Source organism: Centroberyx affinis, unplaced genomic scaffold, assembly GCF_046629955.1.
Source record: "Centroberyx affinis isolate AG114_WGS23_722 - 3 ecotype Tasmania unplaced genomic scaffold, CSIRO-AGI_Caff_v1 ptg000675l_1, whole genome shotgun sequence".
Classification (NCBI taxonomy): Eukaryota; Metazoa; Chordata; class Actinopteri; order Beryciformes; family Berycidae; genus Centroberyx; species Centroberyx affinis.
This window is the reverse complement of record NW_027279297.1, coordinates 1-52,500: the sequence shown is the minus strand read 5'-3', so window position 1 is coordinate 52,500 and position 52,500 is coordinate 1. Positions and strand designations below refer to the sequence as shown.

The window sequence follows — 52,500 nt, the reverse complement described above, 5'->3', positions numbered from 1 at the left end:
GGCGACTCGCAGAGTGGTCTGGCCAGGGGCTGAATCCTAAAAATAAAGAAACATACATATGCATTTTAGGAATTGGTATTTTCGTGTTGCAGAGAATTCTTGCGCACTGACTGATGCTACACCAAAGTTTTATTTAGGAGGTACACTTAAAAAAGAAAGAGTTCATGGGTCCTAATTAAAACGATTCATTATAGTTTGACAGCGACACTAAAATAGGCAGTCTTCTGACCTCTTTTTTTTCAGACTGGATCGGGATGAGGTTGGGAACATGTTGGTCAGCAATGCTGTTTACAGAACTGCCAAGCACATAAATTCATCTTCGCTCCCTGTGAGTTGACGTATTGTCAAAATAGTGGCACTTAATCAGTGAGATTTCCCTAAGGAACAGAATGTACAGAGCAAACAGAAACACCAGGGCCAGTTTCGTACCGCCCACTGCTCACACCAGAAAACTTGTGTCCCAAGCGTTTCTAGCGATGAAGAAATGAAGAGGCTGTACATGCAGTCTGGTTGACAAGAAACTAAGCAGCCTGTATGGGCTGAAGTGAATGAGAAACATATGGGAGCAAGGAGTTTGATAGGGAGATATTGAGGCTCACCTCCTGAACCCTGATGATTTAAAGCCATGCTTTGGCTTGCATACTACCTCTTCCTCCTTCTTCCTCTTCTTCCCCCTTCTTATCTTCCTCTCCTGATTGCCTCCTCCCTCTCTCTGCTCTAAGCCTCTCCTTCCTATTTTTCCCCCTCCATTTCCTTGTCACCTTCTGTCTCTCATCTGCGATGATGCTGGGAGAGGGGTAAATGGAATGCGTGTGTGTGTGTGTGTGTGTGTGTGTGTGTGTGTGTGTGTGTGTGATGGGGGGGTCTGCTGAGAGCCTCTGCTCCGCGGATGTCATAATTAGGAACCAGAATTCCGGGAATTCCTGGGAAGGTTGGACGCTCCTAGAAGGCTTTTCATCTGCCCGAGCGGCCCTGCCCCCTCTCAGCCGCCGGCCTTACGGAAAAATACAACATGTTCCAACACACACCATCACAGCAATCAATTACCCCTAACTGTAGAACACACATCGTAAACAACAAATATCCCAAAACATCCTACAATTGTAACCTCATGGCACTGAGGTTCACAAGCATCTCTGACATGCTGGTTTGATCTGGACCCAACCGCTAATTCATGAGCTGGCTAATTACCCTCAACTATTCTAAATATATCGTGTGCTATATTTATAGCACTATCAAAAAATAGTTTTTCCCAAATTAAAAAAAGATTGCTATAAGCATATGGTACTCCTCAACAGGACAATGAAACTCTTTATTCTTTACAGACAGGTAGACTTATGTAAGACTATTAGATTATGTTCATAACAGTCCAATGCTGTTTTCTGTAAACACCGGCGCCAGTATAGGAACAATGCTCTCCAACTAAGTCACGTCAAACAACACATTTCTAATGAGCTACGAAACAAGGATATCATTGTTTACCAACGAATGGCCTCGCAGGGTCCAAGATACGACTGAGATAAACACTGATGAAAATCAAAAGTTGGATATTTGACCGTGAGAATGTGACAGTTAATATAGCTATGACTCCTGTCAACTTCATAAAACCTCCTGACAGGTTGGAGGAGTTGGCTATTATATGGGAAATGATTCAAATTCATAAGTGAGCAGTTTAGTAGTTTTTGTGCCATCCAGGCCCCTGTCTTCTCCCACACAACCGTGAGAATTAAGCATGGGTCCTCTACTGTACATGGCAAGGGATTTAAAATGGGACAGAGGTGGAGGAAGGCAGGGTGGGAGAGAGGAAGTGAATTGCCTGCTGAACAAAAGGCCAGTAAACTGATCCTTTAGCCACCCCAACCTCCCCCACCTTACACCCTCTCACCCACCAAAAAACACATCTCTTAGTTCCTCTCAGGCAGGCAGGAAACTGTGTGTGTGTGTGTGTGTGTGTGTGTGCCTGTGTGTGTGTGTGTTAGGGGAGGCAGTGTCTCAGGAACACCTGCTTAGCATGCTCCAACAGTCACTTTCACTTGTTTCTGTCATGGTAGGAGCGCTGCCAGGAGAAGTGGTGTACCAATTTGGACAGGTGAAAAGGGTGGGGCTGAAGAGCTGCACTGTGCAGAAATGCTGCAGAAGCTATATTTGGTCAAAATGAGCTCACCTCTAAGACGTATACATTACACAGTTGGTTTATTCATTTATTTTCCATATTACCAGCGAGTGAATAAATGAATACATAAACGGACAAACGAGGCTGCCATATGCCCTCTCAAACACATTTACACACCGGAGCCCGCATTTCGGTCCTGCAGTCGAAAGAGGTATTGTTCCACCACGAGAATACTGTGAGCCAGCTTGTCTTCTAACACAGTCTAATGAGGCAGGAACAAATGTCTATCCACTCTAACACTCTTTCTCTACGTGCACTTCCCTGAATATTGTCAATTATCCCCCATGTCTTGGCTGACCTGACTCTGAATGTGGGTCACAGGCTACACAATCACCTGGTAATTACCAGAGAGTAAACAAGCCAAGCCAGGGGAGAAGTTTTAATGATTGTCAGGCTGCCACAAAGGACCCTTCATCTCTAATGAGGGGTAAGTGTGTCATATTATGTTACACAATTGTTGGGGCTGCCCATCGTGATAAATATAGCCTCCCAGGATCCAATATTATGGGATCAAGTCGAAATCAGGGGATCAATGGGATCAAGTAGAAGTGTAAGCCAGAAAAGCTCCATTTGCCTCAATGACGTTGTCTAAACGGGCCTTACATAATAAGCCCTTTGCCCAATTCTTGAAACCGATGATTAATTGCTCACCAGTCTTTTCAACAGCTATGACACTATGTGCCACCCACGGAGTCCGCTCTGGCCTCATGTCTCACACTCATTAAATGGGGCCTTTGTGTCCCAGCTGCTTTCTTTTGTCCCAGCATGCCCACCTATCAGAGGGGTCGACCTCTGTGTCTCTAGCCAGGATGACATCACCTCTGCCCTCATCGGGGCAGCCAAGGTGAGGGCTCACATGGGCAGTGTTGGCCCATCGCTCTCCTCTTATCACTCAATCACTCCTTTGTGCTGGCGAGGCCTACAGGCTTATATAGACAGTAATGAGATGGAGGACTTTGTTATCTGCCAGCGCTGCAGCAATATAACTCATACAGAGCAAACTCTATAATAGCACATTGTTTGAGGCGAGTTAAGTGAGGTTTCTGAGATGTAGCGCTTTCACACCGGCTGGAAACAGAGCCCAGAGCTGGCTGGCTGAGCGTGGCCAGTAAAACTTCTCTTTTCACGAGTCAGGTGAGTTAACAGACCAGAGAGTGCATTAAAGGGAGGGAGAGAGAGAGAGAGAGAGGTAGAAAGACACAGAGAGAGACAGAGAGAGAGAGAAGTTTTGCACCTCTACAAGGCACTGCTCTCATGCTGCATGTTTTCTCTGCAGTATGCACACACACAGCAGAAGAATGTCACGCACGCGCGCGCACACACACACACACACACACACACACACACACACGCATAAACTGACCCAAATTTAGTAACTACAGTACTAAGATATCATCTTCAGGTTCCTCGAAGACTTAGAGTCACATTTCCTTCGGTATTTCAGGGGCTTTTTCCTCTCGCTCCCTCTCTCTCTCTGCCTCTCTCTCTCTCTCCCGCTCTCTCACTGCCTCTCTCTCTACCCCTCTCTCTCTCTCTCTCTATCTATCTATCTATCTATCTATCTATCTATCCACACACACGCATAGTCACTCACTCACGCACTCTTTCTAAACACTGCTCCATTCCCATGCCCCTTCTCCTCCTCGGGGCATCATATTGTCACTTGCACATAGAGGCACGACAACCTGGCGTGTGGCAGTAAGTGCTCAACACTTACTGTCCAACAGCATTCCAGTCTTGAGTCTGAGCCTCTAGCACTAGCCGAATTACACCCACATGCTTCCCGTAAAGCAGTATAACATGTTAGCGAGTCCGTGTAAACTGGTAACATTAATTGTTGTTACAGAAGCCTCTTTCCCTGCGATGTGACCCCCTCCTCCCCTCACGCACACACACACACTCACACACCCCAGCCTGGCCTCTCTGTTGTGGTTTCATTGGTTGATCACTCGCCAGGGCCCCAGGGGGCCCAACTCAGAACACATGTCTGCTTTCTGTATGTTTACAGTACACCAGTCAAAGTGAATGAATGTTACTGCTGTCAAAGCATACTTGTCTATTTTCTGGAGAGTGTCACCAAAAAGAGACAAAGCCTTAACGCAACATACACATGAAATAGATTCCTACCGCCTTTGAAACAACACAGATAAAAAAATAAAACACCACAGCACTCTCACTGTCACGCAACCAACAACATCAAGCAGACCGTGATCGTCATCACACTTCAGATGCAACGTGTTCATGATCAGAGGCAATGACAGATTTGCATTGTGGTCAGATATTTAAGTAGCTGTCGTGGATGCAGCTAAGTTTTGAATGACAAGCATTTGGAGGCTATCATTCCGTTACACTCGTGATGTTCATCGTTACATGGCATATGAGATAATGTTCTGGTTCATTCAGTATGCATACAACATCACCCCCAAACCTATATTGCAATAAATAAATAAATAATAGATTTCACATATACTTTAGTAGCCTATATGTTTAGAGATATGTTTCAAAATATACAAACATTGGTCAAAAATGTACACGTTTGTATGTACACATCTATTTTCAGCAAGTATCCAAAATATACTTTGGCCACTCAAAATAAATTCCAAATGAATGTCATCTACATGTACAAATACATTTTTGGCCAATTTGTGTATATTTATATCTCTAAAAATAGTTCTAAAGTATTCTGAAGTAGCCTTTATGTGTAATGTAGCCTATATTATTTTTTTTCATTCATTTGTTTTTTGCAGTATGGGAAATGAGTCCAAGCTCTACTTGAACTAACGACAGTTTAGGTAGAGAGACTGTTGCAAGACACTGAATCCCTCAGCCTCCTCACTCGTTGCAAGTTTCGCTGGAAAACGTGAACGTAAAGACCGATATTGCGTCAATAATACATTTTCTAAACGTGGTCTCGATTCATTTGGTCATTTTGAGGTCTGGAGGCTGAGAAGCTGCAGTAGGATCTGGCTGCTTCGGCGCACGTTGCCAGTTCCTTGGCGTTTCGTGATGCATTCAGGTGAAATGGTAGATACGAGCTTCATACTTTAAAATACCGTTCACCTCAGCTTTTCAGTGGTGAATGCTACTAAAAACTACCATTCACCCCAGCTTTCAGGTGGTAACTACTTGAAAATGTCATTCATGTCAGCTTTAAGGTGGTAATGCTACTTGGGAACTCTAGGTTTGGGAATGCACCCCAATTTATCTGATTTAAGTAAATTCTGCTGTCACCGACAAGGAGATACCTGTAGCTTAGTTTGGTGCAGAGAAGGGATATATTCATTCCTATCTGTTTGACATCACAATGTTTGGTTTGCTGTAAACTCAAGTGTATCACTCACCAAGTGCAGGTCTGTTAAGTGTGTAAAAAGACTGAGAATAGTTATCAGAGCGCCAAAGTCTACAAAATACTAGAAGCGTGGCGTTTTAACACCGTGAACACTTCCAAGTCGTTGCTGTAAATTTTAAGACGCTCGTGACGGTTTTTCCCATTGGACATGAACGCAGCAACAGTAGGCAGCGGTGACGCGCACAATTACAATCCTGTGGTCTACTGCAGTGATTCGCAACCTTTTTCATATCAAGGACCCCCATTTGATGAGATTTTGTTTCTCGGACCCAAATCTGTGAATATTTTCATTGGTAGATATGATTTTGTCTAGAATTCCATGACTATCTGTATTGTAGGTGGCGAGATAACGGAGAAACTATGATCAAAACAGTCATTCTTCTACATTCTCTAATTGTGTTCTTCCGTGTGTACTTCTTGTAAATTAAATAATGGTGAAGTTTAACAATACATCAATTTGCTGGGGACCCCCTGGAACCCACTCAAGGACCCCTGGTGGTCCCCGAACCCCACGTTGAGAACCACTGGTCTACTGGAGCGCGTTGATTGGGCCAATTCGAGGGTGTGTTCACAGCGTGGGTAGCTTTTAACAGACGTGAATTGAGTAGGAGATTCCACTTTGTGGTACAGGCACAACTGGAAACACACCGACCACATCTCCAAAAGTGTGCCATGGTGCGCGCACCCCCCGCCCCCCTCCAATCTCCTGTGTGAGCCTGTCTGAAATCCTATGAACTTTGAAAATACTGCTGCACTGCAATTTCCGTTCTGTGCTCATCCACTTCAAACAACGATAGCCTATTTGTGGCACACATAATGGAATAACTTCTTTCCTTATGAAGAAGAACTAGGAGGCTATTGCATTTAGAGGGGTACTATACAAATTTGACAGCAAACTATAGGTCCCTATAGGCTAGGCTATATATTATAGTGACACCATAAAAGATAAAATACCATAAAGTACGACAAGGTCACTATAACTTCACCATTGCGTACCACAGGCACTCCATACGTATCCATAGGAGTATTATGTGAGTATTGTGAGTATTATGTTGGGGTTGTCTGCGCTACAGCATCCCATCGCCAAAATACCTCCCAGCTGTGGTGACTTCTCTAAAATTCATTCCACAGACTAAAACCTCAATTAAAACGATAGATACTCCAATTTCAAGATGATAATTATCTATATTTAGAGCTATAAGTGATCGTCATTTTGGTTAGCATTGAGCGGGAGTCCAATTGCTGCACGGGGCTAATTGCATTGATGGTCTAGCCTGGGTTTTAGACTTTTCCAGCAAACAGAGCCAAAACTTCCCATAAAAAACGATTTTTACTCTGAAGAGAGCTGAAATTTTATGATAAACAGATTTCAAAGTCACAGATCTATCAATAGCGCGCAATGACACGCATCAATAGAACAGAATAGAATAGAATAGAATAGAATATGTCACTATAGGATCTTTGGGAAAGGAATCATGGCATTCACTGCACTGATTGTGTGTGTGTGTGTGTGTGTGTGTGTGTGTGTGACAATCAGACGGGCAGAGAAACAGACAGACAGACACACACATGCACGCACGTACGCGTACACCAGCTGTCAGTATACGGCTGCCTATACGGGTCTCTGAGTGATGCAATCCCCGCACACCGTTACCGATCTCTTGTCTCTCCTGTCCCCCCTGCATGCCGCAGGTGACGGGCGGCGCTCATCGGCTTTCATTGCACCACTGGCACCTATAGGCCTTTACCTGAAAGTGGCACCATTAGGTCACTGGAAACACTTCGATTACAGAGACTTTATGTTCCATTTGAGGGCTCGGTCTGCTCGCAGTCATTCCACATGGCATCCTCAAGTGTTGCTCTTGAAAAAGATTCCTCTAGCGTCTCCAAATGCGCACCCGTGCCAATGTTGGTCCTCTATTCTTAGACCATTCCCTGTAATAGTGGTTACCAAACCTCATTGTCAAAACTGAACCGGTCATTGTGTAGCAGACCCCTTCACGTTCAGTTCCCGAAAATTATTGCTATAGGCTATTCCTATATAGGGTCTTATAGTGTGTCTATGGTGCTCAGGTTATAATTATTGTACATTACATGATATGTATCCCCTATAGTCTCATACATAATAGCATTCATATAGGCTACTATAGACTATTATATATAGTTTATAGTTTTGCTGTAAAATTTGTATGTTATCCCTCTAAACTGATAAGAGTGACTATAGTTCATTTTCCTAAGCGTTTCTCAAATAGCAGACTTGTCTGTGACTTTTCACCCACTTTCTATAAAAGAGCAGCTAGAAGCGACTGCTACAACATGCACCTAGGTAGCTGCAGCTTTCTTAAAGCAGAACTATTTTAAAAACTTGCAATAATGACTTAGTAGCTTGTAGACCCACAAGCTATGCTTATTTAATATACTTGGACATCATATGCTTTACTTATCTCTAATAGTTTGTTGGCAAGTTAAGTATTTCTTGATCATCCCAGAGTTCTCATACACAGCCTGGTAGCTTTGCTCCTGAATTCTTTACTGCTCCAGTTTTATGGCAAAAGGAGGTTTCTACTGACTTTCACTGCAACTGCAAAAACATGTACAGGTAACTTTAATTTACATAGCCTAGCAATGTATGCAGCTCATACATTGCTAGTGAAACCCAATTACAATGTAGTAGGGGTTATAGTAGACCTACGGGTTATTTTAATACACTTGGCATCATGTGCTTGACTTGGACCAGTTTAGTGTGTGAGGCATTGCTTGATCATCCTTGAGCTGTCATACGCAGACTTACACATGAATATTTCTTTATAGCTCCAGTTTTATGGCAAAAAGGGGACTTTCACTGGACACTCCCCTAAAACCTTGGACGTGGATGTCTGCGTCTCTGATTGGTCGTGAAGCCCCGACCGACAACACCTGCTTAACTCCTTCATCCAAATTGACACCCGGGGCTCCGAGAAATATAGGCAGCATCCCTCCTCCCAGCTCCTGCACTCAGTCCCACAGCTGCCCTATAAGACACCAACCCGCAGCTTTACTGATCACTGATCCAAGGTAAACCCAAAGCTAGGCGCTCACACACACAACCGGATCTTTGTTGGGAATTGCAGCGCACTTTCGGAGACGCAATGTTGGTTAAACTGGCCGTAGCGCTGCTGGTTTTGTCAGTGTTGGAGCAAGTAGTGGGATCGGATAATATCGATATTCATGACAGCCCCCCGGAGAAGCCTGCGAGCCAGAAAGGACGCCTTTCCCTGCAGAATACAGGTAAGAAACGGGTGTTTATAGACGAGAATGTGTGGAGAGGATTTGGTCGGGGCAACTGCTCACACATCTATGAGGGGTTTGTCCGGACACGTGTTTCTGTGGCCGTAAATTAAACCATGCAGGGGACACGTCCGGGCGATTTTGCAATACGCTGTTTTTAACTTAAATATCGGCCTTATAGTGCACATCATTTAGCCTTTTCGATTACCCAGAAAGTCGATATCTTGTAAATACTCTCAGACAGAAATTCAATATGTTAGTAAACTATTAATAGAACGGCACAAGGTAATAGGTAATGTATACGGCAGCGCATCTAGGTGTGCGTGCGTGCTGGCGTGCGTGTGTGTGTGCGTTATAGAAAAGTGTTTCAGTGATTTTGTGGGGAAATATGGGTTTTGTGTCTGCTGTATCTACTCGAGTGAAAGTTGGGTGATGTGCTCAAGCAGGTTAGTGGAGCAGTCGTGGTTGTAGTAGTTTAGTGGTTGGCCAGTAGGCTACTCGCAAGCTGGACTCCTATTTATTGATGCCATCCTTAGGAAAATGTTGCTTAGGCCTACACACCAAAAAAGCCAATCCGATACGTCTAGTCCACTAACCCGACACAAAGCATTAATAGTAATTTGGGTTGCTGCCTTAGCCTATTTGATTTAGGCTATCATTCCCTGATAGCTGCCTCAAGTTTAAGTGTTTCTTCATACAGAACATGACGTGCGACCCAGCGTGTGAAATTATTAGAGAAGAATTGTAATCTTGTTTCCACGCCGAAAAAATAGGGACAAACTCCAAGGCAGGTTTCACAGCAGAGTCCCTGGTAACACCACTGTGTAATTCAATGCACGTTGCGGCCAAGCTCGTACGATCCAAGCACATTCCCGTGATGCCAACACAAGCACTGCCGACAGCGGCTCACTTTTCCTGCGCACTAAAGTTCAACTCAGTGCCTACAAACCCCGCACCAGCTCTCCCTCCTTCCCCCCACTACTGCCCCCAACAGAGGCTCTTTGTTGACAACCATAATTTCTTAAATAAAGCGGAGATAATCCCTTATTTGCTGCAGACCTAGTCAAATCAATGACTTCTTTACGCAAACGGCCGGTGCGCACTTTGGACTATGATGGAAAAAAAAGTTTTTCTCTGCCCATCAGTTATCAACTCCAAGTCAAATCACGCGTGTAATTATATTTAACTTAGGTCAACAGTTGAGGATTTCATAGCCAAATGGGAGTTGTAAGCCACATTTCGGCTACCCATATAATTTGCCATATTAACTTAAAAATAAAAGTTACTTGACGATGTCACATTGCGTTCACAACATATGCAGTGAGAGAGGTTCTCTGCCTGTAGTCAGATGGCATGCCTCGTAATACATACTGTCAGACTACAATTTGGGGTTGAAAGAGAGACCTTCCCTTTCTTTTGGTCATTTCAGTCCACTATCATTTGTTTTATTCCTGTCCTCCATGGCTACAGTAGAAAGCAAAGGGCACTTGAGGGCCAGCCAGTGGTGTGCCAATGTACAGCCTAGCAATAGCTGATGTTACATATACTCACATTGCATATAGGCACACACATCCACCTATCAGTTACGCTATTAACCTCATTTACACCTGAGAGGCATTACTAGCCTACTGTTGTATCCCCCCTCCTCCTCCCCGCTTGCCACTAAAAGAGGAATAAGGTATATGCGTTTGTGTGTGTGTGTGTGTGTGTGTGTGGTCTCATATGATGAAGACTATGCTATAATGTAATCCCCCCTGAAATCACTGCTGTCAATATACCTCTGCACGATATCTACACAATATCCTCTATCTACCGCTGATGAAAGACTTGTTGATGCAGATTCAGTAAACAGACAATGGAAATGACTGCATTTGTATTTCCTCCACAAGTAGTCAAGGCTGTATCTGCAATGCACCATCCTATCTCAATGCTAGGCGGTGCAGATGGATTCTGGTGCAGAATGACACAGTAATATCTCTGTCACCAAGTGTTCCTCTGCAGGAACCCCTCAGCTCAGGAAATCAGAGTTCTGCCCCCCGCCCCGCTTTTCTCTCTGTTGATAGTTGCAGCTGAAACAGACTCGAGGCCATGAAGACACGAAAGACAACTGAAATAGTTATACGCCACATCAGCTTTGTCGTTTGTGCGGCAATTAGCGCTGAAGTGGAGCTTTGCCTCGTAGCTGTGTGGTCCTCATTGCCGACACGGCTGTACAGTCTGTTGTTATCTCACTGAACAGATGACAAGGTCCCTCCCCTAACCTGTTCTCTCTTTCCAGCTGAGATCCAGCACTGCCTAGTGAGTGCAGGGGATGTTGGCTGCGGCGTGTTTGAGTGCTTTGAGAATAACTCCTGTGAGATACGAGGGCTACAGGAAATCTGCATGACCTTCCTGCACAACGCTGGCAAGTTTGACTCTCAGGTAATAAACTGGTGTGTGTGTGTGTGTCCGTCTGTCATCGCATGTTGCTTACATCCTCGCAAGAAACGGTGCAACCTGGGAATGGAACATCCCCTTTTTACTGGTTCAGGGCTCCACACAGGACACCCAGGATTGTGCCTTTATCATGAATTACTTCCACTTACCACATATACCTCGAAGGTACCGGTTCTTCTACAAGCGTAATCATACATGCACACTCCTCAATCTCTTTTCCTCTCTCACGGAGTTCAGTTCCCTCTCACTGGACTGATGGGTGTACAGTTAAGGCCAGGGGGAGCCAGCTGGCCACGAGCCCAGCTGGCTCCTTTTTCATACGGGTAGAGGAGGCTGTGGTCCTGCCTCATCAAGCCAGGCCTTACTGGGTCTTAATCTGTCTATTAGGGTCACATACTAGGAACATGCTCCTTTAGGGGTCAAATTTAGCAAGTTTTACCGGAATGAGGGAATATCTTTCACTGCTACTCACCTATACTATAATCTCCCCATCCTTTGCTAGAAGCATGTACTTACACACCCATACAACATCTGCTCCAACACACCTGTACACACAATCCACCACAACTGAAGCAGGTGCACAACCTCGCCCTAGTACCAAAACTATTAGTTGGAATGACTCAGTTATACAGCATCAACAACTTGTGGAGCCAAAGTGTTTGCCTTCTTCTTGGGCTGATGTGTGAACCCTCTGGTTTCTTCCACATCAGTCACATATTTGCATCAACAAGAGAATTTGTCTTGAGGGCTCACAGGTATATGTGTGTGTGTGTGTGTTTGTGTGTGTTTGTGTGTCTGTATACACAGGGGAAGTCCTTCATCAAGGATGCTCTGAAGTGTATGGCCCATGGTCTGCGCCACAAGTTCAGCTGTATCAGCCGGAAGTGTGTGTCCATTAAAGAGATGGTGTTCCAGCTCCAGAGAGAGTGCTACATCAAACACAACCTCTGCTCCGCCGCAAAGGAGAATGTTGCCGTCATGGTGGAGATGATTCATTTCCAAGACCTCTTCCCTAAAGGGTGAGTGGCTGCTTCCCCTCTGGACAGCGTCTCTGAATGTATCTCTGTTCCTCTGTGTCTCGAGCCCCTACGCTTCTCTGTAGCTCATTCCTCCTCTTCTATCTCTGTTTACCTTCCCTGCGCTCCTCTGTTGGCTCGTTCCGCTCTTCCATCTACAGTGCTAGTGCCATGCCCCTTTATTCCTTTAATTTCATACACCTTGATATATTGTGCTTGTGACCATTAAATCACAGCCGTTGAGTTATCTGCCTCTCTCTGTCCAGGCCATATGTGGAGCTGGTGAACATTCTGCTGAGCTGCGGAGAGGAGGTGAAGGAGGCGCTAACACGGAGCGTGCGACTACAGTGCGAGCAGAACTGGGGCGCTCTGTGCGACAGCCTGAGCCTCTGCTCCTCCCTCACGCCGCCTCCCCCCGGTGCCGCCGTCGAACAGCGCCGCCCCGTGCCGTCCCAACCCGAGCCGGAGCAGCCCCGCCCCCCTCGGCAGGGCGACAAGGACAAGCCCAGCAAGGGGGGCTTCAACGCCCACCCTCGCAACCGCAGTCAGGGACCCCGCCGCCAGAGCCCCGAGACCGGAGTGGTGGCCGAGCAGGAAGACCCCGAGGCCACCGACATCCGGAGGTGAAAACGCAGGAGACTGTCCAGACCCCCCCCCCCGACCCCAACACCATCGAAACCCCATTCACACACTTACATGCATTCACACAATAATGCATACACACATGTGCACACTAGCACCAAAACAAAACTCACCCACCCACCCACGCACCCACACACACTCTCAGACACATGCACACACAAATTCCCGGACAGACTGAGCAGAAGGAAACAAGCCCCCACCTTTTCTGTCCTTATTCCTCCCTCTCCAGTCATTCCAGCAGTCCCACATGGTAAACTTGCAGGGTAATTGTGGTGTAGCTTGTACTGTTATGCCAGACTGTAGGCCACGTTTTTTTTTGTTTATTATTGAATAATAATAATTGTTATTATCATGATTATTTCAATTTTTAGGACTATTTCGGCTCTAATATAGCATTTCTCAAATCATACTTACTGTAAGATTTGATTATATTTGTATTATTTATTTTATTCTTTATGCAATGTTGAAATATCAAAATGTACATAGAAATATACTTATCTATATTTATATAAACATGTATAAATATAGTTACCATATGCAATACTGATATACTATATATGAAATAGTATATGGTGTGCTTTCTTGTGTTTTCGTCACAGTATTGCACCCATCACACATTGGTCTGTAGATATGTAACATACACCATTTGTTGTTTCAAAGTGGGAATGTGTATTATAATTATAGATACTTGATGATTAAATACAAATTGTACAGGTTTCAAGTCCAGTATTGGCACATATGAATTGTAGTGCATGATGGCCAAGAAGCCAGCAAACTTGTACATTCTTAAAGTGAAAATCCACTCTAAAGAGGATGCATATATAATACTATGAAATTGGACAGTCATTGCAGAATTGTGTGTATTGATAAGTCTCTCACTAAGCTAGAAATAAGAGAGCCAGGACTGATCTGTGATGTCATCAAGCAGCGCTCTCTGGGGCGGCTCCAGTGGCAATGAATGGGAGAACAACAAGTTTTATCGATTCGTTTTTTGTTTCATAACTGTAAGTGCTACTATGAAATGTATCTCTTTTGGATGTAAAAACTCAAAGTACCACAAAGTCCGTCTCACATTCATCGTCAATGGAGCCTCAGAAAGTGTCTCCCAGTGACATTGCAGATTAATGTTACGTTTATAGCTTCAGGTGACAATTGTTCTTGTTCACAAATATTGATTGAACTGTCAAAGATTAGACATTCTGAGTTAGAGTTGGTTTTCCCTTTAAATTGCCTGCTATCAGTGAATTGCAGCAAAGAGAGGATGCACAATAGTAGCTCAAAGTTCGATGTTTAGTCCTGTCAGACGTCCTCCATCTTATTTCAAATGTAAAATCACACACATCAAGGTGCCTAAACTTGTTTGTGTCCACAGCGACCGCTTCTCTGTGATTTCAAGTGAACGGATGATGTTGTGTGGTGGGGAGACTTTAAAGCAGATGTTCAATTGATTTAGAGCTATTTTAAGATGATGTTGAGCCACAAAAGTCTTAGATCTTGCACTTTGGATGATTGTCAGTTGGATATCGGTGTCAGGCTGCGGCAGGTTCAGAGGTGAGACCGGGTCAGCAGAGCGGTCTGAACCGGGTCTCATGGGATTTTTTTTAACTTGAGCAGTCCTGCCTTCCAGCCCTGTCCTTACACACCTTATCAACTACAGCACCATGATTGTTTCAGTTTAGTCTGTTTATACTGGATTGGAACAAAATCCTGCTTCCCCACTTGCTCCGTAGGACCAGATTGAACTCTCCTTTAGAAAAGCCTTGTAGCCCTGTTCTGGTGTCCCTGTGGCCAGGCAAGAGGCTTGACAGAGACCCTCCTGATCTCTGGCCTCTCTAAATTAGCCCTTATTCCTCTAGATCCCTTACCTAGGTCAGGAGAGACATGAAGGCCTGCTATTCTCCCCCTTAGAGCCGCAGGCAGCGCAGCGAGGACCCAGGAACTGGGTTAAGTCCACACACGGGGGCTCTGGCGCTGTTATTCTAAATGTTATATTTACCGAGGCCACCAGAGAATTCCTCTGGGCCACAGCCAAGAGCCAGCAACAGAGGGAGGCAGAGGAGACTAGAGCGAAGGAGAGAGCTCCACTCACTGTTTTTTTCGCGATGATTCACTCTTGTCTTTCCTCCTCCTACTACTCTTCCTCTCCTCTCTTCCTCCTTCAGCTCACAGACACAGGCATTTGACCATTTCAGGCCAGTCACATGCTGTAGCTGCAGAAAACACTTTGAGAGCACATCGCACCACATGATGCAAAGCGCCTGGTCCAACAAAAATTAAAAAAACAAACAAAAACAAATACAGGACTGGAAATGTGCTCACATTTTGTTGGCTCCTCTAAGGGTTTTTCACTTTGTTTTCTCTTATGCATTTACAGTATGGTAATGTTTTCATTACGTTTTCCTCCCAGTCATTTAGAGACTATCACAAGCTCCGAGGGTTGGAATCATCAGTGAGGCTTTCAGGCTTTTCGCTGATGGAGTCTTTCTTTTCTATTCAGTTTTTTGAAGTTGGGATTCCTATGACATCCCAGTACAGTTTATGAGACATAAGCTAATCCTATTGAGAATGTACTGTATGTTTGTAAAATGACAATCTGTCCAGCTCTCTATTATTAGGTTTGATATGGCTCTTGTAATACTGTAGTGGCTTGAATGACTTTTGTTTTTGTGTTCAGAGGGAAATGAACTAACCATGTTTCCTGTGTTTTTAATGTTCAGTCACCACATTACGTCTTTTCCTCTGGTTATGCACAAGGACTCTCGTTTCCTTCACCATTTAAAATACAGAACATGGTCTAGAAGGTTGTAACGCACCTGTAAGACATCGGGCATACAGTACTATAAATATCTTTGGACTCATGAAGTCAGATGTATCTTGTTATCATTAAAATATTTTTGTCGGTATTTTGTACATCTTGTCTCTTTCATCACAGCTTGTTTACTTTGAGCTATATCAAAGTAGTGTAAACACGAGGAGCATGCACATCATGTGTCATCAGATGTGATGTTGTGGGACAGTAAAAGAGGTAGAATTCATTCCCTGCCTAGTGATTCAATTGTCCGTCTTTTGTGCTCCTGTGCAAGAAAAAGCCACATTGCCATGTCTTTGTCATGGATGAGGAGGAAAAAGAAAGAACAGTCTGTGGTATAAATTCAACCAGCTCCCAGCAGGTTAGCAGAGAAGGCCCAGCCGTCTCAGGTATACACACAGGTTAAAAGACACCCCATTCTCGTTTGACTTGCCGCCTCCTTTCTGACAGTGAAATACGGGCTGTGTTTAAAGTTTCAAGGACTGGAAATATCCACCCTATTGAAAGGCCTAAACATTTACGTCAGCGGCTCTGGATTGTATGAAATGCTTTGGGGTGGGTTGAGGGTGTCAGTTTTTATGAGTTCCCCCAACAGTGTGTATTGCCTCGCTAAACATTTAGACAATGTTCTGATTTGAAAAGTAGACTTCCAAAGTGTTGTTTGGGGGGTTTAAGTCATTCTAGAGTTAAGTTAAATGTACTGAGGTGGATTTGCACTGCCCAAATATGGGAGTCTGAAACACAAATCCTGTCCTCATCATTTTTCCATTCGCCTGCAGTGTGACAGGGAAGAATAAATGCCCACATACTGTAACGTCTGAGTGAGATGAGGTCTTCAACTTGAACACAAATATGGGCTAAGTGCCACGCCATAACACATCATACAGCTTCTGTAATATCTGCACCTGTGCAGTTCAGTGCGAAGCTGCCTTGCAGAGTCTGCCACAGTGCAGTTTTTTCACAGCCGAGCTCTGAGTGTGCAGTGGCATTAAATGACCACTGGGTGGCGACATCTCTCTGCTGCTTGTCTCAAGAGCAGGAAACACGTGGTGTACATAAGCAGGGTCAATACAGATATGTGGAAACATAGCCTATATAGTACTTCCATGCCATTTCACTTTTTGATAAGTGCGGGTTAAATATAATTGATTGAATCCAAGAATGGTTCCTTAAAGCTGGAATGAGTAGGCTACAAGCACTTGTAAGAGGTGGACAGTCTCTTGGCTTAATTTTTCTTCTGCAATTGTTTAAGTATTTGGTGGCACTGATTCTGTTTTTAAGTGTGATTATGAAGTGTCCAGACTTCCCATTGAGTTGTCCTCATTTCATAGCCAGGTCTTAGTGTATTGGAAACTATTGCACAAACAAAACTTATGCCACAGAACAATCCAATATGGAATAACAGATGCATTTTGTATTATGTTTTATAGTGACTTGATGAATAAGTATCTATTTTGCACTTAATGAATAATGAAGATATTGTCTTAGGTTACAGTGAGTAGCAAAAGACGTACAACCTTGTTTGTTAACAAGGACAATCCACTGCTGTGATCAAAGCTACTCCAAATTTAGTCAGTGCATTATCTTATTCAATAATATACCAAGCTTAAGCAGCCTGAAAACTTCTGATTAGAAATAAACAAAATATTAAGATCTACTCTTAAAAACAGAATGTCAACTTGAGTTGACTAAAGCCTTTTGAGATTAACTGTATGGTTTCAAAACATGTGATTCCTGCAATACAATACAATAAAATAGAATATTAAGTCTTTGTGGAGTGTTTATGAAGACCCATATCTATCTATCTATCTATCTATCTATCTATCTATCTATCTATTCTCAACCACCTCGTTTTATCCTGAAGTGTTCAATTCAATATCTACATTCAAAAGAACTTTGCAAATACATTGAAATACTTGTGGGCGTCACATAGCAGTTATGAAATTTGCAATAAATCAGCCTTCACAGTGTAGAGAAAGTGGGTGTTGTAGTGTGTATTTTCCACTGCAGAGTGTGTATAGTGTGTATTTTCCACTGCACACAGATAGAAAGGGACATGTGCGCTACATGCCAACACATCCACTGACACAGTTGCCTGGTGTCACACTATAGTCACGGAGCTGTGATAAGACAATTCACCGGGATGAGAGAAATTATGCCGCATCACCCTCGGCCTGTGGCAACAGTGCAACAAGTCTGAGCCGAATGACCGACTGGCAAAACAATGAGCTGCTGGCTGAAGCCGAAATCTCCCAGCGTGCATACAACGGGTTGGTATGGCAACAGAGGCTGTATCAATATGGGAGCAGCAGAGATCAGGTCTGAGAGGAGGCTGAGCTGCAGCCAGACTCTGCGTCTCTGAAGGGAGAAACCTGAGCTAGTCGGCTCCAGGTGCTTTGTGAACGGCTCCCCTGCGCTCTAGTGTGAACTAATGAATTAATGACTGGGTGCCTGCGTTCCATGGATGAATCATTTAAGACCCATCCAGGGTGAATAGGTGCACCCCTCTTCTGTCTCTTGCTGGACCGCAGAAGAGGAACGTCCTGCCCTGGTCTGACAATATGTACTGACATAGTGGTTTGTTTACAAGAGACAAGAAAAAAGTATATATTCTGAATTTTCAATATCCCTATGTCCCTATGCTGAGTGTTATTACATCTAAGAGTGGAACCTCTATAGCCCAGCTCAGTTTCTCGAGGGAATACAGAGTGTGTTGCTCTCAGGAGGAAAAATGCTGACACAACTCACTGTGCTCAGGTTACTGTCAGCCTCAAAAGGCCTGTACCAGACCAGATCCACTGTACTCAGCAGTCAGGAGCACACACAACATGGTAGATCCCAACTCACACACACACACACACACAGCCATACACATGCAGATACTGTATGCATACACACATACAAACGTCCAGTCAAAGCTTAATGAGAGAGAGAGAGAGAGAGAGAGAGAGAGAGGGAGAGAGAGAGAGAGAGAAGAACAAGCTCTCGTCAGACCCAAACCATGCAGGAATCTGCTGTATATTGCAAGTAATGGTTGACCTGACTTCATTTTTTTTCTGTCAGGTTTTGGATTTTACAGCTCAAATGGTATGTGTGAACCTCCATCCCATATGGGCTGACAGTGACACCTGGATCGGTAGCCTGTTATTCAAAACAGCGAGGGGAAGCTTGTGGCTTATAGGCACATTGTTGTGTAGTTAAACCACACCGACAGGCCCTGCAGCACGGGGGAGTGGGGTGGTGTGATGCCTGCTACAGGATATACAAGTAAAAGGGTGGGGTCTGCCTTGGGGGACTGGAGCAGAGTGTTGACAGGCAGGGCAGAGACCGGCTCAGGAGGCTATAGTAGGTAGAGTAAATGTCACTGACTGATGCTGGATGGGTCAACAGATCATTAAAGCTATTGTGATTCAGCTTTGACAAAATGGCAAAATAAACAACAATGCCTCATAAACTATCACAGTTTAAATAAAGGTATGATCATGTGTTGAGGGCATGATTCAGCATAGCAATATAGCAAAAAGTTATCTGGTAGGTGTGTGTGATAAATATAAAGGTGGGTGTGCATAATAGTGGGGGTGGGTGGGTGGGTGGTTGTGGTGGCGGTGGGTGGGGGGGTTGAGAGATAGAGTACAGCTCAGATCTGACCAAAGTAAAATTAATCAAGCTCTCAAGCTCGATTACGAGCTGAAAATAGCTGCAGCTTATTTTAATGAGATTGCTATGCAGTACTTTGCTGTAGGCTCAGTTTATAGCTGTCCAGCAAAGGGGTGTCACACACAGTTTCTCTCTCTCTCTCTCTCTCTCTCTCTCTCTCTCTCTCTCTCTATCTATGTTCTTTAAATGGTATTGCTTCTTCAAGGTCTTATGACACTCCACACACCAGTTTCTAACAATTGCTCAGGGCTGGGGTGTAGGAAAGAACATTTGCTTGTCAAATTATCTCATTTACATTGTAAAAAAAAAAAAATGGGTCCAAATGTTTTGACTTGGCTTTTACCTCTACTGCATTTGCAATATATCAGTGTCGGACAAGTGTCTCTTTTGGTCCTGCTTTTGTAAAATACAAATGTTCATACACTTACGTAATGGACAGATATCCCTTCAGTCTAGGGATTAAATAAAAATTGCGTTGGATCATTACTGTGTATTCCTTACCAAAAAAAACAACTCCTCCCATGAATCTCCAGGCATCCTTATTTGGGAGGAGAACGTCTTGAGTGCATGTGCCATTCATTGAAAAGGAGTGTTATAGGTGTGGTCTCTTAACAAATATCCAATTAAATGTAATTTATCTGTGCAAGTGGGCGGAGTTTCGGAGGGAAACCCTGACAGCGAGTGGCTGGTGGCTGATGGAGGGGGCGGGGCTTGGAGACGGAAGTGTCTCCCGACTGGCCCAGCTGTCATCTAGAAGAGAGGAGACCATTTACACCGGCTGCCTAGGAAATGCAGAAAAAGGAAAAACGCTAAAATATGGCAACATCAAAACGATAAGGTCATGCCACCAAACTGAAGGTAGCTATGCACGATATATTATCAAATACGCTTATTTGTCGATATGTGCGAACGGCAGATGAGTTGCGTATTTCGAGAGCTAAAAATGATGACAAGGATTGGTAGGCTGTGTGACATTGAACATACAGGACACGAAACAGACGAGGTCGTTTAAAGAGCCATACACCATTTCCAACTTATTATGTCCTGGAAAATTCCGCCGTCCTGCCGCTGAAAACGTTTTCGTGTACATGACTGAAAATTTGAGCAACGTTGTAGCGATACGTGTCTATTGCTTCCCAGTTCGTTTGCAAATATGCTACAACGTATGTACTGTAGTAGCTTATCGGCTATTATCCTAGCCTAGCGGCTTGGTGAAGGGAACTACCCTAGATTCAGAACAGACAAGAGACGTCATCAACATTTTCCTCTATTTAAATCATCGCGGATGAGGAGGTCATTGCTGAAAAAAGGAATATTATTCGGTAGGTGTCCGTGCTTTAACCGTCCACCGCGCTCGAGCATTTACAGACACACTGCAGTGCATAAACGGACTTAAAATTTGACCATTGCAATCTGTATGATTAATAGGGCACATGGAAAGTGGCGGAGCAGCTGTTAGCTTGCTGCTAGCTGCATAACGACCTTTGGAGACGTCAGCTTCACTAGCTCAGGCTGCTAGCTGCCTTCGCAGTCAGCCTACGCTGGTTAGGTTGGGTGTTTTCCGTGGTTGCTTGCTATGCGAGTGTAATATTTCATCCAGGCCTCCCATGGCTAAGCGAGTCAATGATTTAATCTCATTGATTACATCACAAGACCGGGCAGGGTGCAGCCCTAGCAAAGTCACTGCGTCTGGCGAGGCTTGTTTTTGAGGCCAAATCAAATTGAGGTGTAACAGCCCTTTTGCCTTTTTTGTCACCCCTTCCTCCCCCTTCCTTTCCCCTTCAACCACGTTTTAGGATAAAGAAGACAGTGAAAGACAAAAGTCAAGTGAGGATTTACTGGGTTTCATAAATGGGGGACTACGGGTTCGGAGTCCTGGTGAAGAACAGCAGTAGTAACAAATCTGCTTTCCCTGTAAGGATCCCTCCTCACCTCCAACCTCAGCACCCCCACCACCCCTCCAACCCCCCCAGCCCCCCTTCCTTCGTAAACAACACCTGCTCTACCAATGGGGGCAGTGCTTGGCTGTTCCCTGCCGTAGCCCAACACAGTAACATGCAAGATGAGATTCTGGAGTCAGACAAGTCCAAGGCCTTGGACCTCCAGGAAATGCAGGAGAAGTCTCAGGTCCAGGCCCAGCCTCAGACCCTGTCCCCGGGCCAGCAGGAGGCAGGTGGGGGCCTAGGGGAGCTTGAGGGTGCTCTGCCTGAAGACGGCTCATTGGAGAAGGGCTCTTTGGAGAGCAGTGGTGGGAAGGAGAAGCTGAGGATGGAGTCCCCGGTGCTCAGTGGGTTCGACTACCAGGACAGCCTGGGAATGGGTACGAGCTGTGCACAGTCCACCTCCTCTTCCTCCTCGCTGACCAGCTTCAACAACTGGTCCCCTGCTGTCCCGTCCAACCCGTCTCCGGTGGTTGGGGAGGACGTCGGAGGGTTCTTCGGCCCCGCTGGCTCCAACGCCAATGGACCTCCCCTGCTGTTCCAGAACTTCTCCCACCACGCCGGGCCCGGCTTTGGGGCGGGGGGCAGTTTCTCCCCCCAGATAGGACCAGTCTCCCAACACCACCCCGCTCCTCCCCCGCCTCACCCCCAACACTACCATCCCCACAGCCAGGGGGTCCCACAGCAGCACCGTCGCTCCCCAGCTAGCCCCCACCCGCCCCAGCCCTCTTTCCCTCCGCACCCCCATCGCACCGGAGCCTTCACCCAGCTGCCCCACCTGGCTCCTGCTCAGAGCAAACCCCCTTCACCTTGGGGAAGCTACCAGAGCCCCTCCACCCCCACATCCACTTCCTGGAGCCCTGGTGGCGGCTATGGTGGCTGGGGAGGCACACAGGGGGTTCGGGAGTACCGCAGGGGGCTCAATGGAGGGATGACGGCCCTTAACTCCATTTCCCCACTGAAGAAGTCTTTCCCCAATAACCAGGTACATGAGATTGTCACCAATAAAGACCTAGCAGACCCTGGCATTCATTCATGATGTTATATTGTACAATAAACTGAATCTAGGAGAATTGTGTGAAACTCATCTAACTGCCCTTCAGGTCCCCTCTCAGAAGTACCCCAGAAATAGCTCTGGCTTCAATCACAAGGGGTGGATGGAGGACAGTATGAGCCGCAGTGACACCATCTACCCTTTCCAGGTGAGCATGTCACATTGGCAATAATCAGGCTGTTGTTTAGGGACATACTGTGAAAAAGGGAATAGTTGGGTTGGATACCTAGAGGAACTACAATTTAGTTGCTATTCACTTGGAAACAGCAGCCAACCTAGGCTGCAGACCTACCCCTCCACACATTGTAAGAACGCCTTGTGTCCTTGTGTATCCCCCCAGTGGTAAACGATGTTTATCCTATTAAACATGCTCATCTGTATCAAATTCAACAAATAAGCCATTGAGCAAAACAGGATGCCGTAAGTAGATCATCTGATACAATACGTGACAGTTAAGCCAACAAAACAGACAAATTGAAACTTACATGTGAGGTTGTTATCTAGATCATTTGGTTTAGGAGGAGCAGTCTTATCTTTTGGTCACATGGCCTTGCTCTTGTCCTGATTTGTGTTGTCTTGTGTTCTACTGCAGCTTTGCATGCTCTCAACTAGGGCTGCAACTAACGATTATTTTCATTGTCGATTAATCTGTCGATTATTTTCTCGATTAATCGATTAGTTGTTTGGTCTATAAAATGTCAGAAAATGGTGAAAAATCTCGATCAGTGTTTCCCAAAGCCCAAGATGACGTCCTCAAATGTCTTGTTTAGTCCACAACCCAAAGATATTCAGTTTACTGTCATAGAGGAGTAAAGAAACCAGAAAATATTCACATTTAAGAAGCTGGAATCAGAGAATTTTGACTTATTTTTCTTAAAAAATTACTCAAACCGATTAATCGATTATCAAAATAGTTGGTGATTAATTTAATAGTTGACAACTAATCGATTAATCGTTGCAGCTCTGCTCTCAACCCATTTAGATACTGTCGGGCACCTCCTCGCTCTTGTTATTTTTTTAGTCATCACAGCTTTCCTTATCTTTGGATTGGTTACAACGCTGGAGTGAATATATCTTTCATCTTATGCCATTCAATTAGGATTGGTATTCATTTGAAATTGGCTTAGTGGAAGGACACATTTTTTCACCCTTTTCTCTTATCTGATGCAATCAGAAACAGTGGAGTTGTTATTTGATTGCAGCAATTATGTAGGCGATTTTAGCAAAACATATTCTGGGCAACATTTTGTGTTTACCGTGCTTTCCACTGAAGGTCTCTATGGGGGGTGTTCTCTTTGAAGGACAACAGTATTTCTTTTTTTTATTAGCATCTTAACAGACTATGTCAGGGTTGTGGCAGCTTGGGCTGCTTTAGATGGTGACATACCTAGTGGGGACAGAAGAGGCTAATTGTTGTCTTCCTCTTTTTCAGCAGGAGAGAACACGGTCCTTTGATGGTTTCAGTATGCATTCTCTGGAGAACTCTCTGATTGACATTATGAGGGCTGAGCAGGATTCCTTGAAAGGTTGGTTCCCACACTAACAATAATAAGGAAGGGATATTTTTTCCCCCACAGCTGGCGTTGATGAATGCAGGCGTTTGTTGCATGTATTTGACAGCAAGTAGAAAGGGTAGAAATGAGATATTATTTCATAGGGATGGGATGGGGATATGGTTATGTCACGATATGATAACGCTATATGGAGTTCACGATTCGATTCAAGCATGATATGATGTAATAAATAAAAGTTCAATGACAACAAAGTATGACTGTGCAGAATTATGTGTATTCCTGAGCCACAAATCTTTCTAGCACTGGCTTGCTAGAATATAAACAGCAATTTAAAAATGCTAAATTAAAAGTGCAAATAGTGTAATTTAGATGGAGACCTTATGAAATTGTAATGGGCAACTACAGCAGGATAAAATGGAGCTAATATCGTGATTCATTTTTCTGTCCCCACGATACGTATTGTCACTTTTTTACATTGCGATATATTGAATTTTGATATACGTTCCCATCTCTATTATTTCACAATGTTGATATTTGATTGTTTTCTGCTGACTGCCGGACTTCAATGTACAGATGCAGTCTGTGTCCTGGGAGCCAATCATTAGGTGCCAGTCCATCTAGGATATTGTGCAGAATCTGCCGAAACGGAGAATGCATGGAGGCACTTTGATCTCGGTTTAACTAATTCTGTCATGAATTAAACATTTCAGCTCAGTTTTGTTACAGTCCATCTTAAAATAAACTTTTTTTTCATCACAGGGAAGCAGCCTGCTCTACTGAAAGACTTTTTCCATATGCTACTTTGGGCCAGTTGGTGCATGCACCTTCATTTCTGCAACTTCCCTCTCTGATCATTTATACCGTCTGCTGCCATCCGTCTTCAAAGTGTTTTCCATTATTTGATTTACCGTAGAGTTTCCTCAGTAATCAAAAACCTACTGATGTGTATAAAATGACTTCCACAGTTGTCACGGATAAAACAGTCAGATTTATTCCCATGGTCTTCTCATATATCACATTACACTAACTACTCATGCTTAGGCTACATGTCAGAATTGAGGCACTATTAGATTTGCCAATCTGCTAAATCTCCATACTTTTACCTAATGTGTGAAATCTTGAATTGCCCGTCGTCCTACAGACGTAGAACAGAGCACATTACCTCAATCCATTCCAACATAATACTTGTGGGTTAGTGAGCTATTGATATTTCAGGGAAAGGAATTAATTATTGGGACTCTGGGTGGGAATCAGATTGGCTGAGATAGTGTTATGAACCCGCCATTAAATTTCCTGTCTTGTGTCAATGTAGGACGCTACGGCTTCTCTCATCAGGGTGGAGACGGGCCTCTGCCTATGAATGGTATGTAAATGGCACACATGCAAATTTATAGTGCTGTAGCAGTGTTTATTTATGATGACCATGTGCCTTTTTAAAAAAACAAAAACAAAACCCATTTCAAGAGTGTTTTGTGTTGTTTTACATGCAGCCAGAAGTTATGGCAGAAGACGAGGTAAAGCTTGTTGAATGTGTTTGTCTTGTTTTATGTAATGCTATTTACAAAGCAGCCATGACACCTCACATGATGACTCTGGTTTGGCCTCTGTGTTTGTCTGCTGACTCTTCAGTGTCACTGCTTATTCTGCCTTGAAATGTTGTCTGGGTTTGATCCCTTTTTCTGCTGGGCTTGTAGGCCTTGCCGTGGTTGCTTGCCAAGAACTAGTGGTGAAATAATCATATTTTCATTTTGTCATCAAAAACACAATCATTGCTGCTTCTGTATGTAGTTTCTTGACATTATGTACTGTATGTTACGTCTAATGTACAAAAATTCTTTCCTCATTGTAATATTAAAACACATTTTCAAACATAAAAATTCTTATCCTGATTTAACTTTGGTAGTGGTGAGCCAATATGTGTAATCCAGATTATTTTAGCATCCATTCTCCCCCCTAGGCCATTCCTCTCTCTTCCCCATGGAGGATGAGCGCTCCTTTGGAGAGGAGGAGTCAGGTGACCAGGGGCTTGCTGGCCTTGGCTCCGCCCACTGCTTCCCCCACCTCAACGGCGAACGCGTCGAGCGATATTCGCGCAAGGTGTTTGTTGGAGGGCTTCCCCCAGACATAGACGAAGGTATTTTTGATGGTGGTGCCTGTAGTAGTCACACAATGCCATTACTACACCAATATGCTTGTTTCTTTTTCTCTAACTTGTCACCTTGCCTCTCTCAGATGAAATCACCGCCAGTTTCCGTCGATTTGGTCACTTGTTTGTAGACTGGCCACACAAGGCCGAGAGCAAGTCCTATTTCCCACCAAAAGGTGAGTTGAAAATTTTTTTGTGCCCACAAATTGACTGATGAGTATTTGTTCATTGTGTGGGCATGTATTAACTGTATGTCCAACCTCTCTAGGATATGCATTCTTACTGTTCCAAGACGAGAGCTCTGTTCAGGCTCTGATTGATGCCTGTATTGAGGAGGATGGGAAGCTTTACCTGTGTGTCTCCAGCCCCACCATCAAAGACAAGCCTGTGAGTGTGTCATTCTGTGTGGCTGCAAACGTATATACTCACCCAGCAAGTCTAAAACTGACACGAATGTTAAAATCATAGAATGAGAATCACACTGGATCAACTGGATTTTAGTGCTTCATGCAATCTACTTCAGCACACTTAAGATGGCTGTCATAGAATTTTGATCCTATTATGTAAATAAGCTTTGTTTTGAGTTTGTACAGTCCATGAGTCTCAGAAAGCTGAAACATTTAATAAAGCTTGAATTGTAATGCTCAGCCAAGTGATGGCTTTGCCATAGTAACCACGTCAAAAAACAGCAGGGAGAAAAGGGTTTTTAAAGTGGCACAGGATATAGTCATAATAAAGGGGTTGGAAGCACCTTACTTGTGCAACGTCAAAATGTGTATTCAAGCTTAAAAAGCGCATAAAAGAACAACAGCGCATAATGAGCAGGTGAACAAATATAGGCTATAAACATGCAGAATTTCAAGCTCAGTGCTCTTCCTCAGGCAGCATTGAAGGGGAGTGGAAGCCAAAGTAATCCATCAGCTCTCTAGCTTTCATGCTCTGTACCAATGCTCATTTTCATTGCAAAACATCAAAAATGCAGCGGCAACCATCTGAAGGACACCAGTCAAATGAGCAATCAAGAATGTTTATTTCAGTGGGAATGCCTGTTCTGTCTATTTTAATTATTTGGCAATATTTATACTGTATAACCCAGGAGGATGTTATATCTGCCCTCCTCACACAAAAAGGCTACAAATATTAAGTGGTGACCTTACCAGCTGGCGGACCTATTTCACTCTCAGTCCAGGGACTTCCAGTGAAAAGGCCCAGCCACCACCGACGACATCCTGCAGTGGCAGCCAAATCGAACCTAAGGAAATTGTTAATCCATATCACATTAGCAGCAAACTGCTTTCATGGTCGCAATCCAAAATAAGCTCACAAAGGAAGAGAGACTGAATAAAAGGTAATTAATCTTCTTTTTTTTTTCTTTTGTAGGTCCAGATCCGGCCCTGGAACCTAAATGACAGTGACTTTGTGATGGACGGCTCTCAGCCACTGGACCCAAGGAAGACCATCTTTGTTGGGGGCGTCCCACGTCCCCTGCGTGCAGGTACACTTGTCACTGAGGAAGATGTGATTGAAATGTTTGACACGGCTTTGCACTTTAAAAATATAATATGTTCTTGGAGGACTTTTTCCTTCTTGTTGTGTAGTGCTGCTGGTATCACATTATATGCATTGTGTATTGCCATTCCAGTGGAGCTTGCCATGATCATGGACCGTCTGTATGGGGGCGTGTGTTACGCCGGGATTGACACGGACCCTGAGCTCAAGTATCCGAAAGGGGCAGGGCGAGTGGCCTTCTCCAATCAGCAAAGCTACATTGCAGCCATTAGTGCCCGATTTGTTCAACTGCAGCATGGGGAGATTGATAAACGGGTGAGTCTAAACAGGATGTGTATATCTTGATAAGATATTTCACCTTTGAAATATTTAGCTGTGCACGCATTCACAGTTGGCTGGTTGATTTCCGGCCACATCTGCTCTCTGTGCTGGCTCTTACATTATGCATCCGGCCTCCTCTTTTTCTGCAATTCCCTCCCCTCTCTCCGTACCTCCTTTTTATCCCACTGTTTTCTATCATCCTTCCTCATTTCATCGCTCCTTCCCAGGTGGAAGTGAAGCCATACGTCCTGGACGACCAGCTGTGTGATGAGTGCCAGGGCACCCGCTGCGGGGGGAAGTTCGCTCCTTTCTTCTGCGCCAACGTGACCTGTCTGCAGTACTATTGTGAGTACTGCTGGGCAGCCATCCACTCCCGGGCCGGCCGCGAGTTCCACAAACCCCTGGTGAAGGAGGGAGGGGACCGGCCGCGACACATCTCCTTCCGCTGGAACTGAGGAGAGAGAGCGAGGGAGGGAGGGAGAGGAAGTGGGAATGGGGAGGGATTGAGAGAAAGGGGTAGTTAGGGAAGGGTTGCGGGCTACGATATAAAAAATAAATGCACTTTTCTTTTTGCTAGTTCCTTTTTAAGTTTAAAAAAAAAAAAAACTCCTTAATTTAATTTTTTATTTTTTTTTAAATTGGGCCTTCTAAAAGAAGTAAATGCTAAGAAAAAAGTGAAATCCCATTTATGTTTTGAATTTTTAAGTTTAAGTGTGCATGAGCATATGGATGCATTAGATTTGGATTTAGATGTTTTCTGACTTGACTGTACTTTCTTTTCTTGCGTTAGCTGGCAAAGCTGCTTACATTTGTTGTCAAGAGTAACATAAAATTTAAGTGAGGTTCGTCGTACCTGAATCAGTATACTAACTATGGAAGTTGCGTTTAAGAAGGGTGCATTTTCTTACTTTTTGCATGCAGGATTAGAGAACAACTGTACCACTTACCAAAGGTTGAGTGCAAATGGTTGGGTTGAACAGAGTAGGAACACTATTTCAGATGGTTGGATGATTTAATTTTTCAAGCAGCTCAGTGTATAGCATCTAGCCACGTCACAAAACAAAATCTCCCCTCAGTCTGGCACATGTCTTTAGATTGCTGGCATGAGTTTTTAGGTCTTGGTTTAAAAAAAAAAAAAAAATCGACACTTTGTAACCAGAAAGGGCAAACCAAAGATTGGCCTAAAACAAGTCATCAAAAGCAGATGTTGATCTGAGGGACGTCAGGATAATGGTGTGTCCTCTTGTCGTACGGCGGGGGAAGGCTGGAGTCGTCTTGAGTTTCGGATTGTGGGTTTCAGCTGATTAAGACATAGCCTTCAGGGCTCAGGTATTGGCAGTAGTATTTGCTCACTTTATATTGTCAGGGATATTAGCACTGGAAGCTAACATGCTAATGTAGTACAAACTAATGGGAATGCACAGTCCAGTCTCCCTGAGCTGTCCTCATGGTGTACCACTGCACGCTCTACCATGACTGGAGCTTCTATCACAAGTGTTGTGGTTGGATACGGTAGTAGCTGGACACTCTTTGAAGAATTTGCTGTCACAGAGATAAAGATATTATTTTATACATGGCCTGCTGATTTTTGTACAGTGTTTTATAGCTGATTATTTTGTCATGAACATATATACATTTATTATGCACTACTTTTCTAAATATTTTTTTCAATAGTCATTTTAGGCACATTTTTCACAGATGGGAGAACTCCTTTTGCAATACCTCATTTTTTTCACTTGGTGAAAAATAATTTTGTACCTTTGTTACTAAGAGATCTGCATTTATGGTAAACTTAATTTAAAAAGAAAAATGAATGATAATATAATTTTCAATTTAGCTTTTATATATTTAAGTGCTGGTAAATCTCAAAATCGTCTGGTGCATTGGTGTGATTCTGTAGAAAAAAAAAAGATAAGGCTAGCATAAGCCAGTCATACACAGATTCTCCTCTGTCCTAATAAACATAATTACAGGATCCTAAGGCATGACAAGACCTTTCTAAACTGATTTTGATAGTCTTGAAAATATATTCTGATATTCCGCTTCTAGTAGTAGTCAATAAGAATATCATAGGGTAAATGTTTTGGCTTTGGTCGATGTGAAATCTTCCCTTGTATCACCAGAATGAATGACAGCTGTTTAAATATTTAGATCCTCTTTCTGGGACTGCCTGTAAGTTCTAGTTATTCTTGGCATGCATGATATAATACAGAAATAACATGGCTAGTGTTAATGCAGGACCTAATGTAATGCACTAGATCTCCTTTTTCCTTTGACTTTGTTTTCCTTATCTCGTTGAGATCACCTCTCTTGTAGCCTCTCTTTACATGATATCGTCTGCCTTCCTTACATAGACATGCTGTTTATGCAGACTACACAGTGACAACACTTGGATGCGTTTTGTAATGTAGAGGACACTCAGTAGGACATAGGTGAGGAGACTTGATCACTTGACCCCCTTTGTGATGTGGCATGCTTTGGGACATAACCTGAATGTGATTAATGTTGCAAGTTAACTTTGAGCCATTATGTGCAATACTTATTCTTTCCAGAAACAAGTCTCCACAGTGTAAATCATTTAATCCATATAAATCATGCAATCATTTACACATTATTTGTTTCCTATTGTTCATGCTGGTGTCTGCAAGAAAAAAAAAATCTTTCTAATTTATACCTGAATTTATTTTTAAACATTAGTTTTGTGCTTATTTACTTATTTTGCTACTACCATGCTACTGTGATTGAAAACATTGTATATACTAGGTCGATAATGTATTTAGCATTTGCTATATTTTCAATTGAAATGTATAACTATCATTTTGATCAGATTTTTGTTATATTTTTGGGGTGATGTGTTAAACTCGTTGATGTGTCTAGTTTTTCTAATTGCTGTATTGTGCTCCACATTTTCAGATGAAAAGAATATTGATATGTCTGTTAGTATTACTTGATTGCAAAATTTCAATAGTTTTTAATTGTATGCTGGGAAGGTTGTATTTATTAACTTTTTTTTTTTTTTACCCGATATCATTTTGATTTTTATTAAGTCATTTCACATTTATAAGTTCCAATTTTTATATTTTCCTCCTGATTAAGTTACGCTATAATACAGACGTCAGTTTTTATAGTTGGTTTGTAGTATTGAAGTAAAAACAAAGATCTAATGTCATATATTCATTTGCAGCCAACTATTTATAACTGTATGCATACATTTGAAGTATTTGTAATGTGAGATGTTGAACGAATAAAACAACTGTGAGGAAGAATTGTTAGCCCACTGTTATTAATCAAGAAGTACGGTTTTTCCTTTATTTCAGGATTTCCCAGTGAAGGCTGTGATAAACTGGCTGCTATGTTTTTCAGTCTAGTAATTGTGATTTTTGTCTTTGTTGCCATTATTGTGTGACAGCAGCTTTCTGGCACATCTGGCTGGTTGGGTTGAATCAGGTCAGAGGTATTTATAGGCCCAGCTTATTTCAGGCCTTAATGAGGGCTATTTAGCTCAACTTGAACCTCACACGTTTTGTCTCGACAAAGCTTTTTCTAGAATCTCCTATTATGGAAATGATAAACACTGTGAACACTTTTTCTTTTTTCTGAAAAGTGAAATGTAAACACACACACACATAGGCAATGGCTGACTCATTATAATGAATGAAATCATTGAGGGATTTATCACCCCAATGATCAGATCTGATGAAAAATGCAATAACAGTTGCAATCACTGAATTCCTACTGAGTCATTTATTGCAGGGAATTGATAAAGCAGTGGTTACCAAATGTTTTAATGTCAATGATTCCCAATAGATATGCATTAGACCACAGACACTCATTTGACAAGGTTTTGTCCTGAAGACACCAATCTGAGAATAACTGAATACCTGTCTGTATACTGCAGATAGGGAGATAACAGCAGGTAGAGAGAAACCCTTGATCAAAATAGTCAATATTTTACATTTTCTCATGGTGCTTATTGTTTTGTCAATGGATAATTGGACTAGTGCTTTGGAATCTGCCTGCTGTAACTTCCCAGGTTTAAATATAAGTTTACTTTATGATGCAATTTTCACAAGTTAATCAGAATTGTTAAATGTACGTTTGTTAAAAATAGTGATCCCCTCAAGGGCCCCTGGAGGTCCGCGGACCACACTTTGGAAACCATAGAGTTGTCCAGCTGTCACTGCCACCTGCTGTCTGTTTTCAGAATTACTTTCCAATGCGCTACACACTCTCTTTAGGATAAAGCTGCACGTGTCACCCGTCCGGACATTAACGTTCGCAGAAGTGGAAAGCAGACATGTCTTCTTCTTCTTACAGTGTCAAAGTGCAGTTTAAGAGGAAAACACACGGCCGAGAGAAAAGGAGGTCAAATGATAGCTTCAAGACTGTTTATGTGCCACACTTTGGCTCACAGCTTAGCTCCAGTGAAAGAGATGGACCACAACCTGACGAGTATCAGATCGAGCTTCCCTCAACCTGCAGTCAGGACGGAGAAGTCCAAAACGGGAACAAGCGGGGGAAACGTGAAAAAAGTCGGTCAGCAAAAAAGGTCAAACTGACAAAGTCCTTCAGCTGTACAGTGTCCAACACAGTGAGAGCGGAGGACACATCACCGAGAAGATCGATGCCACAGTTTGCAGTGAAGATAAACAACACAGCTGTCAGCCGAGGAGGAGAAACACAGTGTAACTTGATGTTGCTGTTAGCTAGGTTAGCTCTAGCTAGTGCAGTGGTTGCTATGGGGCCCGGGGACCTCCAGGGGACCCTGAGGGGGTTTCAGGAGGTCCCCAGCTAAATGAGATATAGCTTGTCACAGCTATTTCACCCCTACAAGTTTATCCCAATGAAGGAATATACAGTACAAGGCTGATCATTTTAACTGTAGATTTCATGCTCCCCACTGCATCACCTCACTACAGAGAATAGACAGTTATGACAGCTCTATGCTAACTTTTAACTACAAAAACCTATTCAGTTGTGGTTCCTAAGGACAATATCTCAACAAATGGTCTGTGGATCTGTTTGGGGATCCTTAACATGACAATGAGTATAGCTAGCTAGACTAAAATATCATTAAACACACTAGATAAGCCTGTAAGCTAGTGCAGTGTTGGTTAGCTGTCAGCTTTGAGGAGGCTATACAAATCCTCACATTCACATCCACTTTCTGTATTTTCAGGTGCTAACACTGATTCTGACTATGTGAGAGGAGATGTTTTCACTTTCTCCCAGATACCCAACAACAACAAAGCAACTAATGAGAAGGAAAAGGTACGTATGATACGGGAGTTGATTAATGCCACAGAGCAGGAGGAGGAGAAGCAAAATACATTCACTTTGAACTGCATGTTAGCTGTCTATGATCTGACTGTCATAAACATTTTTAGTTCTTTCAAGTCATCAAATAATTTACCATATTCCCGTCAAGATTTTAGAGACATTACAGCACCTAGTATCAAAGTGATAACCTCAACTGGGCTATGATGAAAGTTAGGCCGAGTAAGTCGAGGAGCATCTCTGTTGTTTTGGGGAAACTGGCGAACAAAAGGTGCTACATAGATGAGGAAGCAGTTACAACGGTATTAGAGAAGCATGTCAAGAGCATAGGATGGTGGTATGACATGGCTGTAAATGATAATGATCAAATTCAGCAGCTATGGCAGGAAATAGTGAGAGGCATTGCGGTGAATTGAGGTGAAGATTACCAGGCGAGTTAAAGTTGAGGTGCCTGCAATTTGGTCTGTTGTCTCTGCTGATTTGACAGTATGTGAGATGCCTATATCAAAGATGTCAGAGAGGGTAGTTAGCTCATATGTTAGGAAATGGCTGACAGTGACTTTATGTGTGGCTTTGTATGGGAAAGGGATCGGCCAGAGCACACAGACAGAAATTAGCTGATTGTCATCTGATAGGAGTAGTATGATTGCTAGTATAGTGGTTGGGCAGCATAATCTTATTCTTAACTCTCCCCAGTTAGTTGGATGTTTGCTGGTATATTGGTCTGTTAGTATGGTGGTTTGGTAGCATAACCTTATTCCCAACAATTTGACGAACCTTAGCCGCTCTGGCTGAAGAGAAAGGATATCAGCTGGGGTCCAAAATATGGAAATCTATACAAGACAGGACTTATATGATAGTATCGCTATGGTAACTGGAGTGGGTAGTCATACACCGCCCTCACCTCTTGGTATAATTGTCTTACCGATGCTCACTGTTTGCTTACACAGTTCTGTTTCTGAACTGCTGAGCAGCTATTTCAAGCCAGAAGTGTCAGCCATCCCATCAGCCCATTAGTGGGAACTAGGGATAAGCCTAAGCAGAGGTGCAAGGAAGTGTACTGTAGGTGACTAATTGCTGTTTTGACTAATTGCTATGTTTGCTTGCTAACCCCAATGAGATACCCTCACTCACACACTCAACCCATAACATTTAGATTAGGTGGTGAATGGTGCTGCCTGTCTGATGGTCCTGTAGATGTATGACGGCGTAGCCTGATGTCCTGTAAGTCACCATTGGTGGGTTAGAACATCATTCTCTTGACATTTGAATTGGGCTTCTGTGTGAATACTTGCCCTGGATTATGGCACAAGGCATTTGTACATCCCATCCTGTGTATTAGTAAATATTTACATTCTTTAATGAAAGTCACCTTTTAAGTGCTTTAAAAAAAATGCAACACATGGTAGAAGAAACCAAATTAAAGAGTGTAAATAGGCTACAATTGCACAAGGGGATTTAGGATATGAGTTCAAATGGTTGGTTGTTTATCTTCAAAAAGAAATATTGAAATATTCGTGTTTACAATGGGAAAGCCATACCATGCCACTATATCATGCAAAATCTTGTGAGGTAACATTTGCACTGGGTGCCGCCATTTTGAAGTAGGCATGAACAATTGATTTAAGTAGAACTAGCAATTTAAAGTCAAAAACATGCCCATTGGCTTTGATGGATGAAGTTGACAGATATATTTCATTGCACACACCACATCTTATAACACTGAAATAAATTAATTGATGGATGAATGATACATAAATAAATTTTTAATAATGAATCTGTTTATTGAATTATTTATTTAACAATACATATATTTATTTATGATTACATTTCACTATTGATTATTTATTTAATCTTGTTCTGAATATTCCTCCATACAATCAAAGTAAGCGTGTGTCCTATTAACTCCATTTAGAAGATTGGCAACGTTGTTGAGGATGCTTCACCTGCTTCTCCTCCCTCTTCTCCTCCTCTGCAGCAGTAATCAACCCCCTTACTCACACACACAGGCTGGTTTCTACCGTTTAACCAACCAATCAAGCCCTTTTCTTGCTCCTCATTTCCTGTCCTGGACAGTCCAAGCTTGCTGTTCTCAGGACCATCTCCAAGATGCTGGAGGAGAACCGGTGTATCAGACAGAGACTGGCCTCCCTCAGCCAGGCCAGCTGTGGCCTCACTGGCTGACTGACCGGACTGACCCACTGCCCACGGCCAAGACAGGTTACACAGCCAAAACACATCCTCATGTATGCCTCTCCACAGCACATTTCTAATTAATGGGTGAATTTCTGTCCTTAAGCATGGAGACAGTATTTGGTATTTGGGATAAGTTGGTGTTCGTTTTTGTTTGTACTTAATATACAGTGGGACCAAAAGGCACTCTGCATGTATATACAGTATACTCTATACATGTTTATCAGAAAGAAATGTTTTTACACAGTGCTGGATGGGCACTGTTGTTTTATTAAAAAGAGTCCATATTCAAATCTTTCTTCTGAGTAAGTCTGGGCTTTTACAGTTTCATGAGGGAAGAAATTAAGGTTTTCAGTCATTATGGATGCTGGAAGCATTTTCAGCAGATTATTTTAGACAAACCTCCTATTTGTCCACTAGAGAGCGCCACCTCTTCTCTTATCAATGGTTCCAATGGCAAATCTCAATTATTGGTAACACTATTTAGACACACATTTTTGGCACACTGTTCTACCCTCTCTCAGAAATTTCACCAGCCAAGTTTACAGTAACATCAAAAAGTCAAAATGTTTGTACTGATACCATTCTGACTTGAGTTACTATGTTTTTGGTATTGTATTTTTCGCTTCTAAATTGTAAAAATAACACTTTTTGAATATGTATATTCAATTTAGGGGTACATTTTATGATTTCTATTCATAACACAAAATTGTAACGTTGCGAATGCTATTTTACATTTGCTTTCTATGATTGGAAAGATATTTATTATAGGGTAAGAAGTAGAGCAGACTGGCTTGATAGCTAACTAAACAATAGCTGCTAGCTTGTCAGCTGCTGTTGTTTTAGGTGGGAATAGTGTTCATGACTTCTAAGGCCAAAGAGCTATTGCTATTGCTATTTGGGGGAATTTTATAGTTCATGACTAAGATTAAGATTTCATAGCACAGTGTAAAATAAATGTAATTTATTCATTTTAAATAGTCAATCAATCAGTTATAGCATTTTCCAGTATAGGTCATGACAAACTGATTGTGACCTAAACTAGTTCACTAAAGTTTCTAGTGGAATCTGTCGCCAAAGGTTTGAAGTTTACTTATCTGGATTTATATTAGTAAACGTACTTAAGAACAACATATGGCTATGATTATTCTAACTGTAAAATAATTGATGTTAAACCATGGACAATTTAGTTTGTTAATTGTTGTGCAGTTTCTTAATGTTTTGATTGATGGGGCTCATTGCCTCTGTGTTTAGAGGCCAGTTGTTTTACCCTTTTATGCCTTTTGTGGTTGTTGCCTAATCCAAGTTCTCTGTAAATGTTCAGAGTGCTGCGTCTGTTAGTATTAACAGTATATTTACTGTCTTAAAGGGAGTTGGACAGGACCCTGATATACTACAGCAGCACGTATTTTCAACAAACTTTGACAACTTCTACAGCCTTTAAATGTTTATTGCCTCATCAAGTAGATAGCTCGCACAATTACTACATTAAAATCAATGATGCCTTGTCTTGACATACCTTTGGTCACTCATGTGATTATTTTCCTCATTACCTGTGAGCCACCTCACCCAGCCCAGTGCACACCTATAATCAAACATGTTTCACCTGTACATGCAGCCTGTCATTTAAAACAAGTTTGATGACAAGGTGCACTCTCAAAACTAATTGCTTTCTAAATGTTCATGTGCAACAAAAACTGCACAGCTGGTTTGAGCAACATATTGTTTCAAAACATAATTTGGTCACATTCCCAGTTCTCCTTAAGTCTACAAATCATCATAAGCAGCTTTAATGTAATGAGTAATGTAATCGCACCATGGTTGATTCAGCTTGTGTGAACATATAGAGAATTGAAGACGCCTTAATTACCATCCGAATGTGGGCTGTGTTTCATCAGTGAGGCTAACACCTTAGGCTAAATACAAGATATTGTTTTTGAACACATCGGTAACAGATAAAAACATTGAACATACACTATTGCAAGAAGTGGAGAAGCATCATTTCCCTGGGTTTGTAATCTGATACCCTCTGCAGCATATAGGCCCAGTGGTTTTGAACCAGTAAACAGGCGGTTTATTGAGAGTGTTTTTACAACATTGAGGATAAATTGCTCTTGAGGTGGTGATTAGCAGCTAAACAGGCCTTTTAATCAGAGTTGTGGTCTGCAAAGGAGACCGGCAGACTGTGGCAGCTCTACCTCCAGACCACACTGCCAAGCCTGTTGACCTGCGGTTTGCTGCATTGTTTACATGGAGAGAGGCCCCAGGATGTTGTGCATGGCGACACTTCTGAAACGAGCCGGTTTTGTTGTACAGGGCTTGTTCTGAAATTAATGCAGTCAGCGAAAAGAAAGAGGAGAGATGTTGGAGACCAATAAAAGAACACTGAACAGTGAAATGTAATGTAAAGAGCAATAAAATGGTGAGCTGAAAACCTACTGTAACCCTAGGATGCAACGTGTAATGTGCTTTATTTTGAGCATTACTATGCAGAAATAGACATGATTGGATGTACTGGTTCATCTACTATTACAGAGCCAAACCAGGCTTTACAGTCTGGATATAGTGTTCACCAAACAGCATACAGAATTGTTGATGATGCATGGATTATTGCGGGATTACCTTTGATAAATACACTGCTTTTATTGGTATACTGACACAGATTTTCAACTTTATTTGAAACCAAAGACATTCAATTTGGCATGACATAAAGAAAAACCCAAGTAGCTATTTCAGTGCATCATGGCTTGCTACTCAAACATAAACTGTAGTATTACAGTCACTGAATTTTATTATATTATCGCTGGATGCCTTTGTGTTGTTAAGGCAGGTAGATCCACATTCATTTACTCAGGGCAGAGTTGGATATTTCATTGTTAGAGGAAGTGGTGGACTGTTAGTAAGTAAAAAGATAAATAAGCCATTGTGTGTGTATATGTTTGTGAGAGTGTGTATATGTATGTTAGTGTGTGTTATTTGTTATTGTTGTGTGTGTGTGTGTGTTGTGTATTGAGTATTGGGCTGGTCTGGGCGTGGCATTCATGTGCACATAAAGTCAGCTTCTATCGTTGTAGCCTGAAAATGTTCAGGCCTAGTCCAAGCTTGAAATAACTTTCTAGGCTAAAGTGGAAGAATGGGTTTGTTCCTATGGTTTGTTCAAATGAGACAGGCAGCAGTAAGGTGCTGCTGCTGCTGCTTCTCACAGTGATTGATGATTCATTATGCTTTAACACCTACAGTATCATATCCTGACTGAAATGGCCCAGTGTTTGAGAAACAGGGGCCAGGTGAGCTCTGTCAGCAGATTAAGGGTCTGTGCTTACATTTTAAATTGAACACATCACCAGCCACCTGTCTGCGCAGAGCAGGAATAATTCACTTGTGAGCTAGCTGCTCATATGCTGCCTTCTCAACCATCCTCATTCAATCACACCCTTAGCCAAAACTTAAAGTGCTGTTTCATTTTGGTGCAGTTTTTTTCACTTGTCAGTACACACTCCTTCATAGAAATTGAGGAGCAGTCATTTGCTTAGAGTCACCGGCAGCATTGAAGCTTTTCCCCCGCTATCTCTCAGTACTGATAAATGTAAAATTACTTCTTGAAATGTATGATGTTGGGTATAATTTTGAAACTAAAAAAAATTGTCTAGCCTAGCTACTTCTTCATGACATTGTCTCCTGTGTGGGGGAGGGTGATTTGCATTCTTTCCATCAGCCAGTAAGTCCTAGTGTTTAACCGGTAAAAAAAACTGTCTAAGTCGAACAAATAAAAGTTTCATAATGTCTGTCAAAATTCCATCCAGAGTAAACATAGAAGCTTATGAAAATAAATTAGTTTTGCCATGGGCCTCTCTATCAAAATCTTCAAAAGGGTTTATTTTGAAAAAACAAAAACAAAAAAAAACTGCTGCTTGACTTGGGCAATGGAAAACGCTAAATTTAATCCCACATGGTGAACGGGAAGATTTAATCACACTGGCAAATTACACAGAGACACTATGTAGCACCTTCCTCATTAAAGTAATTGTCCAAACATTAGTTTCTCTCAATCTCTCTGTTTTTCCTATTTCGATGTTAACCCTTGCTCACATCAAGTTATGAGAAAAGACCCTCACACACACACACACACACACATACACACACAATATCATTAAAATTGTGTGGTTTGACAGAATCACTCCTACTTTTCTTCCTTCGGAGAATAAGAAAGAGATCCGAGGAAGAGACGAGATGAGCACCGTGGGATTTTTAAACCACAGTGTGGTAATGGTGCCTCATACGTTTGATATAGATGCCAACTCCAAATGGGCCTGTAATTATTTTCATTGCCAGGCAGAGTTCAGGGTGTTGAAACTTGCAGGAGAACAAATGCTGTCACACACCTTCATTGGCCCTAATTGAGTCGACAGGCAGCAATCCTTTTTCAAGCCACAAGCAAACTGCACCGAAGTGTTCGACAAATGCGTCTCCCTTTGTAATGGTGCCATGTGCAGAAAAAACAATGGTCTTCATTTGCAACATTCACTTCTTCAGAACATACCAGTCACTTAACTTTGACTGGTCAACAAGAGGAGACAGGTCGAAGTTTCTTCTATTTTGTCTCAATCTGTGCATTCATTAGTCTTTGCCCTGCTTTTGTGTGTTTATTTAGCATGAAGAGCGATGTGAATGTGAAAGTTGGTAGTTAGGTATCATATTTTTATCATATCATATTTTATAAAGTTATAATATGGGAGAACAGATGGGCTCATTTAACAGACTGTTCTTCATTTTAATGGCACACACCTTTACTTTAATTAGTTCAGCTTGACATGCAAGGCAATTAGAATTTATCAGAATTAGCCTATGGTTTTGCAGCTGAAGCACATTTTTTGTAAATTATTTTGAAGCAGCATATCTATATTTATCCTTGTTATACAAATTCACTTAGATTTTTTTTCTTTTGTATTTAGCCTTGTTTAACTTTTTACAATTTGTCTAGATGAGACAGGACAAGAGAGGAAAGTGACCCATGCTGAGTTTATACTCTGTTGTAAATCAGGAAAATGGGACTCAATTCTTGTGCCAAGCAGCCAATCATTTGATACTGATAAACAACACTCTTCTCATCTGTGCCACTACAGATTCCTCTACGATTATACAGTTATTGAAGTGGGTTTTAATGTGTAGAAATTTCACATGCTCAAATGCTTTTCATCATTTGTAAAGTCATCTCTACAGGCTGTGACAGATGAGTACAGGATAGTTTTGGGTGGTGGTGGTGGGGGGGGGCCTCTGGATCACCTGGATCTAGCTGCACTACAGTGTAATCACTCCGCCCCAAGGAGCCAGCACAACCATGCGGAAGGCGCCACTCTCACTCACTGCAGATGGTGCTTGTGTTTGCGTCTACGTGGGTGAGAGGGAGGGAGGGAGGGAGGGAGGGAGAGGGAGAGGGAGAGGGAGAGAGAGAGAGAGAGAGAGAGAGGGAGAGGGAGAGGGAGAGAGAGAGAGAGAGAGAGAGAGAAGAGAGGCTCTTTAGAGAAAAGCAAGCTAAGGGAGGATGTTTTGAGGAAATAAGGATATGGTTTACTTTCTGATGGTATAAGTAGAACACACTTCAGTAGTAACAATGGTCTTCAACCCAAAGTTAGATAAGAGTTAGCCTTACAGCACCTTGTCTGCACAGTCCCATATGGAATAGAAGGAAAGAGTCCAGTGACATGATGGTGCTGCACTTACTTGTAGCTTAAAATATTAAATACCAAGCAGCAGCGAGACTTAGTAAAACCACAGCACACTTAAGAAGAAGCATTGCAACCCGACAACATATTAATCAGAGTGGTGTGGTGTGTCTAATATTTGTTCTTTTGTGATTTGAACAGTATGATGAGTGATATTTCCCTGTTGTGAATGTGTTATTGTAAGACACTTTGGACAAAAGCATCTGCTAAATGACGTAATGTAATGTGATGTGTTACGTGTGACCTTAGTGTTAAGTGCAATATGAATCTGCAGCTCATTTGCTGGACAAATCTTTGAATGATAACCCTTCGCTGTTCACGAGGAGCCCATCACTGAGTGGTTGCAGTTGGTCTAGTGAAGGTGGGGCAAGTAGAAAATTTGAAATGCTTCCAGACCCAGAGATATCACACGCACAGTGCACATTTACAAAACTGCAATTTGGTGCGGTGAGATGGGGATTTAACTGCAATGCTTTCATCAATCACAGGATTTGTTGTATTTGTTTTGTTTTTTTGACATTATGAACTGACTTTGTGCAGCAAATAACAGCATGTGAAAATAAGACAGAGCAGCTGAAAGATCCATCAACTAACCATGACGTGATGAAGGCACTGACTGAAGGGCCTGAAGACCCAATAAAAAGAAAACCCATCCGACCACCTCCAGCATCTCATGAGATAATTACCCTCTCAAATTAAAGCTGGTTTCCCCTTTGTCCCCTCAAGTTGCATTGAAAGCATTTTGAAGGCATAATACACAGCAGACTACATTTGATTGAATTACCCAAACAGCATAATTAGTCTACTTGATGTGCTTACCAGTTTTCTCATTTCCATTTTCGTATTTTCAAGTCCGTAATTTGAGTGTGATGGTTCTAGCCTCTTCCAGGCCCCATGGTCCATTTCCATTTGGGTCAGTATGGCAAAACTCTGGAAAATTACATTTGCAAAAACCCAATCAGTTCCCACCATGGACCCCTGAGAGACTTCAAATTGTGACACTGATTAAACTTTAATTTAAATCACCCTCAGGGGGCATGAGGGGGTGGTGGTCATTTTCTGTGCTGTTGACTGGCGTGATGTTTGGGGACATCATCATGCAGAGTACAGAGGCACACTCATGCACATTAATATGTAGAACAGTGCTGTTATTAAAGAAAGCGCACTCCGGTATTTAATCACTGGGGTCCAGCAAGTAAATTGCATTTTGGGAGTGGTGGATGTCAACTTTATAGCAGAGAATTCATCTGAAGGCACGCAGGCCACTGTGCACCCCAAATTAACCAGAGGCCTCCTCCTCCTTTCCAGAGAGCTTGGATTTGAGAAAGAACTCTCTTCAAAACTCATTTTACTTTTAGCTCTAATCCACGCTAGCCTATACTTATAATTACATTAAACACTGGATATCTTGATGTCGTCCTTTTTTGTTGTGCCTGTTTTTTGGTTGGTTTATTTTGACTGTCTCCAGATGAAATATTGAGCTGAAGCATTTCTGTCTTGATTGGCCCATTATGGCTGCAGTGAAAAAGTCTGTGGGTTGTTGTGTGTAGCAAGAGTTAGTCTATTTAACTTGGCTTTGAACATGAAGCTGCATGTTCTACAGACAACCCGATACAGATCCGAACCTAACATCTTTTAGGTCTGGCAACTTGAACTGTGCAATATCATAAGATGGACATTGGCGTTCAACAGAATATGTCTGTGTTAATCCAAGGTACAGTCCCAGTGGTTTTCTGACAGTGCAAGACAGCTAAAAATAAGAGAGTTGACATTTTACATTTGCAAACTGTACACAAAGAGGCCTGTGTGTGTGTGTACGTGCACATGTGTGAATGTTGCCAGATGAACTAGTGCAGATAAAGTGAGGCGGGAGAGAGAGCAGCGCTAATTGGTGTTTGGGGCAATCAATGTGAGCTGAGCACCTCAGCTCTCAGGTCTGCACCGCCTGCTGCTGCTCTGCCCCATACTGAGACCCTGACACTGTAACCTTTGGTTGGATGGTCCGGGTGCAGCAGTGCTGTCAGTAACTTCCCCTGTGTCTGCCCCCACACCCACACACAGACAGAGTCTATGTCCATCCCAGCAGGAACCCTCCCATCTCTGAGGCCGGTAGACAGGAGAGGGCCGGGGCTAATTGGCCCCAGTGACTGGAGGAGACACCAGACAGACAGATTACAGTGGTGGTAGATTATAGGGGGCACTACAGTCTTATCCACTGCTGGATCTCTCTTAAATGATTTTGAAATTAGGCTACATCTGGGACAAGATCTGAAGCGGTTCACTGCTCTGTTGTGTAGCCTGTTTACTAAACCAGAAATTGCCAGTTATGCTCAGACACTTCAATATTCCTATTGGATGGATAATGCTTTTTTTTTTTATTAAACTGTGAAACGCTACAACTACTACTACTACAAGTACTTCTTCAATTACTGCTACTACTACTACTGCTACTACTACCTCAACTAATACTACTACTACTTCTACTTCACTTACTACTGCTACTACTTCAACTACTACTATGTATGTGACTAGTTCAACTTGGCAAGACTTAGTATGAACTACTTCATTCTGCCTACGTAAGCACAAGAATTTTCTTAATTTTCTTCAGTCGCAACAATGTTATGTCTTGGCGCAAGTATGGTGATAAAAGTATATTGGATGTGCTCAAGCCGATCCCCGGTTTAGAGAATTGTGTTCAGCTCTAGAGAGGAATTTAATGAAGCCACTTATTCCACATCAAGAATAACAAACACTCAAACTAATTTAATGTTTAAAGTTTTTTGTTTTGATACCGCAATATGTTGTAATGTTTTTCCTGTTTTCTGCCCTAGTATCGGGCAATAAAATGTTAAAATCTGTTACAGATTTGGATAAAAAGCCATGCATTATGGCTAATTATGAAAAAACATATAAAACGTTTTAATCTTTTAAGCATCTGGTGCAACATGATGACATGGTCTTTCACTATCTGCCTTAAAAAAAACAAAAATAGCAATACTTGGCATCAACATTTTGATACAAAAAAAATGGTAAAAACACTGTGATAATATACAGTTTCAATGTTTTTCCACCTTTACAACCACTATTATTCACCTCCAACCTCCTCGCTGTATTTTTTCCCTAACTAGATTTCTGGCTAATTGGCTTCTTTTGTAGATAAATTAAATTGCTGTCATTAGCCTGGGAGGAAATATGTTTCCACTGATTCTTGATCCCCGAAACTCCTTTTTCCTCTCTGTATTTCTAACACACACACACATACACACACACACACAGACACACATGCACATGCACTCCATAAACTTATCTGCAGGGAGCACGTTGAGATGATAGAGAGGCCCCTTAATTGATTTGCCTGTGTTTACAGGAGAGTGCGCTCATGCTGTGTGAACACTTTGCTTCATACAGAGCCTAATGATGTTGATGGGGACGGGGAGCCGAGCCCCTGACACCACTGTAATCCTACTGATTACAGAGAAAACACTGTCTCTCTGCGGGCTGATCACAGGGCACCGGCCAACACACTGCAGTCACTTCACATGTGGCCTTTGTGTGTGTGTGTTTGTGTGTGTGAGAGAGAGACAGACAGACAGAGGCAGACAGTGAGATAGAAAGACAGAGCGACTAAGAAGAAACTAGGAGAATGTGATAAGAAAATAGCTGTTGCACCAGTTGCTGTCCCCTCTCCTTGACTGAATGAACTTTGAGAACCTTTGCCCAAATACGACTAAAACTTATGCTGTTCCTGTTTCTTTATGTGTTGGTTTTGACATGGGATCCATACAGACTTTTTGTGGTCGTCAGGACTTTGTGTCGCCTTATCTTGTCAATGAGTCGTTAGAGGCCATGTTTAGGAAGATAGATCCCCTGTAGTATTTCTCATGATGTTTCCTAATACTGTGGAGCCCTACAGGTATGAGCTTCAAACAGGCACGAGACGCCTCCGTCTCCACTGAGAGAGCAGAGACTGGGACTAATCGCAGCGGGCGCCACACACCTCAGGAAGGTAGCAATTTTCCATCATTACCGTTAAATCCTGCTTAAAAGAACCGGATTCCACAGACCTAATTACAAGGTGTTAATAATAACAATGTAATGACAGTCATTTTAAAGCCTGCCCAGAACCATAATCCATCTCCCAACTGCCTCTCACATTGGAGTGCGTGGTTACTGTATGGAGAGGTCTGAACTTTAAAAGCACCATAATTCTTATTGATTACCATTGTGATTACTCCCACAAGTGGTGTGTCAGGTCGTACGAGTTAGGGCATGAATTAGGAGCAGTGTCAGCTTGTATTTACTGTTAACCCACTGGAGAGACAGTGCTTCAGATGTCACACTCGCATGCTTTTCATGCCAGTGCTGCTGATGCCCAGGGACACAGCCAGGACTAATCCATCAGGCTAATTGCATGGTGGAATATAGTTTAGCAGACAGGAGATTGGCAAACATGTATCAGTGAAATGGCTAATTTGTACTGTGAGAAAATTGTGGCATGATGTTTTGGCACAAAGGCGCTTACTACGCTTTAGTCTCATCTGTAACTTGCAAATCTCCTATAAAGCAGGTCAATCAACACAGGTGATTGTAGTACTAAGCCGATCAAAGAGGACTAATTTCCTTTGCTTTCACTGTCAAACTTTGGTTTATTCACTTTACAGAGTGGATAAAATGTAGTTTATTACTGTCAGTAAGTGAGCGTGATTAAAAGCTGTGAGCGATTTTCAAGAACCAACCTTCTCCCTGCGTCTCTTGGTTAATTACTGGTAAATGAGGCTGATGTTTACCTGACCTGCTGTTTAGTTAGGGGTGTGGCCCCTCGCGACCCCATCCCCAAACACACCGTCCAATCACAAGTCTTCTCCCCACCCCAGAGTTAGGGCGCATCATTGGCTGAAAGTCCGAGTACCTCCCAAACTTTTGTCATCACGAAGTTTGGTAACTTTGTGACAAGCTGCCTCTCCGAGGTTTTCTCCGCGCGGACGCCGCATGTTTGCACTCCGTGACAAATGTTCTGTTTTTCTGGATTCGCATTAGATTTTGATCCCGGCGAGAAAGCATGGCTTCCCCTGCAGACTGCAGAGATGAGTTTTCGACAGATGAGGATGTTCACCCACCGCGGCTGAAGAAGCGCGCGGCGCAGGTGTCCTGCCTGCCGTTCAGCGTGGAGGCGCTCATGTCCGACAGGAGGCCACACGCGGGGACGGACGGGGCAACGGCCGCCACCGCGAAGGGAAATTACTCTTTGAATAATAAAGAGGTGCTCAGGCCGGATGAGTTTTCACAGCACTTTGTTCCCGTCAAATCAGAGCCATCGGATCGAGGGGACTGTGCGTCTTGGATATCCCGTGTCAAGCTGTCCACGCCGCCCCGTAAGTGATCAGGGGGTAGTGTCATGAAATATTAATGCATATGGATTTACCGCAAGATTGTGTTAAGCCAAGGGTCATATACTGTAGCTTAACTTTTCTTATGATGTATTTTGATGGCTTTAGACCCAGCCTCCCGTTTCAGTGTTTTAGATGTGAAAACAAAGTTGGGGAAACAGCAGCATTCTCACAAGTTTAGCTGGCTCCGCTCTAGATTGACCCCTGATAAAGGAAAGGAGAGATGGGGAATAATAATAAACATACTATGTATCAACATAGAAATCAGTTATGTAAACGATGATAAAGGAATTAAATAAAAGCAAAATGTGAAAAGCAGCACCCAATGGACAGGCAATTTTGATACTAGATTACCCATTACATAAAACAATATTTTTGAAAAAGAAATTTGTAAATGTCCTTTTAGTTAGCCTGTTTTTTTATTCTGATGAAGTGTCTTGTTCTGTTCTATTCTATCAAGACATTTATATCCTGCTGGACTGTATATTTCTAATCCACACTACTGTGAACCTCAGCCTCACCTAACATTTGGTTTCTCCTCTCCTCTGTGTAGCGCAGCTCAGTCCAGCTGTCTGCCCCTTGAGGAAACACAAGACCAACCGCAAGCCTCGCACCCCCTTCACCACCTCCCAGCTGCTGGCCCTGGAGAGGAAGTTCCGTCAGAAGCAGTACCTGTCCATCGCCGAGCGGGCCGAGTTCTCCTCCTCACTGTTGCTGTCCGAGACCCAGGTGAAGATCTGGTTCCAGAACCGACGGGCCAAAGCCAAGAGGCTCCAGGAGGCCGAGGTGGAGAAACTCAAAATGGCTGCCGGCATAGGAGGCAAAGCCGTGTTCCACCCGGGCTTCTCGTCCTTACCGTTCCCTCTCAGTGTTAACCTGCAGGCCGGGTCGTCGGCACTCTACGGACAGGCCCACCCATACAGCCGCAGTCCCATCCTCCCCGCTGCGCATCTGGCCATGTACGCCTCACCGGTGGGCTACAGCCTGTTCCACCTCTCCTGAAAGGAACTAGCATAGACAGACAGATGTCCAGCGTCCACAGTGGTGGTTGGTGATATGTGTGTGTAAATAGGGAGGACATTATCAATATCAAAAAGTAAAGCACCTTATGACAGGATCTGATTAATGCTTGTCTGGAAGGGACCGGCCTAAAGTGGGGTTGAATCTTCATGATCGTCATTGGTGTTGATTTATCAGGAGAATGTGTAAATGTCCTTTTACTTTGTGCACGATGCACAGAATACAAGCTAAGAAGCTCCATGGGAGAGCTGTGATGCAGGTGTCCCAAAGGTCTTTGTTGCTGTTTGCCAAAGCTGGCTCAGCACTGAGGGTAACTAATAATGAATGGAATATTGATTGAGCTCTATGTATCTCATTATTTTCATGAATACCAGATTGCATTTATGATAGCCGTAATGATTTGTTGTTTCTGCTCTTTGCCTATTTCCTGGATGCTTTCACTGCAGGATTCCATTATGAGATTCATCTTTCCTTTTATAACTCATTTTGGTCTGGTAAAGTGCATGCTTGCATATGAACGGCAAGTCATTCTAAAGCGAAAGATATTTATTTTTGAAACGTGATGATAGCTTGTAGATCTATATATTTTATGACACATCTACATTTTAAAAGTGTTTCATTCGTTCTGACCTGCAATTAAAGCTCTTAGTTAACCCTGAATGTTTTGTTCTCTTTTGATTTATTGCTTAGAAAAGGATGCATGGGGCACCCTGGTGGCTCTCCGAGTAGGGTGCGTACCATAAGGCTCAGTCCTTCCCGCAGCGACCTGGGTTCGAATCCGGCCTGTGGTCCTTTGCTGCATGTCCTCCCCTCACTCTCTCTCCCATACCTTCCTGTCTCTCTCTCACTGTAACTGCCTGATAAAGCATAAAATGCCAAAAATAAATCTTTAAAAAAAAAAAAGAAAAGGATGCACAAAATGGCCCCACTTTAAATTTAGAAACATTTGAGTCACATACTACTTTATAAAAGCTCATTTGTGTCACCATATAAGCTATTTATTAGCCCATATCATAATAGCAAACAACTTGGGTGTAATAGTGCCACTGCAACAGTAACAATGTCACAACTCTAATGCTTAAGAAGTCATTAAATGTTGAAGGAGTGATTCTCTGTTTGTTCTCTGAGTTGGTGGCTTCTGCTTACAGATACAACGGCCGTCTTCTGAGGAAAACAACCCACACGTTGTGGCCCACGCTGGGCTTCATCAGGGCGTTGGAGTCAAAGTGCCTTGGTATCCTCCTTTGGAAACTTAATATGTAGAGTTGGTTGCATTCATTAACCAAGGAAACTTTGAAGTATGGAAAGCTGTGGCTTCTGCTTTTCTTCCTAGGAGAAAATTAATTGAACGATGCTTTACATGACGAACCATAACATATTAGTCAAACCACTGAGCTGTTTAGCTTACTAATCGGCTTTAGAGCTTTACACTGAAGAATGTTTGAAAGCATGGGATCATACTGTATGAGCGGAGTTAGGATCTATGTATGGGGGATCAACTGGGTGGCCAAGAGAAGAGGTGTTGTGCTCTAATGAATACTTATCTAGCCAAATTTACCCTAAAGACGTAGAATTACGTGCACAAGAAAAAAAGGATATTTTTCTGCAAATAACACATCTCGCATTGATGTAATTGCAAACATGTGTTTCCATATTGCCCTTGGATATCACAGAGGTTGAGATTTATTCGTTTAATTTGAGCTGTATCCTTAAACTGTAGACTTTAAATGAACTCTTTCACTCTCTGTGAACTCTGATGCAGCAGAATGCCAGGCTGTCCCTGGCTTAATTGTCCTTGTCCTCAAATTCGGACTCCAAAACTCTGTGAAATTATATGTGTGTACTTCGTGATAACAGAACGGGACATTATATGAGCTGTTTCTCTCTCTCTCCCTCCCTCTCTCTCTCTCTCTCTCTCTCTCTCTCTCTCTCTCTCTCTCTCTCCCTCTCTCCCTCTCTCTAAACTTGGAGGACCCTTGTTACCATTAGCACATATTTCACAGTCCATTTGCTCTCCTCCATTTTGAAATTAAACCCGGCATTAAGCTGATAGTGAGGTCTTTTGATGGCTTTAGATTGCCCAAGAACCCTGGCCTCCAGTTTCAGTGTTTTAGATGTTAAAACCTTAGTTGGGGAAACAATCGGCTTCTCACAAGATTAGCTGGCTCAACCCTAGGTTGACCTCTGCTAAAAGAAAGGAGAGACAGGGCATAATAATAATAATAATGATGATGATAAAGTTATAAATCAGTTACATAGAAGACGATAAAGGAATTAAGTAAAAGTAAAAATGTGAGAAACAGCACAGGCAATTTTGATTTATACATATGGGGTTTAAAGGTCTGCACTTTGCATTTATTTTAACTATTTTACATCGAGAAAGATCAGAATCTTTCCTGGTTTATTCTAGCTTATTAAGAAATCCTACATGTTCCATTCATTAAGTGATAAATGGATTGGCTTGTTTTAAAAACAGATGTGATCACGGTGTCAAAATAAGCCTATTCCAAATCTTGCAGTACTGTAGCAAATCCACTAGATGTAGCAGCTTCCCATCTATTACTGTTCACTTATTACAGCGAGGCTTTCTAGTCCTAATACAGCTGGAGTACTTAACAGATTTCCCATTTGATATTAATGGACTTATTCCTAGCATTTAAAAGACAGCACAGGACACTTTCGGCAACAGCAGATCATCTTAGATGGAGATTTACATGTTATGTGACTTGAAACTTACAGGCTCTTAGATAATGTCTGTTTAATTCATTATGAGTGCTCTAGTGAATTAAACATGAGACTATTTTGCACGTGGTTCTATTGTGGCAATGGTAAGTGGCACAAGTTATGGGACTGGGGATTCCTGGACATCAGTATTGCCTGCCAAGAGCGTTTAGGTTCCTTACACATGCATCAGTGCAGAATAGCTACACCTTTGCATTCAGTCCTAGTCTCAGATTGAGAATTAATACAATCAAATGCAGTATATTTACAGTATATTTCCTCTCCTCTCTATTCCTTTCCTTATTGTGATAAATGCAGGAATTCACTTATTCAATTGTTATCAACTATCTAATAATGTTTATGGGATTGCCATTCCACCAACATGACTCCACATGATTTATGTATCCATTTAATCTGTTTCATCACATGGCCTTTTGTATCTGAAAGGCACAACAAAGCAGTCAAAGTCTTTGAAAAAAAAAAAAAAAAAAAAGCCGAGTTGGGATTTCTTGCTGCCCCTCTCCTGTCCCGGCCTGTTTAGCAGTGAGAGATCCAGAGGAACACATCACCATCTAACTGCACTCAGGAGCAAAAGCTGAGATGCACGCTTCATCGGACAGGGGAAAAACACACACACACGCCGCGAATATGAGGATCACTTCTCACAAGGGCAGCGAGTAATGTGAAATGTGACCAATAAAAAGGAAATGGGTGAGAGTGGATTTTTGCTCCATGTGCCTCGCGGGCCAGAGGAGTAACGCATTAACACTTGTGTTGTTCCAAGTGCTATAATTAGGGGACATGCTTTCATCTTGTCTTCAAAGCCGTGGAACAGGTGTGTTTCGCAGAACAATCCCTCCTCTATCCTCCATCTTTGCTGTCGATTTTCAGGTTCTGCTGTCTCTCTCTCTCTCTCTCTCTCCCTGCTCTTTCCGATGTCGTTTTTCTCACTGATCTATACTTCTCTCGTGTGTTGCTGCTTCAAATAATATATCACTTTACATTACAGGTGGGGGGGTGGGGGGGATTCACAGTCCACTGATAAGATGTAATTAGATACACAGTGAACCGTCATCGCTTTGCTGTTGTTAATTCAAGATGTGAGCTGATTGTATGTGATAGCGCGAAACCATGCTGCGAAAAACTGTGGAGGAGCCCGTCTTAGATATGAAGTTGACAGACTCCTCGCTGAGCAAACTCGATCTTAACTCAAACACACACACACATACACACACACACACACACACAGAGAGGCAGGCCTCCTCTTCTATGCACAGAGTAACCCCCGCCCCCCCAGCAGTTTCTGTCTAGTCTTTACTTTTCTTTCAACTGGTCGTCTAGAGATGTTGTTTCTCCCAATCTGGTCGGCAAAACAACATGACCCATTTAAACATAAAGACATACCTAAAAGCCTCACTTTGGGATCGGGGTTATAAGACAGAAAGGTTCCTCTGGGGTCCTGGCTGTTTTTTTTTAAGATCTAGGGCACTGACGGCAGCAAGGGGGAGAAGTCATCACAGAAATGAAAACAACACACTCCAGGATATTATTCTATCTTTTTCATTTGTCCCAATGCTCAGTGGCTTGAAAACACTCATACATCTCTCTCTCTCTCACCTCCTGTGGATTTTTTTCTTATGTCCCAGAGGGCCTCGGTAGGAAAACAGTTCTCACCCCCTGCAACGCAGCAGTCCAGCGTTGTGTGCATTAAAATTATTGTATGTTGACTCTTGTGGAGCCCTGATGCTGTTTTGGAAGCCAGGGATGAACACATCTGGCCTCAGCCTGGCTGTTGACCTCTGACACCCGAGCACACTATGAAACTATATTAGAATATCTTTCATAGAACCATAAATACAGCCTTTTTTCTCAGAGGGATTTGTTTGGGTGTATGTACAGTAAAGTACCATTCCTTTAAGATTAGATGTCTTTTTTTTTCTTCTGAAATCCTCCTTCCAGTAGGAACACACCAATGTCAACTGAATTAGCGTCTCGGTGACTTCCATACATTGCCCTGTGGGAGGTTTATCCCCCTGTCGGAGTCTTTTCAGAGCAGTGCCATATGTAGCCTTCACCATTGTCCGTGTCTCCTCGCAGATCTGTGGCGTCTGCTCTGTCTCCTGAGATCCTGTGAGTCATCAATCTCCCCCTTGGCCTCTATTGTACTTAAGGAGACCTAGCCCTCCGACACGCTGAGATACGCACCCAGATACACACAGACACGAGGACTAGTGCACACACACACGATGGAGACTGAATTCCACACATGCAGGTTCACATTGGCAAACACTGCGTGCGTGGGTGTATGTGTTACTGTAAATGTGAACATTTACTGGTAAGTGTATA

At 42.7% G+C, this 52,500-nt stretch overlaps 4 protein-coding genes across 6 annotated transcripts; all 4 read left to right on the top strand.

The window, feature by feature from the left end:
* The first annotated feature begins 8,650 nt into the window (after positions 1 to 8,650).
* stc2a (stanniocalcin 2a) lies at positions 8,651 to 12,868 on the top strand. The gene is made up of 4 exons (XM_071519224.1): positions 8,651 to 8,789; positions 11,068 to 11,210; positions 12,033 to 12,244; positions 12,508 to 12,868. Exons 1-4 carry the CDS (start codon positions 8,651 to 8,653, stop codon positions 12,866 to 12,868), a joined length of 855 nt encoding a protein of 284 aa, XP_071375325.1.
* Positions 12,869 to 20,111: 7,243 nt separating this feature from the next.
* On the top strand, positions 20,112 to 31,099 carry cpeb4a (cytoplasmic polyadenylation element binding protein 4a). Of its 3 annotated transcripts, none has more exons than XM_071519215.1 (12): positions 20,112 to 20,207; positions 21,146 to 22,274; positions 22,393 to 22,491; positions 23,779 to 23,869; positions 25,170 to 25,220; positions 25,348 to 25,371; positions 25,815 to 25,991; positions 26,090 to 26,179; positions 26,272 to 26,390; positions 27,384 to 27,498; positions 27,646 to 27,827; positions 28,061 to 31,099. In XM_071519215.1, the coding sequence occupies exons 2-12, from the start codon at positions 21,201 to 21,203 to the stop codon at positions 28,286 to 28,288; spliced, it is 2,250 nt and encodes a 749-aa protein (XP_071375316.1). In that variant the 5' UTR covers positions 20,112 to 20,207; positions 21,146 to 21,200; the 3' UTR covers positions 28,289 to 31,099. The 3 variants fall into 3 exon arrangements, with proteins under 3 accessions (XP_071375316.1, XP_071375315.1, XP_071375317.1); XM_071519214.1 differs by having other exon boundaries at positions 23,776 to 23,869; XM_071519216.1 differs by lacking the exon at positions 25,348 to 25,371 and having other exon boundaries at positions 23,776 to 23,869.
* A 1,031-nt stretch (positions 31,100 to 32,130) lies between these two features.
* LOC139643914 (uncharacterized) lies at positions 32,131 to 35,302 on the top strand. The gene is made up of 3 exons (XM_071519211.1): positions 32,131 to 32,518; positions 33,013 to 33,104; positions 35,187 to 35,302. Exons 1-3 carry the CDS (start codon positions 32,131 to 32,133, stop codon positions 35,292 to 35,294), a joined length of 588 nt encoding a protein of 195 aa, XP_071375312.1. The 3' UTR covers positions 35,295 to 35,302.
* Positions 35,303 to 45,682: 10,380 nt separating this feature from the next.
* LOC139643919 (homeobox protein MSH-D-like) lies at positions 45,683 to 48,082 on the top strand. Its single transcript, XM_071519222.1, has 3 exons — positions 45,683 to 45,792; positions 46,064 to 46,398; positions 46,967 to 48,082. The coding sequence occupies exons 2-3, from the start codon at positions 46,086 to 46,088 to the stop codon at positions 47,413 to 47,415; spliced, it is 762 nt and encodes a 253-aa protein (XP_071375323.1). The 5' UTR covers positions 45,683 to 45,792; positions 46,064 to 46,085; the 3' UTR covers positions 47,416 to 48,082.
* Positions 48,083 to 52,500: the final 4,418 nt, after the last annotated feature.

Coding starts and splice junctions, on each gene's coding strand:
- stc2a (XM_071519224.1), top strand. CDS start 8,651: ATGTTGGTTAAACTGGCCGTAGCGCTGCTGGTTTTGTCAGTGTTGGAG. Junction 8,790..11,067: donor CCTTTCCCTGCAGAATACAG/GTAAGAAACGGG, acceptor CTCTCTTTCCAG/CTGAGATCCAGCACTGCCTA. Junction 11,211..12,032: donor CTGGCAAGTTTGACTCTCAG/GTAATAAACTGG, acceptor CTGTATACACAG/GGGAAGTCCTTCATCAAGGA.
- LOC139643914 (XM_071519211.1), top strand. CDS start 32,131: ATGTCTTCTTCTTCTTACAGTGTCAAAGTGCAGTTTAAGAGGAAAACA. Junction 32,519..33,012: donor CCGAGGAGGAGAAACACAGT/GTAACTTGATGT, acceptor CTGTATTTTCAG/GTGCTAACACTGATTCTGAC. Junction 33,105..35,186: donor CAACTAATGAGAAGGAAAAG/GTACGTATGATA, acceptor TGTCCTGGACAG/TCCAAGCTTGCTGTTCTCAG.
- cpeb4a (XM_071519214.1), top strand. CDS start 21,201: ATGGGGGACTACGGGTTCGGAGTCCTGGTGAAGAACAGCAGTAGTAAC. Junction 23,870..25,169: donor TGAGCAGGATTCCTTGAAAG/GTTGGTTCCCAC, acceptor GTGTCAATGTAG/GACGCTACGGCTTCTCTCAT. Junction 26,180..26,271: donor GTCCTATTTCCCACCAAAAG/GTGAGTTGAAAA, acceptor CAACCTCTCTAG/GATATGCATTCTTACTGTTC.
- LOC139643919 (XM_071519222.1), top strand. CDS start 46,086: ATGGCTTCCCCTGCAGACTGCAGAGATGAGTTTTCGACAGATGAGGAT. Junction 46,399..46,966: donor CAAGCTGTCCACGCCGCCCC/GTAAGTGATCAG, acceptor TCCTCTGTGTAG/CGCAGCTCAGTCCAGCTGTC.